This window comes from Sorex araneus, chromosome X, assembly GCF_027595985.1.
Source record: "Sorex araneus isolate mSorAra2 chromosome X, mSorAra2.pri, whole genome shotgun sequence".
In the NCBI taxonomy this organism is placed as follows: Eukaryota; Metazoa; Chordata; class Mammalia; order Eulipotyphla; family Soricidae; genus Sorex; species Sorex araneus.
Window position 1 is genome coordinate 39,889,224 of NC_073313.1, and position 59,486 is coordinate 39,948,709.

Below are 59,486 nucleotides of genomic sequence, written 5' to 3' on the forward strand. Positions count from 1 at the left end.
TCACAATCTTTGAGAAAGCAGAGACAATCCTATTATTAGGTGTTTTGTGAGAGGCTCAATAATTTTTTTAAAATCTTAAACAAATTTTTCAAGTAACCTTGTTTTGTTTCAATTTTTCAAGGTCTCAGAGTGATGCTTTATCTAAGTTTGTTTTTCTATGAGAATGTTTAAGTCCAGTGGAACAAAAGGTGAACTTGAAGCAGTTTGTAATGATACTGAGATCTCATCATGAACATCAGCTAAGTTCTGAACTTCGTTGGAGAATGTTTGGGCATTTTTTAATTATTATTGTTGTTGTTTTAAATGACTAGAGGAAAGTAAGGCCCAAAGAAAAGTTCTATGCATAGGTGCTAATGAAATTTACTCATATGGAATAAGTGCTGAAAAGAAAGGAATAAAATAAGTGAAAAGCAACTCAATCTTACATTTTGTGGTATTTCAGGTTAAGGAGTTTTAAATACTGAAGCACTGTGTACAGTAATTCTAAAGGCATATAATGGCTGAAAACAGTTTTTCTCACCTAAAAATCTAGTAGCACAGTTTCTCATTTGAAGATATTAAACAATAAGATCTGGGAAAGTAAAATATTTAATTCAACAGCAATATCACTTTTGTCACTGTCACTGTCATCCCTGTTGCTCATCAATTTGCTTGAGCGGGCACCAGTAACGTCTCCATTGTGAGGCTTGTTATTACTGTTTTTGGCATATCAAATACGCCACAGGTAGCTTGCCAGGCTCTGCAAGGCGAGATACTCTCAGGCGGGCGAGATACTCTCAGCAGCTTGCCTGGCTCTCCGAGAGATGGATGAACAGAACCTGGGTTGGCCACGTGCAAGGCAAACGCAATACCCGCTGTGCCATTGCTCCAACCCATGATTAAATAATATGTCCCTTTCCTTGCCTCTCTTCTGGCCCCTTTCTATTTTTATTTTATTTTTCTATTTTGCTTTTTGGGTCACACCAGGCGATGCACAGGGGTTACTCTTGGCTCTGCACTCAGGAATTACCCCTGGCGGTGCTCAGGGGACCATATGGGATGCTGGGAATCGAACCCATGTCAGCCACATTCAAGGCAAACGCCCTACCCGCTGTGCTATCACTCCAGCCCCCCCTCCTTTCTCTTTATAAGAAAAGGTTGACATCTTTTGTGGAGAGAAGACTTAGACTACACTCAAAGCATTTCATTTATATTAAGGAAGAAAAGTGTTGTGGTAGGTAAATTGCTTATGAAAGCCTGACCAAAAATATAAGTCCACAAGTCATTTACAGGAGGGGGGATTGTTGGAGGTAAAACCACATTTACTTTGCATGTGGCTGACCTGGGTTCAATCCCCGGCATACCATATGCTTCCCCTAGTACTGCTAGGAGTGATTCCTGAGTGCAGAGCCAGGAGTAAGCCCTGAGCATCACCAGGTGTGACCCAAAAAGCAAAAAAAAAGTCACAATATTTATTCAACAGTCTTTTGAACACCTAGAATTAAATCAGGAATTCTGCTAGATAGAGTAGTTTCAGATCTGATTTTTATGATGGAGTTCTAGGGGACGAAATTTTAGTTACATGTGTTTATAAAGCATACAGAAAGTTACAGTCATGGTTAATGTTTTACTGCTCATTACAGATTCACCAATTGTTTTCCTTAATCATTTATAAGAGTGAGTGATATTATGCTGAGCCAGATAGCCTCAAATGTTTTCATGTTTATTTTCTAAAATCGAGGAAATTCTCCAAATATGTAATTATTCAAATCAGGAAATTTAATGTTAGCATAATACCATTATCCAAAGCATACGTCATATAAAATATATAAATTGTCTCAATGTTCTTGTAGTTTTTTCCCCCATCCATAATTTCAGTATGGGTTGAAGCATCTAGTTGTCATGCTTTTTATTTTAATCTTCTTTAATCAGGGACTGTTTCTTAATCTTTCACTGTTATACTTGACCTTGACACTTCAGTAGTGTCAGTTATTAAAATGCACCTCAAATTGTCTGCCTGATGCTTTCTCATTACTTATCAAGCAAGCAATCTTTTTAAAGCAGGACACACTGTATCACTGTCATCCCATTGCTCATCGATTAAAGCAGGAATATGTTCTTGATATGTTCTTGATTTCAAATCTCATAATTGTTGCCTCTATCCCCATCCCTCTCATTTTGAGGTCTTCTGGTGAAATCCAGATTTTTCTCAGCTCTCTCTCTTTCTCTCTCTCTTGTTTTGGCCACACCCAGAGATGCTTAGCATGTCTTCATTTATTTGGTTGGTGAGTGGTTCTTCTTCATTTTCATTTTTCCCTTTCTTATGTACTGAACAACACATACAAAGAAGTGAGAAAATTCCTATACTTCACATCCACATTTAGGGCCTATTTAGAGAGATGATTGATCATTAAAGAAGATTCTAGAATCTAAATTTATCTATTTTCTTGAAACTGAGAGGCAAGCTTGCTTTGAGATGTTACGTCAGAGTTTTTTGTTTGTTTATTTCTTTCATATTGAGTTTTGTTTGGATACTTGGCTGATTTTAGATAAGTGATTTTTAGCTAAAATAAATTGTAGTTTTAAAAACAGCTACATTTGGCCCTCGGCCCAGATAAGATCCAGAGCTGCTGCTCACAAAACAGACCCTCTGCTCCTAAAAACTGTGATCCAAGAGGTCTTCTAACCCATTTTGGCACCCAGAGCAGCTTCTTACAGAAATGCATCTAGACTGTGAGCTGTACTACGACTATGTGCCGCCCGGGGAGGGATTCTCCCTCTCCACCCTATTTTTCTGCAAGGAAAATGGCGGCGGCGGCATCACCCACGTGGCGAGAGCCACCCCCTAAGACTTCCACCCAGAGGTATGAACTTTGCAATATTGTGGCTCATAGGCGATCATGGGAAGGGGGCGTTACCGGCACGCCCTCGGCCCAGATAAGATCCAGAGCTGCTGCTCGAGAAACAGACCCTCTGCTCCTAAAGACTATGATCCAAGAGGTCTTCTAACCCATTTTGGCACCCAGAGCGGCTTCTTACAGAAATGCATCTAGACTGTGAACTGAACTAAAATATCAGAAATCCAAAACTCATAGAATCTTCATTCTCAGCAATGAAAACAAATTATTAAATGATGCCTTTGCAGCAGGTCTGATTGTTGGGGGAAAATTCCAAACAATAATAGTGAGTTCCCTATTGAAATATTGAATGTACTCAAAGTATAGAGAGAATAAAATGAAGATCATTAGCTACTTAGGTGGGGGCTGGGTGGGAGGGCGTATATTGGGGTTCTTGGTGGTGGAACATGTGTACTGGTGAAGGGATGGGGGTTCAATCATTAAATGACTGAGACTTAAACTTGAAATCTTTGTATTTTTTTCACGGAGATTCAATATAATAAAATAATTTTTTTTTAAAAAAAAGCTACATTTTATTGTTGTGCTGGACCATGACTTAAGTAATTCACATATTTTTTTTTCTTTTTGGGTCACACCTGGCTCTGCACAGGGGTTAATCCTGGCTCTGCACTCAGTAATTACTCCTGGCGGTGCTCAGAGGACCATATGGGATGCTGGGAATCGAACCCGGGTCGGCCGCGTACAAGGCAAACGCCCTACCCGCTGTGCTATAGCTCCAGCCCCGGTAATTCACATATTTAATGAGACTACCAAGATGAGTTAGGATTAACAGCTAAATATAGTATCCTAATGAGGCAAGATATAAAAAAAATAGGCATTCTGTACCAGAGTCCAGTGCTCAAGAACAGTTCTAAGTACTCTGAATTTTTTGCTTATGTTTATTTGGGGCCCAAACCCAGAGGTTCTCAGGACTTATTCTTGGTTCTGCACTTAGGGACCACTCCTAACGGACCTCAGGGGAACATCTGTGATGCTGGGGATCGAACTGGGGTCTGCACCATGCAAGGCAAACACCCTATCTGCTGTCCTGTTACTCCAGCCCCTAAGTGATCTGAATTGAGATGAAAGAAAAGTGACTGCTTTCCCCAAAACTTTCAACAATGGGGAAGTAGTAGAAAATTCTATTTTAAGGCTAGATTGCACATGATTGACCAAGAATAGTCTTGAAGCTTGACATAAGGAATTTAGTTGTAGTTTTGAGGAGTTATTTATTATTATTCTATGTAAAAGCACACACAGTATTTAGCTACAGAGGAAATCACTGTGGTTCTTATTTCCAAATTAATTGTGAGACTAATCACTGTGGTTCTTATTTCCAAATTAATTTAGTCAAATCTCCATATTTCCAAATATAAATTTGCCAAGAACCTTAAGTCATTTTTAAAAGCCAAACTTTTATTTTATCCATATGGTTTTGAATCATGTTTGTTCAACAAGTTACTATTTTGCAAGAATTGATGGCCAAAGAAAATTTCAGTCTATTTGGAGATTTTAATAAAACCTTCCCTTACAACCCCATTCTTTAAAATTTATTGGATCACCATGAGATACAGTTACAAAGTTTTCATGTTTGAATTTCAGTCATATAATGATCGAACACCCATCTCTCCACCAGTGCACATTTTGCACCACCAATGTCCCCAGTATACACCCCCCACACCCCACCCCTCCCCCTGCCTCTATGGCAGACAATTTCCCCCACACTCTCTCTCTACTTTGGGGTATTATGGTTCAAAATACAGGTACTAAGAGGCTTCATGTTTGGTCCTTTATCTACTTTCAGCACATATCTCCCATCTGGAGCTATCCCTCCAACCATTATTGATTTAGTGATCCCTTCTCTATTCCAGCTGCCTTCTTCCCCAGCTCAATGAGGCAAGCTTCCAACCTGGTGTAATATTTCTGTTCCTGTCTCTATGGTCCTTGACAACCCCATTTTCAACATAAAAAACACCGATATGTAATGGTTTGACAAATATATTCATTTTTGGAAAAAAATAGTCTGAATCCTATTTATCAGTAAGATTTATCAATACAATAAGATCAAAATGTTCCAGTATATTTTAATATATGCTATTAAATCCCCCTATAAATGGGGGCTGGAGTGATAGTTTTTTGGGGTTGTTTTTTTTTGGCTTTTTGGATCACACCTGGAGATGCACAGGGGTTACTCCTGGCTCATGCACTCAGAAATTACTCCTGATAGTGTTCAGGGGACCATATGGGATGGTGGGAATTGAACCCGGGTTGGCCACGTGCAAGGCATTTGCCTTGCTTGCTGCTGAGTGTGTTTGATCCTCAGCATCCCATATGATCCCCCAAATACCACCAGCAGTAATTCCTGAGCAGAGAGTGAATAATCTATGAGCATCACTAGAGGTGGCCCCAATGCTCCCCCATCCCAAACCTGCATGAAGTTTGTAGATAAAATTTTCTCCCTTGCTGAGCAAAAATAGTTGTTTTTACCTCTATAAAATATTCTTACTGTTCCTCTGATCCTTATAGAATAAAAACGTTATCCTGTGTCTCTAGTTTGCTGGGTCTCAGAAGGAAAATTGCTATAGAAAAATAATTTATTTTTTCCACTTCCATGGCTTTAGAACAAGTTATCACTGCAGCTTTTCAATGTGTGAAAAAAATAACACAAAGTTAGATTTATTTGTGGGACACAAATATATAGATTTAGTATAAAATAGCTCACCAAATAAAAGGAAACACATTTACAAATGAATAGTACATTTTACTGCATCTTCTTTGGGCTTCTGGAATTTAATCTTCTTCTGAGTGTCTTCTATTCTAATCACTTTGGCTCTCTTAGAGAGTCCTTATCTTCTCTTGTCTCGAAAATGAATAACAGAGTCATTTTTAATTTGCAATTTTAAAGTTTATTTATCTCTGTATATGCAACTTTGCTCAAGAAGGTTTTTTAAGAAGGAAGTGTTCCATAAAATACATTAAGCAATTAGTAACAGAAGAACTCACTCATAATGAAGTTTACAAAAAATGCTTATACAATCATACCCATTCATTCCTAAAACACAAATTTAGCTCTAAGCTTTCTAGCAGGCAGTCAGACAAAGAAACATATTTAGTCACATAATCTACAGCATCCATAATACAAAAACAAACCAACTAGTCTAACCAAGCACTGTTATTCCAAATATTAAAACCAGAAAGAAATGTCTCTTGAGAGCCTTCATATAAAAGACAGTGCATGATGTAGCATTTTAATGGGAGACCCAGAGATGAATTTCACAGACTTCTTTTTCACTGGATTCATCACATGCAGATGGCATCACACCAACTTGAAAAATCAGGAAAAACGATGAGTTTGAAGATTGGTGGGGAAGGGGTGGGTGAAAACAGTGTGAGTTGGTCGAAATGTTCACTTCTCTTTGCTAAGCAAAATCAAAGATAAAGTTTACAATATGAATTTAAGTCAGTCCTGCAAAAGGATGCAGAGACATTATCCCCTAAAATTTATGCAACATTTGCTGAATAGGTGTGTTCATTTTTCTTGATAGAGCAAACTTCTCTGATACTAACGTCTACAAGTGAGTCACAAGAGCTAGACTCCATTTCTTGAGAACAGCTCAGAGAATTACTCAGATTAGCAAACTCTTCTCCACACACCTCTCAGCCGAGATTTATCTCACCTGCTCTGCAAAATCATCTTGGTTTCCGTTGTTGTCCGGGCTGGAGAGCTGCAAAGTATTCAGAAAGGCTGCATTAGGATGGGGGGGAAAGAAGCTCAGCAGAAATTTCCAGGGCAGAAGCATACAGACCCGAGGCTCTTAGTCACACTTGGGCTTGTGAGAGGCCTTTTTGAAGAGAAACTCCCCGAGCTTGGCCTTCACGGGTGGGTGAACCAGCCGGCGGAGGTTGGTCAGGTAGTCGCTCATCTGCTTCAAGCGCTCTTCCTCCTTCTCCAGGAAGTAGTCCTCCAGAAAGGCAAGGAGGTTGGTTTCTTCTTTGGCAGAGGCCAGGGAATGCAGCTCCAGCAGGGCCTGGTGCAGGCTCTTCTCCAGCTCCAGGGCCACTTCCATGGCATGCAGGCAGCTGCACCACTCACCTGAGCTGGGCCCCGGCGGCCCCTGGGTCAGGGGGCAGTCACACCCCAGGCGGGACTGCTTCAGGAAATACCTGGCAGCCTCCCGCTTCTCCTCGGCCAGCTCCCGGAAGAAAGCGCTCACATCTCCCAGGGCCACATCTTGGCACTGGAAATAGATGCCCAGAGACGAGTAGGTGGAGGAGGCCTGGCGATGCACGGTGGCCACATGGTTGAGGGCGACCCCCATCTTGGAGGAATGAACCTGACGGAACCGAATGTTCATGGCTGGTCAGCTGGAAGGAGTTCTTCCTCCAAGACGATGTGAGCTGGTCGAAGTGCAGCTGAGAATGAGAGGTGGAGGTTGCTGCAGGCACCAGGGAGTGACGGAGCGGGGGAGTTGGCGGGGACCGGGCGATACTAGTGTAGGAGTATCCGGGCCTGTTTCTGCCCCCGAAAGAGACCTACAGGGACGATTCAGAACGGCCTCTATAACTTCAGCTGGCTCGCTCTTTCTCTCTCTCTTTCTCTCTCTCTTTCTTTCTTTCTTTCTTTCTTTCTTTCTTTCTTTCTTTCTTTCTTTCTTTCTTTCTTTCTTTCTTTCTTTCTTTCTTTCTTTCTTTCTTTCTTTCTTTCTTTCTCTTCCTCCCTCCCTCCCTCCCTCCCTCCCTCCCTTCCTTCCTTCCTTCCTTCCTTCCTTCCTTCCTTCCTTCCTTCCTTCCTTCCTTCCTTCCTTCCTTCCTTCCTTCCTTCCTTCCTTCCTTCCTTCCTTCCTTCTTCACCACGAGTTTCAGTTATTCATGATTGGGTTTCAGGAATACAATGTTTTAACACCTATCTCTTCACCAGTGTCCCCTTTGCCCCACCAGTGACCGGTTTCCCTCCCACCCACCCACCTGTCTCTATGAGAGGCACTTTTAAAAATAACATTTGAAACTGGTTCACTTCCCTGGTGGTCCAGTGGTTAGCATTTAGTGCTCTCAATTTAATGTTTCTTTTGAAGGTGTGTGTGTTTGGGCCACAGGGTGCTTGGGACTGACTCCTGGCTCTGTGCTCAAGCATCACTCTTAGTGGGCTCGGTTGACCATATGGAATGCCAGAGATCAAACTCAGGTCAGCTGTGTGCAAGGCAAGAGTCCTACATGCTATAGTATCTCTCCAGCCTTTCTCAATTTAGCTTTTGATAAAACTTCTTTCTTAATTTTCAAAAAGGAGTCTGTCACTGGCATCCTTTCTTACAATTCCAAGTTGAGAAAAGATAACCCAAGGTAAAGATGTCCAACCCCTTTACTCTTTACCTACTTCTTAAAATTGCCTTCATTCTGATTGTAGACCTGTATACATATATTTTCCCCTGCTCTTTATTCCTCTTTGGGAGGGTGACTAGTTCAGATTGCCCACAGAAATCCTGTGGTCTTTACAGCATTATTAATGGTGCCCTCCTAAATTATGGATACATAGATAAATATTTAAAACAGTTTGCCCTTTATATTCAAAAGGTTTCTCATTGAAATGTATATTAATTACCTGATCACCACATTGAGAAGAACAAGACCCACTCTGTAGAATGTAGAATGGAATATTTGCAAGATATTTAACTTAAGGATTTTTCATTTAAGAATCTATCTTATATTTTTAATAGTCACCCTCTGGTTTTTCATTTATTGCTATAGCTATTATTTCTTATAAGATTTCTACTGAATTCTGTTACAGAGCCAAGTGTTTTTTTCTATACTTGTGGCTTCTTGTAATTTCCCAGAGGGTCCACTATTAGTTGAAACATAATATGTATGGCACTAAAGACGAACATGCAGATTAATAATTCCTAGCAAAACCAGAAAATAAATCCATACAGAATGAGGTAACCATTCTAGGTTTAAAGGGGAGGGTAGGAGTAATTGTTCCATTGGGGTTTCTTCCTGCCTTATGATTCTATGGTTAGTCTTTATTTTCTTAAATTCCACTTTCTGGGGGCTATTTCAGAATTAGAATGCTATCATGTGTATCCCATCAAACAGGAGGACATATCCTATGCATGGAAAACAATATTTGAGCCTGAAATAAGAGAATTCTGCTCTAAACTTGGTACCTAGTTCTAAATGAAACAAAACAAAACGTACCTCATGGCTCTAGCACTTCTGAGTGTACACCTTGTGACACCCAACACTAAGTAGTGTAAGTTTGGAAGTTTCAACACCATCCCACCTGTCCGTGATATTGCCAGGAATGGTCTCAACCACCCAAGCATCAATGAGAAATCACTTAAATCCCGTTCCTCATCGATTTGTTCAAGCGGGCACCAGTAACATCTCTCATTGAGAGACTTATTGTTACTGTTTTTGGCATATCCAGTACGCACGGGTAGCTTGCCAGGCTCTGCCATGCGGGCTCCATACTCTCAGCAGCTTGCCGGGCTCTCCGAGAGGGGCGGAGGAATTGAACATGGGTTGGCCAAGTGAAAGGCGAAAGCCCAACTGCTGTGCTATCGCTCCAGCCCCATCAATGAGTAAATAAAAAATATCCTATATTTTTTTCACAGCTACAAGTTTTCAAATTTTCTCTGAAAGCTGACATCATTTCCTCCTTTTAAAAAGCAATTTATCATTAGTTTACAACACTAAAGCAGTTAAGGGTTCTAACATCACACCTTTATATGTATATAAGATCAGCCCATCTGTAACCAAAGTTCTGATAACCATCATAGTTTTCACCAAGTCTCGAGGTTAGTGTTTATTTCTTTTTGGTTCAGTCACACCCAGCGATGCACAGGGGTTACTCCTGGCTCATGCACTCAGGAATTACTCCTAGCAGTGACCCGGGGGACCATATGGGAAGCAGGGAATCAAACACAGGTCGGCCGCGTGCAAAGCAAACGCCCTACCCGCTGTGTTATCGCTCCTGCCCTCGGGGTTAGTTATGTATTTTACTTGCCAGTTTGCTTTAGTGATTTATATTCCACACATAAGCTAACTTGCCATTATTGTCTTTCACCTCCTCACTTACTTAATGTATAGCACACAACCCAAGATTTATTTTATCCTAAGATCTATCATTTCATCTCTCCTTAAGAGTAAAGTATCATTCCATTGATCATAGATATCATAGCTCCTTTATCTAGACATCTGTCAATGGGCATTTATGTTGATTCCATGTTTGGCTATTGTGAATAATACTGTTATGACCATAGGGATGAAAATAAATCTTTTTTGGTTTTGTTAGGCCACACCCAGTACTGGTACTCAGGGCTTACTCCTCACTCTGTGCTCAGGGATCACTCTTGGTGGCGCTTAGGGGACCAAATGGGTGCAGAGATTGAACCTCTATCAGTCTCATGTAAGGCAAGTGCCCTATCAGCTTTACTATCTCTCTGTGACCCTAAGATATCATTTAAAAATTTTTTAATTTAATGTAGAAGAAAGCGGCAACTGTTGATGCTATTCTAGTGTTAAAATTCATGAAACAGCCTTATCCCCGCCCCGATGGGACTCTGAGATGATGCCCACAAAATGTTACCCAGCTACTTATTAAGCTCCTAAATGGCCATGATCCAGGGACACACAAAGGAATCTCAGATCCGAGCAGCTCATTGCAGAGATCTCTCCAGACCATGATTATTAAAATTTTCAAATTCCAGGAGTGACATTATATGCTATCCGCAACAATCAATAAAAAGCAAATTCTCTAGCAGTGCCTTTTTGGCAGGTTTGAGTAGTGGTGGGAAAATTCCAAGTAATAAGGGTGGGACAGGTGTTGAAATTTTAAATAAAAAGAGAAAGGGGCCAGAAGAGTTGCAAGGAAAGGAACATATTATTTAATCATGGGCTGGAGCGATAGCACAGCGGGTAGGGAGTTCACCTTACACACTGCCGACCCAAGTTCAAGTCCCCCACCCCTCTCGGAAAGCCTGGCAAGCTACCAAGAGTATCCCACCCGCACGGCAGAGCCTGGCAAGCTGCCTGTGGCGTATTTGATATGCCAAAAACAGTAACAAGTCTCACAATGGAGACTTTACTGGTGCCTGCTCAAGCGGGATGACAGTGATGACAGTGACAGTGATCAAAGTAGAGAGAGAATATTGTGGAAATTGCCTGCCACACAGGCAGGGGAAGGGTTGAGATTGGGCAGAGGGGGATACTGGGGATTTTGGTGGTGGAAAATGTGCACTGGTGAAGGGATGGGTGTTTGATCATTGTATGACCAAAACTCAAACATAAAAGCTTTGTAACTGTATCTCCTGGTGATTCAAAAAAAAGAGAAAAGAAAAAAAAGATAAAAAAAAAAAAATAGGGGCTGGAGCAATAAATAGCACAGCGGGTAGGGCATTTGGCTTGCATGCGGCTGACCCAGGTTCAATTCTCAGCATCCCATACAGTTCCCTGAATATCCCCAGAAAAGCTCTGTTTTGGGGGGCCAGAGTGATAGTACAGTGGTTAGGGCATTGACCTTGCATGCGGCTGACCAGGGTTTGATTCCCAGCATCCCATAGGGTCCCCTGAGCACCGCCAGGATTAATTCCTGAGTGCATTAGCCAGGAGTAACCCCTGTGCATCGCCGGGTGTGACTCAAAAAGCAAAAAAAAATCAGCATAAAAAAATTGATGAAACACCAAAGTTGCAGTATTAATATCAATAGATCAAGGGAAAGAAAAATGTACGTGAGCACTGTTATATTAGATTGCAGGTTGGTAAGTACTTATCTAAAAATTTGTTAAATCTTTTTTGTTTCAGAAAGGCCCATCCGTGTGATCCAGAAACTTGCAGATCTATAGTCTGGGCCAGAGTCCACAAGGAGGCAGATGTGGATGGTGGGCAGTCTTGCTGGGGCAGGACTGCTGGGCTTCAGGACTGTTGGGGAGAGGCTATCCATTCTGATTCTGGGAGTGGGGGGTGGGGAAACCCAGAGTTCTCAGTCTGAGTGCCAGTACTGAAATGATTCAGAGATTGGTGTCTCTGCTGAGAATATTCATGAGACGGTGGAGTTGAGCTCTTGGTGTAGCAATAGTGATGGGGATGGGTGCTGCTGCCAGAGCCTTTGTTTGGTGGGTTTTGGCCCTTCCTGCTTCCTGTGGGCACTCTGGGGATTTCAGCAGTGGGAGGGGCAGTAATTCAGTAAGGTTTAGCTGCTTGGCATGCATCTTCTAGGAGGTTCAGTTGGGATTTGGTAGAGTAGGAGTAGTGAGTGAGTGCACATGGCGGCTAAGGCTCAAAATATCTTGTAGAACTAGTGATTTTCTGTCCTTTATCTAAATGTCTAGCACTCGTGTTGTTGGACTCATGGTACTTCCACTTTCATTTTTACTTTTGTAATTTTTAACAAGATTCTGTGGTTTACAATATTGTTAATAATGGTGTCTCATGCACCAAGTTCCAGCACTACACCGCTCACCAGTGTACCTCCCTCCCTTCCCCAAGTACTCCAACACTGCATCTCCTCCCTCCCAGCAAGGTAGCAACAAAGGTCCAGTATCATGAGAAGATTGACTGATTCACAGAATTGAATTGGGCGGGGGGGTTGAAAAAGATCTATTTTTAATTTTTTTCACAGAATCACCATACCATTTCCCATAGTGTCAATTTACATTTCTATCAACAGTGCACCAGGGTTTCTTTATGAAAATTGATATCTTAAAATTTCAGAGTTATGACTGCAGAGTCTCCTGTCCCCATGCCTAGCTGTCTTCACTGGGGTCTCTTGGAGGGAGTGGGTTGAGTTTCCCTCCCCACCCCGAAGCAGAGCCTCGGCAGCCAAAGACCTCCGGAACCCAGCCACAGCCATGCTCAAGGCCACTCTTCACATGCTTGGTTGAGCCTCAGGCATGAAGGAACCGACAGAGGAACCCAGATGTATGGGACCCGGGGCTGAGATCTCCAAGCCTGCTCGGATCAGGACTGGACCTCCTCCACCCAGATCCCCCACTTTCCGGTAGCTAAGCGGTTACATCCATAAACTGTCCCCCTCCACCTCCCCCCATGTAATCCCATCAACAGCCAAGATTCGGAGACTATAAAACAAAGCTCCCAGACGCGGGTGGCCAAGAATCTAGTTCTCCCTCTCAGAGAACCAGGCAAGCTACTGAGAGTATCCTGCCTGCACAGCAGAGCCTGGCAAGCTCCCTGTGGTGTATTTGATATGCCGAAAACAATAACAATGATGGGTCTCATTCCCCTGACCCTGAAGGAGTCTCTAATGTGGCACTGTTGGGAAGCATGAGTAAAGAGAGGCTGCTAAAATCTCAGATCTAGGACAAATGGAGACGTTACTGTCTCCCACTTGAGCAAATCGATGAACAATGGGATAACAGTGATACAGTGATATAGTGATGACTGCAGTCTTCCCTCAGTGGTTAAGTTAAAATGTGAATATAGTCCTCTCCCCATCTCTGAAGTTTACCAGTAGCTTGGCAGTCACACCCACAAAACTGCCCCCTGGCACTATATCATCTCATCAGTGGCCATGATTCAGAGACTCAGAAATAAAGCTTCCTAAAGTGAATCTGCTATGTAATCGTATTCTAAATTTTAGAATTACTGGAGTGCGCATTTGCATTGGTGGCCGTGAGACCTCTCAGACTTTACACCACTAATGTACCAAGCTTACACCACTGAGGTACCAAGATATCGGGGCCACAATTTGGGATTTGGGTGGAAAAATTTGAAATATGGTTGTGGGAAGGTGCAATGGTGGTGGGAATGGTGTTTGAATATTAAATGTAATGAATTATTGTGAACAACTTAATAAAAAAATAAAATTTAGGAAAAATTTTAAAAATAAAAAGTGCAGTTTAAAAATATGAATATATATCCTGTGTATAGCATATCATCAATTTTCTTTCATAGGAGGTTATCATATTGTATTTAAGGTTTGCAAAAACTATTTGTTAGAATTCAGGAATAGCACATTTTCCCAGTACTGGAGGGAATTAATTGAATATAAGTGCAGTGCTTCTGCAATTTTCATTGTTTTGGTTCTAGGGCAAAAAAGATGCTAGGGGTAGAGAGAATACAAATGAAAATTGAGATCTGAGAAGAATCTTGGTGTGTAGCAAAGAGAAGAAAAATGATATTAGGTACTGTGTTTTCCAAATGATTACATAGAAAATGATCATTGTCTTCCTTGTGCATAAACCATTAATCATCATATTGCCCTAGTAATAAGAAAATGCTAAGCTTAAGAAAACTTCCCCGTATGATATACTATCTGCATGACAGTCTCAGTTAATATATTTAATGTTTCTCTATATCTACTTATTCTTTTTTTAAAAAGAAAAATGTTTACATAAAACTTCCTAGATGAGATCATTCTCTGCCTTGTGAAAATATTGACAAACCTTTTCCTCATCACTTTGGAGATATCAGAACTATAATTTGGTGGGTGGTTAAGCACCTAGTTGGCTGAATCAAACCAATATGGCCTCAGAACCTAGCTCTGCCACTGACTCCTTTTTTCGGTGGGGTGGGGGCAGGTTGGGCTATACCCGGAGATGCTCAGGGGTTCCTCCTGTTCTGAACTTAGAAATTACTCCTGCCAGTGCTCAGGGAGCCATATGGAATGCTGGGGATTGAACCCAGGTCAGCTGTTTGCAAGGCAAGCACCTTCTATACTGTCAATCCAACATTTTCTCTCTGACTGTGATATTGGGCAGATGACATAACCTCTTTGAGATTTCTTGCCTGAAATGGAAACATTAACATAGCAATTCTAATGCATAAGAAAACAAGTAGAATACATTACAAAAAACATTTGTGTCATCATTTTTACAATGTAATTATGGAGTCTCATTCAAATTCTAGTAAGTACTAGAAACAGGCCAGTTATTTTTAGGCGATCCTATACAGGGTTTTGGAGGCCATCTGGGAAGTGAACTTAGCAGTCTGTGAATCAGGCATGTGCTCCAGACCTTTGAACCATCTCCTTGGCTCCTAATATGTTTTTGATTTAGATTTCCTCCTGTGTGTCCATTTTTCAGAATCACTATCTCCAGTGACAGTGTCATTTGAAGTAGGAAAACACAAAGGTCAAGCTTTGGATAGTCAAAATCTAGTGCATTTAAACATAAGCAAAGATAGTTTCTCTTATATCCAGTTGGCTGAGATACCATATTGGCTCCTGTAGTCTTTTGTAGTTCAATATATCGTAGAGGTGGGGGAACAGTGTGTAGGTGACAGAAGTCTTGCTTGCTTGATTGCATTCTTACTTTTGGCTTTGTTTTTATTTTTTGGCTACACCTGGAAGCTCTGTACTCAGGGATCACTCTCGGTTGTGCATGGGATAACATATGGTGCTGGGTATTGAACCCAGGTCAGCTGTGTGTAAGGCAAGTGCCTTACGCTCTGTACTATCTCTCCAGCCCCAACCAAGGTCTGCTTGATTTCTTAGCTCTCCAGTCCAAGATCTCCATGCTCTACATCAAGGAACCATGTCAGTGATAGGATTCACTTCTCTCACTTAAACTTAAACTTTGGAATAATTATGTCCCGGGTCAGCTTTCCCAGAAACAGACCAGAAGATGAGGAATCATGTGCAAGTAATTTACTAGCAAAGTGCTCCCAGAAGAGCAAAAGAGAGTGGGAAAAGCAGGACAAAAAAGAGAAAAGAAGAAACAAAGTTGGGATCTCAGGAGAAGTTTGGGCTTCATAATGATACAAGAGGAACTCTAGAATGTAAACCACACTCAGCATTTATTTTATCACAAAGTGAGGAAACTACACTTGAATTCCTGCCCTGTGACTACAGGCTTGCCCAAGGGGAATGTAAATTCCCAGGACCTAGGTAAAGGTGAGGCAACCATAAGAGACCAAAAGAAAGCCAACAAGTGCTAGGTGCTACTAATTGGCAGAAAAACTCACTGTTACAGCACAGCAATGTAGTGGTGGAGGGTATCTGATTTGTTTGAGGAAAGATATAGACAAATCCTACTACTGGTTTGCTTTATGATTTGATGTTGGAGGTATTAGAATACAGTGTTGATGAGAAGCACCAATTAGTACCTTTATATCAAAATTACAGTGGATCAAAGGAAGGTCTTGGCACCAGTATTAGTCTATGTTCATTCCTCTATGTCACTTCTATTTAAAGGGAGTACAGGGATTTTGGAGTATATGTTTGACACTCTCTTTTACTACCCCACAACCCCAAATTTGCAGCTCTCATAAGGCATCTTATTTGCACATATATCACTATTCCAAACTAGACCCCAAAATATAGCTATGAAAGCCTCTTTTATCAGGCCCTTAGCTCTAATGGCATTCCCCATATTGAGACTGCATGTTGAAATTTTGAAAAATAGCTATCCATAAAGACTTTAAAATCAAAACAGCCCTAGCAACCCAGAAACTGACAGGCTCTGAAATAGCTGCTTAAAGACTTGTCATCCAAATTGAACTCACCTAAAAACTGATGTTACATAAACAGCATAATGGTCTTTGTATGCTTGTCATTTTTCTAAAAGGAGCTATAAGGGGTACAATTTTGTTCTGAGTTGTTTATCTACTCTGGATGAGGAAAATCCTGGCAACAAGCACAGTTATGAAACAGAAAGTGTTGGTTGATTATTTTCTCCAAAAACACACATGATTACTCTTCATCCTACCCATGTCCTCACTAATTCACCCACTGCCTGGCTCATAAAATCAATACTATCTGTGCATCCCACAGGTATCTGAAACAAGCTGAGTTGCTTGTGTCCCCCAGAAAACATTTGTCAAAGCCTGGAAACATTTTTGGTTGCCATAAATGGGTTGAGAATACTACTGGCATCTAGTTACTAGACCCTCCACAGTACACACAACAGTATGGCCCCGTGCCTCAACCAACAAAGAATTCTTCAGTCCCAAATTCAGGACAGGTTTCTTATGCTATTTCAAAGTTCTGGAACCAGAAGTGTGGCTTGGGGATTAGTCATCGTATTTGAGAGGACTTAGGTGTGATCCTTGGCCACTACAAGCAAACAAATCCCAATGAAATAGAACATATTTATTTGGTATGATGTCATAGGGGTTGGGGTAGCTATTGCCTTTAGTTTACATGGAATTTTTTTCAGAATTCCCAGACTCCAAAAATTACCTGTCAAATCATACCAAGTAGGAAGAGTGTACTTTCAGAGATTATGAGAAACCTGTAGAACCAAAGCTGGGAACTCCTGTGCTAATTTGGTTATAAATTTTTGGGTTCTCTCAAGAGCAGATGCTGAGACAAATGTTTGAATCTAGCTAGTTTACTTGAAATTTGGTCCAGAGAATATTATTTTCTTTTTAAAAAAACCCATTACAACAAAACTATTATTTTCTAATCAGGATAGAAAGGCTAGATATTTCTTTCCTTCTTGAGCTTCATTTAAACAGACACAAATGTTTCTTTCAATCTGCAGTTTTCTATACACAGAGATAATAAGTGCTTTCTGTGACCTTTTAACCAGAAAAGTGGACATAGAAACCATTCACTTCTTGAACCTAGGAGCTCTCATTTTTTAAACAGGCTAGCAAAGTCTCTTACTGTTCATAGTTACCAAGAGGAGAGCTGGGCAGATACCAAAGCTTCGGCCAGAAAGAACATCAGCCTTGAAATTTGAAAAGAATATTCAATCTTCAAATTTCAAACCACAACTCTTTCAGTTACATGCTATCTTGCCTTGCATGAAGCCCCTGAATTTTCCTTCTGGTCATGCTGACAGTTGGCTGGAGAAGAGAATTGCTTGGCAAGAAATTTTGCTTTACATTGTCTATAACAAGATCCCATTTCTATATATGTGTGTTTGTGTATATACATACCAAAATGTTAATGGTATTCTGTAAGTACATGTGGCTTGGTTTTTTATATTAACTGAATATTGTTCTTTTCTAGTTTTTTTATATTAACTGAATATTTATTCAATAATCATGTATCTAAATAAGGGAAAGGCTTGATTTCCTTTGTTCAAATGAGACAATTTTCCTCTTTCCAAGTAAGTCACATGATTTTCTTCCACAAAGTAATGATCAGGGCTCAGTGTTGGTCTCCTGAGCCAGAGCTAGCTTGATGTAGTAGCTTGTAGTAGTACCACACTACTTCCCAATTGAAAAATAAAAATTCAGGTGCATGACCTTCTTTCTCCCTCCCCCCTGTCCTATTCCTTGGGATTTCACTGGCAAATCTTAAACTCCCTAGAAGTTCAGTCTAGGATCTGGGAAAAAAGTAAATCCTTCTAGAGATTGGAGGATGCTGCCTTAAATTTTTTAAATTTTCTACTGGGCCTGGCCCTCGACAAACACAAAAAAATTAGATTCTCAGGGTTGTTGGGATTTCCAAGACATTTGCTCCCTTATTGTTAATTCCTAACAAGAACCCCATGACCCTATTAAATGTGGCAGCTGCTCATTTTAGCTAATCAAAAGGTGGGGTACAGTAACTGTCTATCAGTACCACAAACATTAACAGTATTGTCACCATCTTACCTAAACTATAATAAATAAGAGGTTTGGGCAAGATGGCCCAATTCATACAAATACCATTTCAAGCCAAGAGGAAATTCAAAAATTCAGACTTTACTTAGCATTTCTATTTCCCAGTGTGGGGCAGAAGAAGGGGTTGCTGATGCATGGAAGGGTCAGGAGCAACCACAGGTTCTATTTACAATTTCTGGGACTGGTGATAACTGCACGTCTGGTGCCAGTATAAATCTCCTCCCCAGTCTCTTACTATCCTCTGTTTGGGGTGTATGAGTATGACTGCAGGTCAAAACACGGTCCTTCTCACAGTTCAAGATAAAGAAAAATCTCTCTCTGGACCCAACGCTCTCTATAAGCACCAGATGGTAATGATTAAAATTAAATGAAAGTAATGTTTGACAGTCCATGAAGGGCATAAATTGCATAGTGTGCTGCTTGTCCAATCTGTCATCTTGTTTCCCTTGGCTCGGGTCAACAAATAACAGCTGAAAGCTCCTCTCTGGGTCAAACAGTAGCTTACTTCTTGGTTACGAAAATGGCTGCACAGTTTACTAAGTCAAAGTAAACTCTGCTGCCCAAATCATGATTCAGATACCTTCAGAAGCAGAGAATTCTATCTCATTTCCACAATTTCCAGCAACCATTTTACTGGTTAGAATTCAGAAACCAGGAAATCTGAATCTGCCCTAAGAACAAACCAGTGCCAAAATAACACAGTAATTTCCATCGCTAATGAAAGCTTTCTTCATTCACATGGTTTCTGAGAGCATGTGAGCTATGCTATGTGCTGTCAACTTGCAAAAGGATCCATGGCATTGCATTTTATTTCTCTTCTGATATATATATTTAATAAAGTGTTATAGATACTGATATTTAGGATATGATTTCTCTTTAACTGGGAGGACAGAATTGAAATTACCAAACTGTGGGGAAAAGGGACTTCGGGGGCAGGAGGGAGGAAGAAAGAGGAGAACTAAAGTGACACAAGGACAGTGATGGACAGTCTTCGGCACTTTGGTGCTGGTGAGGCATAGTAACTTGGTATACCAAAAACATAAATGTTAGTACTATTATAGCCATGTTCCCAAAATCCCCAAAAAGTTTTTGACAAGAGAAAATGTAGTTCTTATGTATCTAGTCAAATCTTGGCACAACAGACTTAATAGCTATCATTTTCTATGTTTAAAAATACCTTATGCTTTGTAAAAGTTGAATAAATATCAATCCTTTTATTCCATGAACACCATTCTACTCCCAATGAATTTTATTTTAATATGAATGTTTTTGCTTGAAATCTTTAAAATTTTTTACAACACTTTTAGAAGCATTATACACCTCTGCCACCAACAATGCGCCAAATAGCATCCATAATTGATTTTTATATCACACCCATTCCTCCTGTCTCTTCTCCCTCTCTCTCCCTTTTGGTAACCTCGGTTCTGTTGTCAGAGTCATGGCTTTTTAAAAATTTGCTATTGTCTTTTCCCTTTCTCTGTTCTGTTACTACATATGAATGAGATCATATAGCATTTTCCCTTCTTCCTCTGACTTCTTTCACTTAACATGACACCCTCTAGTTCCATCCAACTTATGACAAATGATAGGAATTCATCTGCTCTTATTTGTGAGTAATATTAAATTGTTTATATATAGAACCATCTTTTGTTTGGGGGCCACCCAGGTGGTTCTCAGGGCTTACTTCTGGCTCTGAGGTCAAGGAACACTCCTAGTGAACTCAGGGGACCATTGGGATGCCAAGGATTGAACCTGGGTTCACCACATGCAAGGCAAACTCCCTACTTATAGTACTATTTCTGAAGCCCCTATATACAGTTTTTTTACTCATTCATCTGTTGTTGGGCATTTGGATTAGTTCCAGATGATGGCTATTGTAAATAGTGCTGCAGTGAACATAGGTATGCATACATCTGTTCAAATGAATGCTTTTGTATTCTTACGGTAGATGCCAAGAAGTGGAATAATAGGACCATATGGTAGTTTTTTCTTTTAAAAATATTATTGCTGTTTATGTTACATGGTTATAATTGAGCTAACATTTATGGGTTCTGTTGGGTTTTTTTGGGGGGGTGGGTTGCATACCTGGTGATTCTCAGGGCTTACTTCTGGCTCTGCACTCAGGAATTACTCCTGGTGGTAATCGGGGGACCATATGGGATGCCGGGAATCAAATTCAGGTCAACTGCATGCAAGTCACTTTTAGTTTCAGTCTTTAAATTTTGAAAAGTCTTCATCCTGTTTTTCATGGAGATTGAACCTGACAATAAACAGTCCCACCAACAGTGAATGAGAGTTCCTTTGTCATCACATTCTTTCTAGCACTGGTTGCTTCCAGACTTTTTAATACAGGCCATTACCACTGTGTGAGGTGATATATCATTGTCTATTTGACTTGAATTCTCCTGTTAATCAGTAATGATTAACAATTGATCATATGGTTGTTGGCCATATAAATTTCTTATTTAAGGAAGCATTGTTCAGCTCCTTTCCCCAGTTCTGTGGGACCTCCCAAGTGGTTTCATGGACCAAGAGGCAGCTTCTGGTGATAATTGACTAACTGGGCCAGCAGTCCAATGTCATTCCCAAGGATGCAGTTGCTTGAGTCTTGCAGTGGTGTGTGAGGGCTCTGTGGTGCTGGGCATTCAACCCAGATTGGTCCAATTCTAGACATGCAGACTAATACCTGTATTATCTCCTAGCCTCTCCTCTTCGCACATTTTGCTACTTTTGTTTTTGTGAGGACTGTGAGTGCTTTCTGTAAGTTGAACATTAGTCCATCATGTGTATGATATGCGAATATATTTTCTCATTCAGCACGGTGACTTTTTAAGCTAACATTTCTCTTGCAGTGAAAAAACTTTTAGTTCAACATAATCCCATATTTTGTTTGCTTTTGTTTTCTTTGCCAATGTAGCTAAATCATTGAAGACACCACTTGATCCATACCACAAAGAGTCCTGCCAATGTTTTCCTTTATGTATTTTATGGATTGTCTTCTACTATTAAGCACTTTAATTCATTTTGAATCAACTTTTGTGTATGGTGTAAGAAAGGTGTGCACTTTCATTTTTTAAAATTGCATATGGCTATACAAGTGTGCCAACACTGTGTATGAAAGAGGCTTTTCTTTCTTCATGTAATGTATCTACCTTCTTTGATGCTAGATTAAGTGAATATATATCAGAGACTTTCTTTCTGGGCTCTCAATTTTATTCCTTTGACCTGATAATCTGCTTTTATTCCAGTACCACATTATTTTTATGACTTGGTTTTGCAGTATGTTTTGTAGTCAGAGACTGAAATACCTCTCATCATCTTTTTCCCCCTCCGAATTGTTTTGACTTTTAGGGAGTATTTTGGATTCATACAAATTTTATTAGTATTTGTCTACATCCTTGAAGAATGTCACTGCAATTTTGATGGGGATTGCACAGAGTCTGTATAATGTTTTGAAAAACATGATCATTTTAACAATGTTAGTTATTCTAATCCATGAACATGGAACACTTTTTCCATTTCCTTATGTCCTTTTCCATTTCTTTTAATTAGTGGCTTACAATTTTCAACGTAATTGTATTCCACTTCTTTTATTGATTCCAAAGTACTTGATGGTTTTGTACATGAGGCTGTTTTTTTCATTTCTTTCTCTTCTTATCCATTATTTGCACATAGGGATAAAGATTTTTGTGTATTGATTTTGTAACCTGACACTACTGTATTGGATTTTTGTTTCTACAAGTTTTGTGGTGTAATCTTTAGGGTCTTCTATGTATGTTATTGTGCCATCTATTGATAGCAATAATTTGACTTCTTTTCCAGATGAATGCCTTTATTTTCTTCTTCTTATCTGATTTGTGATATGGTATATCACATTCTTTGATTTGAGTATATTGAATGTCTTAGCACCTCTCAGATGAATCCCACTTGATTGTGGTGTATGATCTACTTGGTTTGTTGTGATTTTGCTGAGGACCTCCTAAATATATTTCATCATGAGTATTGATCTTTAATATTCTTTTTTAGTAGTATACTGTATGATTTTTATGTTAAGGTAATATTAATCTCATAAAAACTGTGAGGAAGGATTTCTGTTTCTTCAAATTTCTGAAAGAACTTGAAAAGAATAAGTAATATGTCCTCCTTGAAGATTCAGTAGAACTTACTGAGACTTACTGTAAATCCTATCTGGACATGAGCTTTTTCTTAGGGGCAGAAATTGACTACTAAGGTTTTGAATTCCCTACTAATAATTCGTATGTTTTGTTTTATATTTCCCTCTTAGTCTTCATAGATATTATGGTTACAAAAAAGTTATTAATTTCTTCTTCTCCAGCTTGGTTGCATAGAATAGTTCATATAATTTCTTGCATTTCTGAAGTATGTATTGTAAATCCTCCCCTTACATTTCTAATCTGCTTTATTAGTTTTCTCTACTTTTATTCATGAATATAGTTAAGTCATTTGTTTATTCCTTTGAAAATCCAGGTTTTAGTTTCATTAATCTCTTGTTTTCTTGATAGCTCTATCATTTTATTTCTTTCAATTTTATTATTTCTTTCTACTTTGAATTTCACTTGTTGTTGTTTTTCTAGTTTTTTGTGATATTTGGGTTGGGGGGGGGATTGCCGTGGCCCACGCAGCCAACTTGAACCTCGGCCGGAGAGAGGGAATGAGAGTTGAGTGGGCTAGGGAGGACTGCATGTAATATGCGGCATACAGCAAATTTATTGAAATCCAAGCGGGTTTATATAGTCTTATTTTAGCAACGATCAGCAGGTTACATAAGTGGCATAAACATTATTAATCAAGCGGTACAGGCAACTTTATTTTTGCCAATATTACTTGTTTTTTGTTCCTTCTCTCAGCCTTGAGAAACATGGGAAAGCAGATGTGGCCTTGAGCATGGCCATGGCAGGCGCGAGCCAATCCTCCCTTCAGCCTCCTCTCGAGTCCAGCTGCCAGAGCATGGTGGCCCTTCGGCCGCCTGTCAAGGTCAGCTGTCAGGGGATGACTCACCCTCATGCCAAGTTTCTCCATACCCATTCCTGTTTACAGGAACTAAGGTAGGGAGTGCCTAGGGCCCCTCCTAACCCAGTCCCTATTTACAAGGACAGAGGCAAGGGGTGCCTAGGCCCATCCCCAACAGGGGATAAAAAACTTTACTGAATCTTGGAGTTTTTATTTCCAACAAATCAAAAGTATTATTCCTGTTAAATCTGAATCAGAAATAGGTTAGATGGAATTGTGTCTCATTTCAAAAGAGTGATTCTTTTTCTAGTTTCTTTTTATATATGTAAATTTATTTATTGAATCACTGTGAGAGCAGTTACAAAGCTTTCAGGTTTAACTCTCCATCATACAATGATGAAACATCTGTCCCTTCACCAGTGCACATTTCCAACCACGGAAAACCCCAGCATACCCCCCATTCCACACCCTCCCCCTACCTGTGTGGCAGTTGATTTCCACATTACTCTCTCTACTTTGATTACATTCAATATTTCAACATCAGACCCACCATTATTATTTGAGATTTTACCACAACACTCAGATCTGCCAAAAAGCAACTTTAGACAGTTTGTTTTCTATTGCTGATTATGAACAGCATGTGATGTCACACGGCCGCAGTAGCAGCTGCATGATTTTGAAGTTCTGAAATTTTAATAATTCAATCTGGAGGGCTGGAGCGATAGCACAGAGGGTAGGGCATTTGCCTTGCATGTGGCCAACCGGGTTCGATTCCTCCATCCCTCTCGGAGAGCCTGGCAAGCTACCGAGAGTATTTCACCCACATGGCAGAGCCTGGCAAGCTACCCGTGCCGTATTCAATATGCCAAAAACAGTAACAACAAGTCTCTCACAATGAAGATGTTACTGGTGCTCAGCAAATCGATGAGCAATGGGATAACAGTGATACAGTGAAATCTGGAAGTATTTCTGCCAGAAGCTGCTGGGTTCCGAGATTTGTTTTTGAGTCTCTGAGATTGTGGCCATTAAGCAACTTGATCAGGAGCCAGAGAGGCCGTTCATGGGCAGTGACTTGGAGTCTGGTTGGGTCGGGGGAGGAAAGGGCCAGCTCTACCCCCATCCCGTGAGGCCCCTCATGTTTCGTCACTGCAGACCCAAACCTGTCTGTCCATTGGCGACTGGAAGATGGCGGCCACCAAGCAACCTGGGGGAAAGGGTATGTGTGATTCCCTGGGTTAAATTCCTGACACTCCAAAAATAAACAAAAACACCTGGTATTTTCTCTCAGAGAACTTTCAAATTTAGACTATTGATCATCCCCCCTGGTTTATTTAGGAATCAATGTACCAATATTTACCTTGTCTTTTTAGTGACTGATATCCAAAGTAACATCTCAGCCTTTGTACTTTTGTACAGGACCATTGATGAAGTTTCAGAAATGTTCAGAATATTCTTTGAGTACATTTTTTTCTCCAGTGGCAAGCCACGTAAAACAAACAGCAGCATATGCACAGGGTGGTGGAAGCTGGAAAACTATCTACATAGCTCTTCAGGAATACAGATCTCATTTCCCCAGGTGCCCTGAAATCTACTGGATGGTGCCTTCAGCTGGCACACACATTAGTGATTACCACTTTGGAAGAAAACTGCCTCATCCAGGATTTTAGCCTCTTCTAAAAGCCACTCACATCTCCCAACTCAAGACAACTTTGAGGGGTCACCTCTGGCTCCATTCACCCCCTCTGCCACCCAATACACATATAGAAACTTTTCTGCTTGGTCTTGTCTGGCTCCCCTAACTTCATTTGAGTCTCTGATCAAATGTCTCATCAAAAGCCTTTCATGATCTTTTTTACCTAAATGACCACACACATACACACACACACATACACTACTATACTCCCACTGCCACAGTTCCCTGCTTCTTTATCCTATACTACCAGACATTATATATAATTTTGTTACCTGTCTCTCCACAAGAAAATGAATTATGCAATTTCCAAGATCTTAACTGTTTTATTGTTTTATCTCCACTACCTAGAAAAATGCCTCACTCATTTGTATAGGTTCCCTGTATGTATTTATGAGTAAGTGAATGAAAGAATGATTATTTAGTATCTCAGCTACTTAATAATACTTAGGCTGCCTCATTCTCTCCATGTACATCCTGAGAACCAGTGTCTAGCCAGAGCAATATGATCTTCAAAAACATAAGCCTTAGAGCTAGACTGACTTTTTCATTTAGTTCACAGACAATTACATAGCTCTTCAGCTATGTCTGGCATTGCTCTTGGTATTTTAATGATATTAATGTATGTAGTGCTCATAATAACCATGGAAGTTGGTGCTGGTATTAATTTTTTTCCATTTTAAAGATAAAGATACTGGGCAATACAGAGCTTAAGTAATTTATCTCAAATCATACATCAAGTAATAGCCAGAACTGTAACTCTGATAGTCTGTTTCTAGAATCTCAGCCACTTACTAACTACATAATTCTGAATGTGTTCCTCTCAGAACTGTTTTTTACATATAAAAAATGCCTACCATATAAAGGCATATGCATGAAATGAGATGATGTATTGAGTGCTCAAGCGGGACCCTTAAGAAAGGGTAGTTATTGTCATTTCTGTGCAGTTGCCTTGCCTTCCTCAACTTCCAGTAGACTTTGAAACCTCCTAGTATTATCCACCTGTATTTTCATTTTGGATGCCCTATTTTGGCTACCTGACTTTGGTGAAGGACGTTCTGAAGCTCCACAGGCATCCCAGCATGTGTTACCTGTACCCTTGACTCCACTCTAGCTAAATTCACTTCTGTAGACATACCCAGGGCCAGGATCAAAATGCTTCACTTTTGCCCTTCTCTTTCACTATAAAATGATTCTATGATGCAAACGCTAAAACAATTCAGATGGGATGACTCGTGTTTCACAATCAGTCTGGTAATTCTGGGGGTTCTCATTACCTGTGTAAGCATTCAGATAAACCACAGTTCAACTTTGACCTACATATGGTGACTACCTTGCTGTACTATTCAGATAATCCTTCATGGGGGCCTTATTGGCACAATTCCTGAGAATTTTGGTAGGAGACAACTGCAGCTCTCACTCACTTCAGGATTGACTTTCCTGTAGACAGCCACCTTGAACATACAGTAGTTTCTTGGATGACATTTTGGGGTTGTACATATCAAATGGCAGATCTATATAAGAATGCAAAGTCCCAGGCATCTTGGCTCAACTTAGGATAACATTAAAGGGCCATTTTATCTCCAGAATTCCCTGTGGTTTGGCCAAGGCTGCTGGTGGACCTGCATCACAATCTCTTTGCTCACTCCTGTTCCTATCCTTTTTTTACTCCAGGTATCGGTCACCAAAGTGAGCCCTAATAAGCATTTCTCGAATAAGTATTCATCATTTCTCTATTTTTTGGCTTCTTGAGTCACACCCAGTGATGCATAGGAGTTACTACTGGCTCTGCACTCAGGAATCACTCCTGGCGGTGCTGGGAATAGAACCCGGGCCAGCCGCGTGCAAGGCAAATGGCCTACCCCCTGTGCTATTGCTCCAGTCCCCTATTCATGATTTCTTAACTGGAAATACATTCCCCAGTTGGTCTCCTGTTTATTCCATGGGGTCCTTAGGTGGGAATGGTAGAAATGGGGGGTCATGGTATAAGACTAGGGGGACAACAGGTAGAATAGGGGGCACAGGAAGGAAAGAAGTTCAGAAAAGGACCAAACTCAGAGAAAGGTTGAGAAACATAACTCTACATCTCAGAGTTAGCTGCTTAGAAGGCCCAGCATAAAGCATATGATCTAACCTAGTTCATTCACATTCATTGTCATGATCTCCAGTTCCTCCAGAAGCTATTAAATCTAGTAGATGAAATGCTCCCTCCCACACCACTACAGTTGCCTAGCTACTTCCCCAACTCCTCCCAGTAATTTTCTACCTTTTCTCAGAGGCATGATGAGCCTATCCTGCCTGCTCATACAAGAGCATAAATGAAGTCAGAAAAATGATCTTCTCTAATGCCTAGTAATCAATTTCTTGCTACTATTACTATTCATTGCTTCAGCTCAGACCTTCTCTGTAGTCAGGAAGTGAGACAGATGATCATGGGTTGCCACACAATATTTGTTCTTTACTTTGACCTCCTAAATCCTGCTGGAGTATTTATCAGCAAACAACACGCTTATTTAACTCTAGTCAGAAGCAGACAGAGTCCATCATTAAGGAAATATAAACAACTAGGTGCTTTACCCACTTTGTAAAGGCTGTTATATTTATAAACACACTCTGGGCAAAGGGACAAGTTCAAGGATATCCCCTTTGGGAATAACAAGTCCCAAACCACTTCTTTGTTATGACCCTAAATGACATTTTAATCACAAAAATATCTTCAGTTTTAGTAGTCCATAAAGTCTTAACTTGCTCCCTCCGTACATGTCAGATTTCCTAAACTACAAACAGAAGAAACTCATATTTGATTCTAAAGAATATATCAAATAGTTGCCCTATTCATGTATGCAGTCCTGGGTAATGATAAACTAATAAAAAATTTTGAGCAGCAGAAAAATTACTTATTTTAAATTGTTTATGTGAAAACGTATTTTATCTTGTTAAAAATATCTTCCTAAATAAATTCTCAGCTCTCCCAGCATGCAGACTAATTCCACAAAGGAATGAAAAGGAACACTTGGCAGTCTATTGAATGCTCATATTAGTTTTTGGTATTTATGTTATTTGGAGAAATGGTTTCATTTTTAAAATCATAGATAGTATCTGTATATCCAAAGTAGAGCTGATATTGTTAGACAGGCATGGGGCCTGATCAATATTCTGTCCTTTATAAAGAAAGGTGATGCTATGATTGATGCTGACCTCAATTTCTATAGACAATTACAACTGTAAAAACAGATGCTCCTTTCTCTGGTTCATCCAAGCCATATGGTTTGATTCACCATGCTAGGCAGTTGGCACATTTTGTGCCAGACAGCCTTTGTTATCCCTGAACTTGCTGAAGATTTTTTTTAAGAGTTATGATTCACTGATGATGTGTTAGTTCTCTCTATTGCCTCCTAAGATTCTATTATTCCTGTTGCTCATGCTTGGAGATTTGTTTTTGTGCCCCAGATACATTTGACCACCTCATTACAGACCCCCTCATAAAGTGGTTACTTGGATCATCAGAAGAGTCAATTTATACATATGATTAACATCTAGATAAAACTACTGTGGCTTATTATCTACCAATAGAAGCTTAAGATTTCTGTGAGGAAATGAAAAAAATGATGTTTTGCCATCAATTAAATTAGTTTTGATTGTATGAGCACCACTCTCATAGTGAATCATAAGTGTTCTTGTTAAAATTGTTAAAATGCAGGCAGGTCCCAAAGGCCAGAGTAATAGCACAGAGGGTAGGGCACTTGCCTTGAATGTGGATGACCCAGGTTCGATTCCTAGAATCCCATAAAGTACCCCAAGCACTGTCAGGAATAACCCCTGACCATTGCCAGGTGTGGCCCAATCCCTTCCCCAATTAAAAAAATGTATCTCCCATTGCAATCTCTTGAATGAGAATCTGTGGAATGGTGATGGAATCTGCTTTTTTAACAAGCTCCCCAGATGATACTGAGACACAGCAGATGTGAATAACCATGCCCTAGAGGCTGATTATTTCAGTCCAGGCATGGTTCATGTAACATTACTACTAGTTAGTGGTTCTCTCTGTTTTGGAAAAAAGAACCAGCAGTATTCAGTGACTATCACCATTGAAATGATTAATCAATGCTGGTGCTGAAGCCCCACTCAGAACTCTTTTACAATTTCCGTACCAATGTACCCATCCCCCAGCTTCTGACTCTATCATACCCAGAACTGAGAACATCTCTATTTGAGTTATATTTAGCAGCTTGGACTGTTGGCCACTAACAACTCACAGCTGCTCTCTTTCCTCTGGGGAATTGTTCTCAGCTGACCAGAGCCACCTCCTCCAGGGAAGCCTAGGAGGTTCTATACCAACAAGTACATTCAGTGGCTGACTGGTACGAAGATGCAAAACCTAGCACTTTTGCCACAAGGGAGTTAATTCTGTGATGCTGTCTTTCCTCTAGAATTCTCTGGGGAATTAGAATGAGGCAAGACTTCTCTAGAACCTGTATTTCTGCTAAGATTCGTCTGCTTTTTCTGTTCACTTCGCCACCCCCAGATCCTTGCTGAAAGATTTTCTTAGAACCTTCCCTCAGTAAGTATTTCTGTTTTTTGGCCAGAGAGATAGTACAGTGGGTAGGGAACTTGCCTTGCATGCAACTGACCTGGGTTTTCACTTTATATTAGCCAAAGGCCAAGGAGCAATCCAACCAGGGTTTGATCACTGTAACTACTATATTGACTCTGGAGGCTTTCCAGGCATGATTCCTGAGCCACAAAGTCAGGAATAAGTCCCTGAACACTCCCTTTGGATGTGTGCCAGTCTCTGTGGTGTGAGGTGGTACTGGAAAACAATATGGACACTTCTCAAAAAATTAGAAATTTAGCTCCCATTTGACCCAGCAATACCACTGCTGGGAATATATCCCAGAGAAGCAAAAAATTATAGTCGAAATGACATCTGCACTTATATGTTCATCACAGCACTGTTTACAATAACCAGAATCTGGAATAAACCCGAGTGTCCGAGAACAGATGATTGGTTAAAAAAACTTTGGTACATCTATACAATGGGATACTATGCAGCTGTTAGAAAAGATGAAGTCATGAACTTTGCATATAAGTGGATCAACATGGAAAGTATCATGCTAAGTGAAATGAGTCAGAAAGAGAGAGAAAGACATAGAAAGATCGCGCCCATCTGTGGAATATAAAATAACAGAGTAGGAGACTACCACCCAAAAATAATAGAAATAAGTACCAGGAGGTTGGCTCCATGGCTTGGAAGCCGGCCTCACATGTTGGGGGGGGGGAAAGGCAGCTCAGATAGAGAAGGGAACACCAAGTAAAATGTGGTTGGAGAACCCACTCGGGAAGGGAGATGCTGAAAGTAGACTATGGATTGAACACGATGGCCACTCAATGCCCCTTTAGCAAACCACAACACCCAAATGGAGAGAGAGGGCAAAAGGGAATGCCCTGCCACAGAGGCGGGGTGGGGTGGGGGGATGGGATGGGGGGTGGGAGGAATACTGGGTTCATTGGTGGTAGAGAATGGGCACCGATGGAGGGATGGGTTCTCAAAATTGTACGAGGGAAAAACAAGCATGAAAATACATAAATCTGTAACTGTACCCTCACAGTGATTCACTAATTAAAAGTAAATTAAGTATAAAAAATAAGTCCCTGAACACTGCCAGGTGTGGCACAAAAACAACCCTCCCAAAGAAGGATCCCTGTCTTGTTCCCTATTCTTCTCTTTCTTCCTTGGGTCACACCTAGCGATGCTCAGGGGTTTCCTCCTGGTTCTGCACTCAGAAATCACTCTTGGTGGTGCTCAGGGGACTATATGGAGTGCTGGGGATCAAACCCAGTTCAGCCACTTGCAAGGCAAGTGCCTTAACCGCAGTGCTATCTCTCAGGCCTCAACATTTTCTGTTTCTAGGTTACTCCACTTATGACTTTCAGTGTTATTCAACAGTTAAAGAGGATTTTCTAAGAGAAAAATATTGTAATAAATAGCAAGAGTTTCTGTGAATAAAAAGAATGTATTTGTAACAAGATACAAAAAAGTAGGAGGGTCTAGTTCCAGGAAATACAGGGTAGCTACACAGTTTATCCAATGCAATGAACTATAAAACCTGAACAGAAAGCATAGGGCATCTATTTGAGGACTCTGAAACATAAACAGTAGCCCAGTAGCCTGCAGATTGGAAAACACAGACCAGAATCCAAAGTGCTAACAATTGGTGGTGTGTTTATCACATATCATCGCTGCTATCCCTGGCCTAGACTCAGGAGAGCCTACTCAAATAAATCTGGAAGTGGCCACAGAAAAAGAGAGGTCCCCAAACCCTTCATCCTTATTTAGAAGGGCAGATTGATGTTTTGAGGCTTAGAGAAAATGTAGAAAAGATCTTTTTTTTTCTTTTTGGGTTATACCAGGCGATGTACAGGGGTTACTCCTGTCTATGCACTCAGGAATTACTCCTGGCGGTGGTCGGGGGACCATATGGGGTGCTGGGAATCGAACCCAGGTCAGCCACGTGCAAGTCAAATGCCCTACCCTCTGTGATATCACTCCAGCCCCAATCTCTTGTTTCTTACATGCCAGAAAATCCTGCAGTAGCAGCAAGAGGAGAAGAAACACCACCAGGAATGGAGGTTTACAGATACCTAAATGTCTAAGGGAGGGCAACCCTTATGTATGACTGGAAGAGTTGTGTCAAAAACACGTGGCCAATCCCATTGCTTTTTTTTTATTTTTAACTATGATGCCACTTTATTAGTTATGTAAAGAAAATATGATATAATTAGCTATTAAGTACTAAATGGATTTTAATGAGATGACTGATATCATGTGTCTATCAATTTGTAAGTTAAATTGTAGTGAAACAGTAAACATTTGTTGAGTAAATGAATGAGTGAAGGAAGTGAACTAACAATAATTTCTGAAAGAAAATATGGCAATTTGTTTTAATAAATATATTTCAGACCCTCAGATTATTCATTTTAGATTAAAGAGATTATATAAGATATCACTCGTATCACTTGTCATCCGATTAATCTTCAATTTGCTCGAGCAGGCGCCAGTAACATCTCCATTCTTCCCTGTCATGTGCTAGTGTAGCTCAGTGGTATCTGCTCACTCCAGGACACAAAGAGCCTCAAACTCTTTGAGGGTTCATTCCTCTTTGGGAGACTGAATAGCGTTCTCGTCCTGTTTTCGTAGGGCCCAGGTCTATAAGGTGTATGTTAGTGCAGGAAGAATGGTGGAATCAAAAAAATTTGCCCGGATTTTCTCTCCTGCAGCTTGATTCCCAATTGAATAACTGTGGGAAGCACAGAACACAGTAAGTAGCAAAATATTCCATATTCCTGAGGTCAGAGATTAAAAGCTTACACCTCAGGGAAGTAAAAGCAATGGCAAATTGAGGGAGGGTAGTGTTTAGGGAAAAATACAATTATTTATGAATTCCTTAGTTCACTCAATAACTATGCTTATGTAGATTTGACCCTGAACAAAAGATCAAATATTTAAAAACTGAGTTATGGGATAGAACACTGCCCAGCCTGGCCTCTGGGTGTTTTATTTTCAATCAATTTTATGTCTGTTTTTCAGCTTTCCAGGATACTAAAATATTCTCGTTCAGATATATTTTTTCCTTAGTACTGTCTAGTTTGGTAATAGACCCATCAAGGCATTGTTTAACAGTATGCATCTTACATAAAATATCTTATCTCTTACATTTATTTTCTGCAGTCTACTTTATTCATGAGCATTTTTGTCAGTGTTATTTCATATTCCCAGGCTGATACTTTCAAAATCCTTATTATATCTGGTTTTGATACTAGCTTTGTTTCTGAAAATCATCATTTTTGTTTTTTGGCATGCATACCTATAAATTTTTTCTTTATAGCCAAATATGATGTAATGGGTAAAAGAAACTGCTGTAAATAGGCTTTAGTAATGTGGTGATGAAGTGCAAGGGATGGGAAACATGCTAAGTACTACAATCAGTAGTTTTCTAGTGCAGAAATCCCAAGACTCTGTTCTTATTTTTTTCTGTCTGTCTGTCTGTCTGTCTGTCTCTCTCTCTCTTTTAAGATGACAGGATGGTTAGAATAGATTGGAGTTGAATATTTTTTATTCAAGAAACAGACAGGCTCTGATGATACTCCAGCAAGTTAGGATCTAGTTAACTAGTTTTCCTTGAGGGTTGACTTTGTTAAGTTGAACAGAGTGCTTGGTGTATTTCAAAATATCCCCTTTCCCAGCCAGACTATAGAAGATATTTTCCCTTGACGTTTACTGTGGGAACCTGGTTGAGTTGCTAGTGGTAAATCTCACAGTATGCATTTGGAGTTTATAACTCAAGATTTTCCACTTGAGCCTCCAGCAATCTGTCAAATACAATTTAGGTTTCCCTGCCCCAGAACTGTTATCCAGAGCAGTTTGTGTAAATTTTTGTTCTAGTAAGGCTCAACTCCCTTGATTTGCTAACTTCTCCTTTTTTAGGGGCAATGTTTTCTTCCATGTCCTCCATTCCCTGTGAATCCAAGTAGAACTATTGAGTTTTCAGTCAGTTCAACCTTTTTGTTCTTAGGATGGTTTGGTGATTTCCAAGTTCCTTACATGTGGACCAGGAAACATCAATTCGTTGTGGTAACCCTTTTCTGAAAGAATTATTAAAGGAAGTTTTTCAGGAAAGGGGAAATGTTACTAGAAAGAAACCTGGAACGTCAGAAATGAACGAAGAGCAACAAAATGGCAAATGTTTCAGCTTTTCTATGAAGTTCCTTAAGCTACATCTGATAATTGAAGGCAAAATTATGCTTTCTGTTTTCAATTTACAGTAAAAGCAGCCAAAGTAGCAAAGGAGGTGATAAAGGGACTATGGTGGTGATATTTTTCCACTTAAAGGAATAAAATATTGATTTTCAGACTGGAAAGTTCAGGATATATATTGTATATAGAGAATAAGCACTAAAATACTATAAAATGAGATAATAAAAACACTATACAAAAATCAAAATGAACCCTTAAAACATGTTTAAATTATACAAAAGGAGACAGAAAATGCAAATAAGAAAAACAGGACCATTCAAAAACAAGTAATAAAATAAAAATTGAAACTTTTGTTATCATTATAAGTATGAATTTAAGAGATAGAATGGATTTAAACTTGTTATTGAATCACTGTAGTTTAAATAATCTGCTTATAGGAAACAACCAATGCTAGTTGGGGATGCAGTGCTAAAGGAACTCTCTTTTACTGTTGGTGGGAATGTCATCTGGGTCAGCTTCCATGAGAACAGAATGGAGATTTCTCAAAAAAGAAACAGAAATAGAGCTCTAATATGACCTAGAAATTCCATTTCTTGGCATCTACCACTAAGACAGAATGGATGTTTTAAAATAAAACTCATGGGCTGGAGCAATAGTTCAGTGGGTAGTGCATTTGCCTTGCATGCAGCTGACCCGGGTTGATTCCCAGCATCCATGTGGTCCCTCGAGCACTGCCAGGAGTAACTCCTGAGTACAAAGCCAGAAGTAACACCTGTGCATCACCCACTGTGACCCAAAAAGCCAAAACAAATAAATAAATAAATAAAATAAGACTCGGGTCAGAGTGATAGTACAGTTGGTAAGGCTCTTGCCTTGCATGTGGCTAACCCAGGCTTAATCCCCAGACACCAGATATGGTCTCCCGAGCCCTGCCAGGAATGATCCCTAAGCACAGAGCCAGGGCTTAGCCCTGAGACTGCTGATTGTGCCCCCCCACCTAAAGAAATTTTAAAAATACTCGGTTATTAGTTGTCTATAGGAGACCCATTTCAGAGATAATTAAATATACTAAAGTTTTAAAAAGATGCACCACCATACAAATACTAATAAAAGGAAAGCTAAAGTAGCGATTCTATTTATGAAAAGACAGATATGCCAGGGTTAAGGTGTTTGCCTTGCTTATGGCCAACACTGGTTCCAACCCTAGCCCCACATATTGTCCCCCAGCACTGCCAGGAGTGATACTAAGCACAGCCAGGTGTGGCCTCAAAAGCAAAGAAACAAAGAAAAAGAAAGATGGCAAAAATGGCCCAGTGTTAAACCTAAACTATTTGTTGTAATAATTCCTTTAAAAATTATCTGAATTTATGAATATGAAGTTTTGTTCCTTCTTGCCCATGGTCATTCCAAGCATGTAGATATGAATAGTCTTCCCAATTCTAGGTGGTTAACTGTAAAAAACTAAGGCTCGCAGGGGGGCGCGTGCACTCGCGGGCTCTCCGGGCGGCTCTATCTCACCACCTGTGTTTGGTGCTCTGGAACCGCAGTGTGTGGACTGGATCGGGATGTCCATTGGCCAAGGACCGGCGAGGGAAGAACGAGGACCAAGCTGGTTGCTGATTAGTTACCGTTTATTCAATCTTCCATCTTTCTCATCTCCCGCACTCCCAGCTCCATCCTCTCTCTGGATCAACTGCCTCCTCTCTCCCTTCTCTCTCTCCTCCTACTTCTCTCTCTCACCTTGCCCTCAAGGCTACACCCAGCCAGGTAGCAAAATCAACATAAGAAAGCCCTTCCTGAGGGCAGGGCATTCCAAAGCCCTTCCTGACTCTTAAGGTTTTTTTTTCTTTTCCTTAGTCCCAAAACTTATTAACATCTTAATACTAGTTATGTTTGTATGGACATAGCAAGAGATACATTGAGGCTTGCAAGGCAGCTCCCCTGGCAACATCTTGCCACAGACTCAGACCACAGCACTCAGGCCAGATAATCATTCCTCACCCTAGCAGGGTCCGAATCTAGTGATCACTGTTTGGATCATGACAGCATTTGTCCATGATCAAGCTCTTGACTTATAGTTAAGCATTAGGCACTTTGGCCAGGCCCATCTCGATGCCAGGGTAGCACACAACTCACCGCTTGCCCTGGGTCCGTCTCGTCCCTTGTAGGGACCCTGCTTTTGGGGGTGCTAGGAAGTAAGAGCAGCTGAGGCTTAGGTCGAGAAAACAGATGCCCAGGAGGAAAATATCATGTAGAGTCAAATGACTCCCAGGTTACAAAAGCATAGCATTTTCTAAGTCTTCCTGTGTCCACACAAAAAGGACATTTTTCTGAATAAACTATGCAAAGGACTCAAGGAGAAGAGAAAAACAATATTTACAAGTCAACAGAACACTAAGAAAGAAGCTACAAATAAACACAGAGGAATGGGAGCACTGTGACGGGAGTGACCCAATAAACCTAAACTACCTGAAGCTATGTTATCCTACAGTTAACTTTTATGAATAGTCAAGGGATTTGGAATTAGAATCTTTCAGGCTGCTCCAATCTAAAAGCTTACCTAGGCAGCAAGAGATAGAGCACAGTTGTTTAGGGTGGAATGCCTTGCTTGTACCCAAACCAGATTCAATACACCAAGGCCTCCTGAGCAGCATCTTGTGTATCCCTAGAGACTTCTGAGGACTTCCAAAGTAGCCCTGGTGTCACTGACATTGCAGGGTGCAAGCTGCTCTGCATCATATGGCCCTAGCATTGAACCACCAATTCAGTTGACTGAGTATCACCAGGAGTGGCCCACATACACCCTGAGTAAGACTTTGAAGGCTCTCCAAATAAATAATAAAGGCTGCCCTAATACAAGAATTATTATTAGTAAAAGATAAAGGCTCCCAAGAAAAAAAATAAAGTCATGAAATTGGTGGCAACTGTGATGAAATTCGAGGATATCATGCTGAGCGAAATAAGCCAGAGGCAGAAATACTAATAAAGGGGTGATCTTACTCATCTGTGGTATGTTAAGAAACAAATTAAGAGTATGTTTGGACAATAAAAATCAATAGGAAACCTTGGACAATGGGATACAGACCCGAGAATGCCAGGTTTGAAGGGAGGGAGGAGGGAAAAATAGGTTGACTTGAAGTAACAGGGGAACAGAGGTGGAGGGTTATAAGTATATGACTGGTACTAAGGGTGGGTAGTGGCAGTGTGCCCAGAACCATAATTTTCAATCAACAAGAATGGGGGAGGAATGGGAGGGAAGGAACAATGACTTTAGTGGTGACGGGGGTGTATGGTAACTTCATACATCAATATCAGTACCATATATTTGAACACCATTGTAATTCTATTACCTTCCTTATAATAAAAATAAAATATAAATACTAAAGGCTTACTTAACATAAGACATAAAGAGAAAATACAAAACTTTCCCTCTCCCTAACTTTCCTGGCTAGGGGCAGGAAGATTATGCAGGCAGATTTTTTTAGCAATAATAGATTTTGTTTTTTATTTTCATTTTACTGCCTCTGCAGTACAAAGCCTTATGGCTTCATAATTACAAGAAAACCTGGTGGCTTTATGATTAAGATCATTTGTCCCAAGTCTCATTTGTTGGTTAAGAAACTAATGCATGGCCACAAGTAAGGAGCTATGATTCTGAAATCCGTCTTTATAAAAATAGTTCTTTCAAAGGATAACTTTACCCTTTATATACATAGCACGAGCGAGAAATAATATTAGTAACACAATCTGAGATAAGTAGAGGAGTGTGCTGATGGCCAGAGGCAATTGGCTTGAAGTTTTCATTTCCTTTATGAAGCACTAAGTGGCCCTAATGGCTGTAGAGAAACAATATGGCACTCCTGTAACCTATTAGTAGAAAGCTGCCACCAGAAGGATAAGAGCTATCTTAGCATACAGGGCATGTTCTGGCTATAGTCATCCCTGTGGGTTTTTATTTTGCATGTCTATAATCCTCAGCTTAATTGTATTTAATCCCCTCTGCTTTTGAAACACTTCACAAGGGTTTTTAAGTAAAAGAGAATATTAAATACCATTACACAGGAACTTCCTCACGCATAAAATATGTTGGTAGAAGACTATGCTAATTTCCCAAGAGAGTGAGAGGTAGAGAAATAATAAGGGCTCTCTATCTTGTTTCTCAAATCTTGGAAAGTTAAATATTTCTGGTTCCAATTTTCTTTTATAAAATAGGGGTAATAATACCTATGTGATATGATGCTTGTGAATATTACGGTGACATGTGAGATATCTTATGAGTTTATCCTGGTGCCTGGCACACATGGGCACATGGCAAGCATAGATTGCTTCCTTATAATTTTCATTTCCTCGGAGAATTTTTGCTATAGATTGAGACAGTAAAGCACTATCATGTTGATTTTGAAAGCCTATAGAGCATGTGTACAATCTTGGCCTTGAGGTGAAGCTAAGATTTAAAGGACAGTAAAGAACAAGAAACGCCTTCTAGGCTCTGGTAATAGATGACATAATGATAAGCTTTAAGCCTTAGGGAGCCAAAGGTACGATAAATAAAGGACACTTGGCAAAGAGACGGGATATTGATTTGGAACTTGGCTTTAAGGAAACTTACTTGAATGGCTGTGAAAATTAACTTCAGTTGGGCCACATGGTGCAGTAGGCAAGATGCATGCCTGATGGTGCTCAGGGGCAATTTCTGCCTCTGTGCTCAGGAGTGACCGCTGCCAGTGCTGGGGATTCCACTGGGGTCAGCCACATACAAGTTAAGTGCCTTGGCTCCTGCACTCTCTAGCCCTTCATCTGGAAATTTTTTCTCCTAACTCTTCTCTTTTCTTAGGTTTTTGCACCGATTCTTCCAAGGATTTCTTTGTTACTTATACTCAACTATCACCAATTTGGGAAGAAAGTAGCACTGTCATCCCATCATTCATCGATTTGCTCGAGCGGGCACCAGTAATGTCTCCATTGTGAGACTTGTTGTTACTGTTTTGGGCATATCAAATATGCCACAGGTAGCTTACCAGGCTCTGCCATGCAGGTAGGATACTCTCGGTAGCTTGCCGGGCTCTCTAGAGGGACAGAGGAATTGAACCCGGGTCGGCTGCGTGCAAAGCAAATGCCCTATGCTGTGCTATCACTCCAGTCTGGGAAGAAAGTCAACTTTGAAAATATCTATTTTATACTAATGAATTTTTGGCTTAATGGTTAATCTATCTAGGTTATCATCATTTTTTTAAAAGAAAATCTTGGATTGCTTCAATCAAGAATAAAGCTCTCCAGTGATTGAATTTCCAGCACTTCTACTGAGTGAGAAAGATATTTTTGATTATGGAAGCTACCAGCTCAAATCATACAGAAGAATTAACTTCCCACTCAATCTATGGGTGATAAAGACCCTAATTAATAAACCTGGGTGTGCACAGTCTAGACATCATCATGTTTTAATGTCAACATTCTAAATGAGTCTCTAGAAGAATTTATCTGAATTTCACCTACATGTCAGGGTTGAATAACAGGGAGAAGTGCTACAGGGATTCTTTTCTGTTGTTGCCAATGAGACAATTTTATTGCCTATATTTTATTTTATACTGATGTTAAATTCTTTTTATAATTAATTTCATTTTAGACACTGTGATTTACAATACTATTGCTGGTAGGGTTCCTGCATAAAACATTGCAGCACCATACCTCCCACCAGAGTGTCTGCTTCCCTCCATCATAGTCCCAATGTCCCCTCTCCCTGTCCTATTTTCTATCCCTCACCCCGTTGCCATGGTAAGCTTCCTACTTGTCTTTCAGCATTTGTTACTTCCTTACTCTGTTTATTTATATCCCACATGTGAGAGAGGTCATTCTGTATCTATACCTCTCCTTCTGACTAACTGCACTCAGCATGGTGCTCTCTCCACGTCCATCTACACAGTGCAAATTGCATAATTTAGTCACAGGCAAGTAGTGTACCATTATGTATATGTACTGCAGCTTCTTTGCCCAGTCAGCTGTCTTTGGATACTTGGGCTGTTTCCAGATTTGGGCTATTGTGAATAGTGCTGCAATGAACAGAGGAGCACAAATGGCCTTTCTGAATAGGTGTTTGGACCCTTGGGGTAGATGCCAAGAAGTGGGGTTGCTGGATCACATGGATACTCGATTCCTGGGTTTCTGAGAATCATCTATACTGTTTTCCAAAATGGTTGGGCCAGTCAACATTTCCATCAGCAATGAATCAGGTTAACTTTTTCCCCACGTTCATGCCAACACTGGTTATTTTCTTGGCTGAAGTGATGCTGCATACGAAGCAATCGAGAAGCAAACGAGAGAAAAAATAAGACCCAAAGCAGCAGTATTAAATTCAAAGTGCTAGATGCATGGTTTTCAAGAGTTCTCCAAATTTTTGAAATGAATGGGCATAGATCTCAAAATGAACACTGGTCAGAAACAGCTGAAGACCTGTCCATCTATAACACCCATGACTCATGTTTCTTATTCAGGGACTTTCAGTTGTAAGAGCCCACTGGATTCATTTCAAAGGTTAACGGCAAGGTGGGTATAGTGGATATAGTGATGGATTTGTGATTCTAGGAGTAAATTTTAAATAAATATTAGAGAAGAATTAGTAGCTGTTAAAATAAAGAAGTTATGACGCTATTAAAATTCACAAGTTATGGCACATGCATCCAGAGAAGGTAGTAAAATCACTATTTAGGGACTCATTAGATACCCATTCATTTTTAAGACAGGATTTAAGAAAAATAATGAGATCTATCTTGTGGCAGTGCTGAGGTATTGAACAAAATGACCCACGAGAGGTCTCTTTAAACCCAAGAGATTCTGTTTAAACGTTAGAATCCATCTGCCAGAATGGAAATTAAATCCAATAAGCATTCTCCTTGGAAAAACATTGCTTTATTTGAGCACTGCTTTTATTTGCTCTTCGCTTTCTTTCTTTTCATCCCTTCCAAATTAAAAACTAGCTCAAACCTATCTCAAAAGTAATTTTCTTGATATTAACCCCTAAGAACAGGATTCATAGTCTAATACACCAAGAATGGCAAATCTTGATAGAGGTTTCTTGAACTTTGTGTTGAGAAATATTCTGAAGTTGAATTTGTAGGGCTGTGATTTATTAGCAATGCCTACCCTGAGCAGGATGGAGGGATTAGAGTATGCTTACCAGATGTTTGCTCTTCCTGCTATGTAACAACCCAAAGAGTATTTATAACCCAAACAATAAAAGGTAATATAATATTTTAGTATTCCAAAGCATATGCAATATCACAGATATCAATGAGATTTGGTGCATGGTATAATGACACCTTCCATAGAATGTGGAAATAAGGGGCTAGTTATTATTTAAAAGAAAAGGATTCCCCCCCCCTCTTGCAATACAGATACTGAGAGACCATCATATTTGGTCGTTTAACCACTTTCAGCACACATCTCAAGGTGACATGGTGGTTCAACAAGAAAAAAACACCCAAATGAATTCTTTTTACTAGAAAAAATATACTGGAGTGATAGCACAGCAGGTAGGGTGTTTGCCTTGCACTTGGCTGACCCAGGTTCAATTCCTCCGTCCCTCTCAGAGAGCCTGGCAAGCTACCAAGAGTATCCTGCCCACACGGTAGAGCCTGTCAAGCTACTCGTGGCGTATTTGATATGCCAAAAATAGTAACAAGAAGTCTCACAATGGAGACGTTACTGGTGCCCTGGTGCCCGCTCAAGCAAATCGATGAACAACGGGACAACAGTGATACAGTGCTACAGAAAAAAATTTTAAAAGAAAACAAAAGAATTCGATAGAAGAGGAGAATGTATAATACTGGTACACTAAGAATAGATAAGTGTTTTGAAATCCCAAGGGAAACATATAAGGTATAATTTACAGGCAAGCGGAAATAGAAGTGATATTTTGTCATAGTCATATACCATTTTACTTGGTCTAAAGGAGGACAGATAATGTTCTCCTAAGATTGCAAAATTGACTCTATAGGCATCAAACTAAACTATATTTGTCATCCATTTCCAGAGTCAATTTGTTAACCGTAAGGCTGCATCGTCCAAATCTTCACTGGAGCAGTCCTCTCACAGTGCTTAAACCACTTAGTTATTTTGATATCCATAACTATTCAGCTGCTTCATGGACTCCAGAGTCCAGAAGATAAATCTTGCTGGTAAAATCACTTTATTTTCCCAAACAGCTCTTTCAGAAAATTCAACCCTGAAACTTTCAGGTCTGGAGGTAACACCAACTACCACCTAAATCTGTACAGATTTCTGATGAGGTCCTGTGGGTGTGGTAATTTGGACTATTCTGACACAGAACATACATTCCTTTCCCCCTTCCCATGTGTTTTATCTGTGGTGGGTCGAAACTGTGTGGAGATGGGGTGATTTGTCAGGGGGATTTGAAGGGCTATTGCTGACATACTATTGAAACTCAGACTTATCAAGTGAATGAGTGGAATTTAGGGGAGCACCTTAAAAATAGGAGGAAAGTTCCTGCTTTTGGAAAAACAGATACAGCAAGCCAGAAAATAGAAGCAGGCCAAATGAAGATAAGATTAGTTCTTTCCTACCCTGCTATCACCAATTTTCCTCCTCCTAGTACAGGAAACCTGTGATAGCTTTGCAAGAGAGGTTTGTCTGTCATTGGGAGAAGCTCAAGATAGGAAATTAACCCTCAAATTAGAGAAAAGTTTACTCAGGCCTGAAGAAATCTGGCAGCAGTAAATTTGGGAGTTTTCATGGAAAGCATGAAATAAGAGGGTTCGGGCACAAATCATTAAATTGTGGTTTGTTCTCATTTTGAATCCTGGGTTGAACAAATGGAATTTTTTTCTTTAACAATTTACTGCTATGTTAGCAAGATAAACAACATGCAAAAGTCTGGAGACTTTAATAACAGTAATGGAGGGAAAACTGTTTAATTTTAGTGACCTTAGGCAAACCTAAATTAGTTTCTGAATAAGAAATTGATTTATTTTCAATTTACTTGGTTTTTTTCCCCCTGGATTGTTCATTTTGGATTTTGAGTTGTGCTGCACTTTGCACTTATATAGAGAACTTGATGTGGTGGTTGGTCTTCTAAGTGAATTATTGCAAAGGTCTATATGAAATTGATGCAGTTTAGGCTTCATTAAAAATCACCTGTGCTGCTGATCTATAATCTCAGAAACAAATACCAGAACATTTCTAGTCTTAGCAAATGTCAACTTGGCTTCACAATTACTTGGAAAATTCACCTGCTGTGTATCTTTCATCTATTTCTGTTATTTAAAAGTAATATATTGGGAACACAGAGGGAAAACTATAATTACACGATCTACTTGAAGAAGTTACAAATTAAAAGATGCACTCAGACCCAATGTAACTGATACCACGAACTGTTGTTGAATACAAAAATTGTAAACTACCAACCGTGCTCCGTGGAGGCAACAGATTTTGAACCTAATGTTCTGTACAACTGATTAGATTGCCTAATCTAATCACTGCTTGGGACACGGACAGAAACATTTAATTCATTCTTTGCTTTTAGCTCAGGATGAAACGGGTTTTTGAAAAAGGGTTTTAGAAAACTAGAAATTGACAAACAGAACCTTTTTATGTATAATTAGAAAATATTAAATTATGCCATTCGGAGTTGAAAAAGAATTTTGCATTTATGGAATTCCTAATATCTGGCTATTCTGCACCGCAGGTCGCACGTGCTGGAAAACGGAAGCACAGCGGGAGCAGCCCTCCAGCACTTGGTGCAGGCAGGAAGAGAGGAGAGCCTTGGCAAAGAACGTCGGAGAAAAACAATGTCAGAAATCTAAATAGGCTCAACGTCATGGAGGCCTTGACAAAAGACCCATCTGGGGAGCCAAGGAAGGCTCTGAGTTGCAGAACTCCAGGCCCAAGCACAGAGATCCCTGAGAGCAAAGACGCCAGCAATGCACTGACAAGGCTGTGATGGAACTGTGATGCACCACCAGCAGTTCAGAAAAGCTCCAGGAACTCCCACTTGTGTAAAGAGTTTGGGATGAAGGCACCGGTTCTGGAAAATATCCATACTTCGCCTTCCTCAAAATGCTACTTTGGGGGCACAGGTTCGGGCACCGGCTTTTTCCTGCCCGGCTTCCGTGCTTATTAACGTCCTTGACTCCCGAGGGATGAGGCTCTGGACACGTGAATTTCCAGTAGCCAAGGGGCCGCCCCGACTCAAAGGGAACCCGCCTGCCTCACTGAACCCGGCTGCACCTCTCCAGCCCCTTGCTGCCCCCTACTGCACACTGCACACTGGAGTCCGAGGACCAGCCACGCCCTACGACCCGCCTCTCGACCAGCCGCAGGCCTTCTGGCAGTTGGACAAGGCCTAGGCCAAGGCCAAGAACCTCCCGCACCAGCCGGTGACCCCCCCGCAGTCAGCAAGCAGCAGGCCTGACCAGGCCGTCAGCCCCAGGACGGGTTGGACATGCCCGCCGGCCTGTCCCCGTACCTCTCAGGGCTGAAGAGTGGGGTCATGAAGGCCCACAGCGACGCGCCTACAGCCGCTCCGACGGTGTTGCTGCCCTACCCCATGCACACATCCTGGACGCCGCGGGCCAGGCCGAGGACCCGGGTGTCCTTGACAGGGCACACTAGATAGAGGAGTTGAAGGTTGAGGACCAGCATCTACTTCTGCACAATCAGACTGTTATTCGCAAAGGTCCAATTTCCATGGCCAAGAATTGCTGGAGTCTCCCTTGATAGAAGAAGCTGGATTGTGGGGAGGGGGGCAGGGGACGGCAGGGAGGTCTTCTGCTCTGTCTCCGGAAGTGCAGTGGCTGAAGTCCAGAGGCGATTCTCCGATTGTTTCCACCTGAATGTTTAAATGCCGCATTGGGGCGGGGGGGGGGGGGGGGGGGCGTTGGTTTCCAAAGAGTGAAGTCTACAAGCAGAAGCTGGTCGCTGCTGGAGAAGCTGCTGGACAAGATCGGGTGGAATCTTCAGGCGGGGAGGCAGAGAGCAGCTCATGTAACACTCATGACGTCTCTGGTGGAAGGTGAGGCTGTTCGTCTGGCCCAGGACTTTGCATGTGTCTGCGAAGTAGAATTCCCTAGTATAAGCCTGTGGCAGAGTTTTTAACCAGACCTCACCTCTTGAGGGCACAACAAGATGCAATGAGAATTGTTTGTGACCGCCGAACAAGTGGGTAAGGATTTCATGGGCCTCCTCAATCAGGACTGCACCCCAAATGGCAAGAACAGACCTACCCCAGTCTTGGAAACAAACATCCAGAACTGCAGGTCACATATCAGCCTCATCAGCCAGGCCATCTGTGCCACCGTGTGGGTGGTCCAGAACTCATCAAGGAGGGCCAGGTGTCAGGAGACAAATCCGACCTGAACCCAAGAGAGTAGACCTGCCCTTGACTCCAGCCAGGGTCTGGAGAAGATGGACAAGCGCCAGAAATGAGGTGGCTCAGATGGGACAGGATGGGAGAAAGAGCCCCCTGAGACTCTTCCCCAAGACACAGACCAGGAACCCCTATTAATCAGGGACAGAGCTGATCACCCACCTTCCTTCCCACCCAGAAGGCCTCTGAGAATCAGGTCCCTGTGCTGATGGGCTGTCTGCCTCCTCCTGGACAAGTGACAGGTGACTGTCTGGTCACTGGTGCACTCCCCGACGTGTGTCCATTTGATTTTGTTTGAGTTGTGTTCCTCTTTTCTCTCAAAGTGATGCTACAAGTTTTAGAAACTTTTAAAGAAATTCCTTGGCTGATCCGCACCCGTGACAGGAGAGGGGGGTAGCACCCCCAGGAGGTGGGTTGGCTTTGGGTTTAGCGCTAACTGGGAAGGGCCAGCTTTCATGTCCACTAAGTGTTTATCTGGAGAAAGTGTTTTTCTTGCCTCTTCAGATAGGAGACAGACCTCTGATATGCTTAGCAGTTAGTGTCTAATCGGTATTTGACATACTTTCAGCTATTGTTCCAGGGAGCCTTGGGATTTGATAAAGTGTGTAAAAACAAAGCCTGCCAATTTAAGGGTTTCTTTGTCTTTTTTTTAATACATTGAGTGTTAACTCTTCACTTAGGAGTATTAAATGGCAGGTTCCTGAAAGTACTGGATTTTTATTTGCATGTTCATTTCTCTGTGTGGTGTTTGTTGGCAGAAACTTGAGACGGGCTGGCACAGAGGCATTTATTTATTTATTTATTTATTTTTTACTGCCTGTCACCTCACATCCGGAGCAGGCTATGCATTTTGTGATACTGTGTCGACTATAGAGATGTTATTTGTCTGTAATTGAATGGTGTCTGTAAATAAGGAATGTACTTCTTAAGCTTTTTGAGATTTGGGATTTGATTTTAATATTAACTTGTAAAGGTGATGCAGCCATTGACCACACATCTGTAGTTTGTTGTGGGCCAGGGGGATTCAGGTGGTGGAGGCTCCTAGCCGTGGTTCTGGATGTAACATTCTTGTTCACAAAGTAGTATCTTGGCCTCTGTCTTCTTGGGCAGGACCCAAGCTGATTTTCCATGCAGTTCAGTGGGTGGGGGTAAGTTAGAGCTATCCTCCATGCCTATAAACAGTCCCCAAATGCTGTGTATCTGATGCTACTTTGGACTTTTTCTACATTCTGGAGAATCACCTGTCCTTTCTTGAGCACATATCTCCATCTACCTCTCTTCTTCCTTTCGTTTATTTCCTCAATAAACTGGCTTTACTTCACCATTCTTCTGAAATTCTTTTCTGCGAGGGAAAGGCAATGGACAGGAAAAACCTGGATAAGATTTCGGACTGATTTCTCATTCTTGCAAAGAGCAATTCCTCACTGCAGCCTGAGTCCAAGTCTCTCCCGAGAAATTGGGTGGCCGGGATCATCTCCTACTCTGCGCAGAACAAGTGGACTTCTGGTGAAGCTTCATGGCTGCCTTGTGGGACTGGTGGGACATGAGCATCCCTGCCCTGTAGAGACCCACTGCAGATTGATCAGTCCTAAATCTCTTGGGTGCTTCCCCCAGGTAATAGAGTTGGGTAGAGCGGGAATAAGTAGATTCTTCTCGGGAGATTTACTTTCCTCCTCTCTCCTCCCCGCTTCAAAGAAGCTACCTAGGAAGCCCTACTCCTCCTCTAATGGGGATCGAGTTTACCACTGACCACACACTGATGGACAGGAATTGATGGAAAAGGACTCCAACTCTCAGGCCTCTCAGACTGGATACTCTGAGATGTTTGTCAGTATCACAGGTCAGCAAACTCTGTAAAGAGCCGGAGCGTAAATATTTAAAATTTTTCAGGCCACATGGTTTCTGTTGCAGCATCTCTACTCTGCTGTTGAAGGGTGAAAGCAGCCATAAACAATTCCGTAATAAATGAGGCTGGCCATATTCCAACAAAACTTTACTTGTGGAGTCTTTATGAACTGTCATGGAAATTATGGGAAAGCTTAATGAAAAATTGCAGAAACTTTATGAAACTTTAATTCCACAAACTTTTATATATCACAAAATACTAGACTTCTTTTGATTTTTTTAATCATTACAAAATATAAAATCCATTCTTAGCTCATGAGCTATACAAAACCAGGATAAATGTGACCCATAGCTTGAATTTTATTAGTGCCTGTTTTATATTATTTTCTGAAGTTTTCCTCAGGAGTGCACAGTGGTACTTGGAAAATTCACCCTTTATTGCTTTCCTTCTATTTCCAGTCTTGCTTCCCCATTCAATTAGCAGCGTTCCTGGAATTTCCTCCCAAACAAGCTGCTTGCACTTGGAAACTTGTCTTAGCTTCAGGTGGAAGCAGAATTAAGACATCAGCTTGACTAATTAATCACAGAATTAAACATTTGTTGCCTTTGGTATCTTGAAGGCCCCTTTCCCCAAAACAACCTCCTGGAACCCAGTGAAAAGATACAAAGGGTTTTTTCCCCCCATTTCATTTTGGTCTCATGGCACAGTGGATTAAATGTATAACATTTACTGATTTAGTCTTCTAGCTTACACCCCAGATAAAACTGGGGTGTTAACACCCTCAAAGAACCCAAGGCAGCCATTTCATCTTCTTGGCTCCATTGCTACCAAACTCTCATGCTGGGCTGATCGGGAATAAGGACATCAAGGTACCTCTAAGCAGCATGAGTCAGTGACTCAGAGTCAGCTGAGCCATGTAACAATCCACAGGAATCCAGGAGTGTTGGGTGTGGTGATAACCACTGCAGCTATATGGGTAGTCATGGAGATTTGTGCAATGGGTTTCTTTCCCAAAGGTCCCTGAAAATTGCCAAAGGACTGAATTATTTCTAGATCAAGAACAGTAGGTGATTTGACAGGGAATTCATTTTTGGTCTTATCTTGCTCATTTTATGTAGTAATTTTTTCTTTGCAAATTGAAAATGCTTTCCTCACCCTGTTCTATGATGTTCCAGATGGCTGTACCCTCTCAACCTGGCAGGTGCCTGCCTCTTGGCAGAGAGGCTGTGAACTTTCTATGTACAGCATTTTCAGATCTTCAGGCATACAAGAAGCAAGATAGCTTCTTTTACTGATGACAAGTTTCTCTAATAAAAGGATAGATCTTAACATGTGGATTATAGGAAAATTAGGAAGCTGGCTCTGACTTGGGACTATCTAAAAATTGTTTAACAGAGTGTGGATATAACAGGACTATTTTCCTCTAACTCACTTGGTAAACAACATACAACAGATATATAATTGTAAACTCAAAAGGAAAAAATTGACCTTCTAGAACTAGCTCTGGGATGTTTGCAAGTTCTAACAAAAATCCTTTTTTTTAAAATGTGTTTTAATTGGGATTCTATTAGCAAGTCTAGTCCAATGGGACTTCCTAATTACTAAGGTAAGTCTGAACCCTCTTTCATCATTATTTTCTCTCATTCAGTCCAAAATAGAAATAGGTTCTCTTTATTAAGATGTGAATTTTAAATTAAGCCTGAGTCCAGCAAAGTAGGCAAGCTGTCACTGGCTCTTTCTGAGTCTAACCCTCTAGAGAGCTCCATTTTCAAATCCAAATACAAGGAGATTATTTATCAATGCGGTTTTTTTGGCAGTGACATAATTGCCCCTTGAAGAAAAGGAGTTGGCAGACTTGCAAAAGAGGAAGTTATTTTTATTTATTTATTTAGTATGGGAATTAGGTTCTGCCAGCAAATGCCTCTGAAAACTGGGATTTTTAAAAATGCTGTATGTTATTTAAATGAAAATGCACATGAAGCAGTGAGTGCCATGGTCACAGGGGGTGGGTAGTGTAGCCATGGTAATAAAAACTGAAGTGCCAGAGGGTAGTAAACTTATGCCTAGGTCTCTAAACTGATTGAAATTTCTACTCTAGTATCCACATTCCTGCTTGAAAAATGTCTCCTCCTTCAGATACACGAAAGCTTGTGTTTTTGTGATGCAGCAGGATATGTCTAGGGTTGTAAAGAAAGAGAACAGGCCTGAGTCTGGAACATTCAGGTTTCTTGCCTGTTATAGTCTGCTTCCATATGCTGCAGGCTGCAGCAGAAGAGAGAAAGGAGCTATTTTCCCCCACCAGCCAGCTTCCCAGCTCTGGCATTTTCGCTAATTTCCATAACTGGAAATTGCAGGTGTATTTCAGAAGCATATGGACCACTCCCCACCTCCCCAATGCACATGTACTTTCACCAAGGTCTCCTGCCAGGGCACATTCTGTCATATATGTCTCCATCTGCTTTTTAATGCTGAAATATTCACAAATATGGATGTATTTCTTGGATGTAAACCTTTTTAAAATATATATATAAATATATATATGTACATACAGATAGATATAATCCGGTAATAAAAAGCTCCTTAACTGCTTAACCTTTGAATTTAAACTAATCAGCAGTAGTTATTGAAATTAAGTTCTTCAAAACAATCACACAATTAAAACGAATTTGCTCTACAAATTATCTGTCCTTCACTGACTACACGTAGGAGGAAGATTCAACAAGGAAGGATACAAAACGGGGACATTGTGTGATCTCCATAATGATTAGGTTGGTGGAAATGAAAACTGTCATTATTCTATTCAATCCAAGCTCTAATTGCCTTAAACAAAGATTCTAAATAGATGTTCATTCTTTATCCTTTCTAAGGTATAATCTATTCTATGAATGAAATGTATAAAATTAAAATCTTAAGAGTCATATTAAATGCCTTTTTGGGAATCTGGTAATGAAAATTGTCAAAAACTCTTCGTAAATTTATCCACTTGGCTAGTATAGATACTTGCTATGAGGAATTTCTCCAAGTCCCCAGGTTTATCTATATAACCTTGCTATCTGCATAATATCTGTGTTCTCAGAAGAGTATCATTTGTATCACTTGTCATCCCATTGCTCATCAATTTGCTCGAGCGGGTGCCAGTAACGTCTCCATTCGTATAAATATATATTTAATTCAATACTCCTCTGTTTAACTGGGAGAAGATGCATAAAAACATGGAAACATAAGAATTTTTATGTTATGTGCTGGGGGAAAGGGCAGCTGAGATAGAGAAGGGAACACCTAGTAGAGGATGTTGGGAGGACCCACTCGGGTTAAAAGATGCGTGCCAAAAGTAGACTATAGACCGAACATGATGGCCACTCAATACCTCTATTGCAAACTACAACACCCAAAAGGAAAGAGAAAAAAAGGGAATGCCCTGCCACAGAGGCAGGGTGGGTTGTTTGGGGTTCGAATGGGGGTGGTGGAAGGCACACTGGGAACATTGGTGGAGGAGAATGGGCACTGGTGGAGGGATGTAAACTATCACTGTAAGACTGAAATGCAAACATAAAAGTTCATAACTTTGTAACTGTACCTCACGGTGATTCACTAATAAATTTTTTGAAAGAATTTTTATGTTATGATAGTGTAGGAATGAGAAAAACCCAAACAGTTGGTTAGGACTTGTGAGTCAAATTTGGCCCTTTTATCAAAACATACTATGTGCTATAACTTAATGTAGCAGTACTTCCACCCACTATAAAAAGATTGTATAGGAACACCCTAACAAGCATTTATATGTATATGTGTATACACATGTATAATGAAAAATATTAATTGTAACATTCTAAATGTAGCAACTGCTAAAAACATCTTAAATGTTTGTTAGTAGGTAAATTAGTAATGACTTATTCACTCAATGGAATGTAAATTAGTAAGAAATAAGTCAAGTCATGCATGATATAGAAAGGTACCCAAGATATTTTATTAAGAAAACTATATATAAAGTATGATACATCTATATTTTACAAAGAGAAACAGGCACCAATTCCTGTAGTTATCTCTGGGGAAAGACAGGTGATAGGAGGAAATTTTACTTTTAATTTGTTTTCTGGACTATTAAAAATCATCTTTTTGCAAGTGACTATTGCCTCTATACTGATAATGAAACAAAGACACATAAAAAGGGGGAAGCTATGTGAATTGTCCTTCTGGAAGCATATCTAGATACGCTTTGGTCAGCATTTGCTCTTTGACAGCTCCAGTCCAGTGGTCAAACTGCATTAGAAGAGGTTGGATTTGCCTTTGCTCCCGTGACCTCTGTGTTCTTGCATTATGCTATAGATTAATAACCACGATATAATATTTGTCTTACTTAGTGAAAAACAGCTTATAGTGCTTCTTAGGGTAACAAGTTTCATAAGCTTACCACTCTTACTTCATGCCTTCAAGGCCCTTCACAGAAACTGAGGGAATAAGGGTCAAATTTAGCCTTTTCATTCTTGAAGGACTGCTCATGAGGTTAAATGAATAAGTTGGTATCTATACTTCTGCGACTCCATTTCCTATTCAATCTTGAATTTCCAGGTAAGAAATCTTATCTGCCTTCAAGTAGAGAGGGTCTCTACTTCCCTAGTCATTTTAACCACCGTTCTGTGAGTACTTTAGAATTTTTGTATGCGTTTCGAAGAAATTTCAGGATCAGAATTGGGAGTAATTTTTCCTGCATAATTGTGCAGAGATTTTATTGTGCTCATGTTACTGCCTTCCTGGTAAGTACCACTGCTTCACTAACCTTTGGGAACATGTTATACAACTTGTTTTAACCATCCTTCCCTCTCTGTAAGACACCAAGACTTCAAGATAAAAATGGAAAATGGCTTATTGTTTCTAAATCATAGAATTCTAGTATAAGATTCAGAGGGCCCTGAGACAATCTGGTCCAAACCCCTGATTTTAAAAATGGGGAAAACTAAGGCCCAGAACAATTACATGGAGATGCCAATTAAAATTTCTCAATGACCATGTCAACCCCATATTTAATCATTTTCAGTGGAGATAATTTGTTTAATTTGTATTTCAGAAACCCAACTCAAGGCCCACCCAAGTGTTTGGATATGGTCCTAAATTCACCCAACTATGGTGAATAAATAGTTCTATATTTGCTGGTGAAGGGAGTGGTGTTTGAGGTCCCAGGAAATTGACAGAAGTGACTAGGATGGTGGGGTGGGTAAGGGCACGTGTGAAGCTCAAGACAGCATAACTTGCACCATAATTATGGAAGTATTTCAATATATTAATCACTGAGACAGTCATATCAGTGTATCCAAGCTGTGTAACATTTATGTCTATGTAGTTCTTCAGTCTAATTTAGATAAAACTTAGACATGTGGTTTTTCTTCTTTGGAATGCTTTGATGTGTAAAGATTCAGAGAGAGTCTGGTAAAGTGATACACTTTTGTTTTTTGCTTTTTGGGTCACACCCGGTGATGCACAGGGGTTACTCCTGGCTTAGCACTCAGGAATTACCCCTGGCAGTGCTCAGGGGACCATATGGGATGCTGGGAATCAAACCCAGGTCATCCACGTGCAAGGCTAACGCCCTACCTGCTGTGCTATCGCTCCAGCCCCCAAAGTGATATAATTTAAATCTTTTAAAATGTAGGCAACATGAAACTAACTTCCAGGTACCCTGAAAATTAAGTATAATAAACCAAAATTTAAGGATCTCAGAAATTCAGTGGAATTAGAGTGCTGCTCTCTATTAATAACAGTTCCAAAAATGAAATATTCTCATTGCACCATAGACACATCTACAGACATGTGAGCTCTTTAAAAATGCATGCTTATATGTCCTCAATGAAAAGTGAGTTTCAGTAATGGTTCCCACTATGCAACAGATTTTAAATTGTGATTTGTATAGTTTAAGAGCAGTTAAGTAGCCCTTGTCAATAAGATGATCAGAGGATTGTTTGATGAAGACCACTTTGTACAGATTCCTTAATGAGCTTTATTTTCCTTCCTCAGAGAAGGAGAGTTAAAAATGTACAAAGCCAGGAGTGTGGGTGGGGGTTTTTGTCTAAAGAGATGTTGTTCTCTCATTCTGATGAGATAGGGTGCATGATGAGGTCAGGTGCTATGGCCATAGACTGTTCTCTGATTCTGTTTTCTTCTTGCAAGTTCCTCAGGAGGTACTATTATATGAGAAACAGTATATATGAATGTTAAAAATAAGATATACAAAAATGTTACTTCCCTAACTAAAACAACTCTCTCACAGCTTGAAATTCCATCACCCAATAGCATCTTCAAGGGTTTCCAAAGAAAACAAGATTATTCCTCATAATCCATACTTCTATCTTTATTAATAAAATACTAGGTCTACATTTTCACAACAATGTATTTTCTCATCTGTTTAACAGAGCGTTCAAAAACACTGAAAATTAAATCACTGTTATTCTTGGAAAGAGATAGTGTTCACTAAAAAACTGCATGGATAAAGAGGATGCAACACACTGTTTTTTGAATGTTAAATTAATGAAAAATGAATGACTCCATAAGTCAATTATACAGCTGTATAATTTTTACAGTGTTTTTAAAAAGTAATTTGTAGGAAATTTCACATTTTAATGGAGGACTTCTGATGTCAGATTCTGATCACATAGGGTTCGATCGGAGAAACTGCCACACACACAAACACACTCACAAAAGAAATTTGTTACAAAGATGTTATCATAACTTTGGGTAGTTAAGAAGTTCTTATAAGGTTGTTGTGTTTGCTTCTGATCCTGCTGCTTCAAGTGTACAGGGAAAGTAACAGGGAAAGTTAAGATGGATATGAAGTGATGAAAAACTTGGAGCCACAAGTACAAGCTAAGGACTACAAGTATGGGTTGAAACTTGGATTAATTCTCATTACTTTTGACCATATATACATAGTCTATAAAGCACTGTCGTCCCAGTTGTTCAACGATTTGCTCGAGCAGGCACCAGTAATATCTCCATTGCGAGACTTCTTGTAGTGAATACGCCACGGGTAGCTTGCCAGGCTCTGCCGTGCAGGCGAGATACTCTCGGTAGTTTGCTGGGCTCTCAGAGAGGGACAGAAAAATCCAACCTAGGTCTGCCGCGTGCATGGCAAACGTCCTACCCGCTGTGCTATCGCTTCAGTCCAGGGGTAGAAACAGTTAAAGAGGCAACAGTTAAACAGATGCTGGGGATTCTGGAAATAAACCCAGCTGCTATCTTTCCCTCCAATGAGGTGAATTGGCAGTAACAATGTATGTAAATTACAAAATGGCTGCTGTTCTCATCTTTCCTCCAAATGTCAGATAAAAAATCTCTCCTGTGACTCACCATAATCAGAAACATATTGTAAGGAGTTTCTGGAAGATATAGTGCAGCCTCACCAAATCAACACACTACAAAGTCACCATGTTAGTTTAATCTGGAGAGAAAGCAAGCGTTAATAGTTTTCTGAGAACAGAGCCTTGGGACTCTGTTCTCAGAAAATCAAAACTGGGACTCTGCAGGGCAGGGAAGACATCAAGGATGCTGGTTAGTCCCTCCTGCTGGGCTTTACAAAGCCCAAATAAATAGACAAAAATTTATGTTCTGTATTTAATTTGTAAGGGCCTGTGATAAATTTTATTTTTCAATGATGATTTTACCCATATATCCCTTCCAGCGTGTTCATCTTACATTAAGTTGTTGAAATTCCTACATTAAAAGATGTGATCTAGGTTCACTACCCTTAAATCTGGTCAGGACTATGACCATGGAAGAGGTTATGCTATTACAGCAGACACCTATCTGCTCTGGATTCTTGTGGATGATAACTACGCATTGACCACTGGAGCTCTGTGGCTCATTTACTTAATAGCTCAAGCTGGTATATTGTTAAAAGCAGGCAGACAGGAAGGCATGTAACAGGGTAACAGGGTCAGAAGCCACTGGAGAAATGCGAATCCTTTCTATACAGTAAGCTGGCTTTATATATATTATATATTCCCCTCACCCCACAAAAAAGGGACCAGAGAGATAGTACAGAGAATGGGGCAGTTGCCTTTGACACGGAAAACCAGGGTTTAATCCCTGTTACCACATATGGTCCCCCAGCTTTCCAGGAGTGATCCATGAGCACAGAGCCAGGAGTAAGCCCTGAAAACACTGAGTGTGGCCCCAAAACAAAACAAAACAAAACAATCTATATTTCCGCCTCTTTGTTGTTTCTGCTGATTGGTTACACCCTAAGGTCATCTAATTGAAACAACCAATCCGGTAGTATATGCAAATAAGTGGATATAATTGTGGCATGGCCAATCAGATTGCACAGTTTTATATGGATTTGTAAAATGATCTTGTCTGTTATTATGCAAATAAGTTCTGGAGCATAGTCAATTAGATTTAACATGTCCTTAAATAGACATGTAAGATGATCTTGGCTGCCTTTATGCAAATAAGTCCTGTAGGATAACCAATCAGAACACACATGCAAATTATGGTGCATAATATGGTCCATTAGAGGTATGGTTCCTTCCTCTTAATTTCTGGTCCTTCCTGTTCACTTCCTTAATAAGAATTCCGAGCCTAGATGATTACTGAATTTCTATCCGTTTCAGTATCTCTGGAGAGTCTCATTATTGTTGAGTCATCATATTGTAAGGAAGTACTACCCATGTGGCGGAATCACATGTAGATCTTGTAGTTTATTTCTTGAGCTAAGATTTCAGACTCAACCAGCTAACATTAATTACTAAATGTGAATGAGTTTTTAAATGATCCTGGCCCCAGTCCTTTGGGAGGTGTGTTTTCCTCCCAAATTGGTGCCAAAATGGAACAGATGAGCTCCTTATCATTTTCTTGAAGTAATACCCACAGATTCTTGTTCAAATACAGATTTGTGAGAGACATAAATGCCATATCAGGTACCAAGTTTGTGGCTACTTTTTTATATTCGTAATAACTGAAATAGGCATCTGCCAAAATGAGAGAGGATAGAATAACTTATATACATTATAATATTGAATCATAAACAATGAATTTTTTTTGTAATTGGGTTTAGTTTGAAGCTTTTGAAAAATCAATTTAAAATAAATGATTGAATTTTAACTTTTGTTTGTTTTGAGTTTTTGCACCACAGCCATTGAGTAAATGACTGAGGGTGCTCCTGACTCTGTGTTCAAGGTTCACTCCTGGTGATGCTCAAGGGATTACATGCAGTTCCTGTGATCAAACTGGGGTTGGTTGTGTGCAAGGCAAGTACTTTAACCCCTGTACTGTCTTTCAAGCTCCTTACCCTTTTTATTGAAGCAATTTTAGATACGGTGATTTAGAGAGATCACATATACTTTTTACCTGATTTCCCCAATGGTATTAACATCTTGCCTAATTAGAGTTTAATATCACACTTAGCATATTGAAATTAATATAATTCACTAATTTTGTTCAGGTTTCAGCAGTTTTACACATAGCTATGTGTGATTTTATGTGTTTAGTTCTGTGCAACTGCACCACATGTATTTTCCTGTACCAATGTAGTCAAGATAAAGAACAATTTCATCACAAGGATCTCATATGAATCCTCTAGCTACCACTACCTCTCTCCCACCAATACCACTATCCCCAATTTCTGGAAACTGCTAAAATTTTCTCCATCTCTGTGATTTTGTCATTTCAAAAATGTTATGTAAATGAAATCAGACAGTATGCAGACTTTGAGATGATCTTTTATTTCACTCAGCATAATTCGCTGGAAATCCATCTGAGTAGTTCTGCATATAAGTAGCCTGTTCTTTTTATAGCTGAGTATGGATTTCATGGTATGGATGTCCCACAGTAGTTTGAGTGTTCATTTTCTAGAGAGTAATTGGGATGTTTCCTGTTTGTGGATATTATGAATAACTCTCTATGAATATCCTTGTGTGGTTTTTAAAAAAGAATATAAGTTTCCATTTATCTGGGATAAATTCAAGAAGAGAAATTGTATGTTTGTATGTAAGCATATATTTAGTTTTGTAAGAAATTATCAATATCTTTGCCAGAATCACTCTCCCATATATTTCCATTAATTGTGTCCAAGTGATGCAATTTCTCTGCATCCTCCATAACAAATGGTATTATTATTATTTTCTGTGGGCTTCTGAAGTATTTATCAGAGAACCTGGGAGTCACTCCCAGATATATTCCATCTGGCTGGGCTAAGCACACCAGAATGGTTCAATGCTCAGGTCCAACAATATGGTGTTGCTCAGTCTCAGCAGTGCTGGGGTTTTCCAAAGCTACACCCAGAGGTGCTTAAGGTACCATACAGCACTGGGGAATCTAAATCAGATTGTTGATCACATTAGACACGCACTGAAATCCTTCCACTTATCTCCCTGTCCCTTCAGTATTTTAAATTTGAGTCATCCTGATAGTTGTGCTGTGGTCGTCTTTTGGGTTGATATTTATTTGAAAAGTGATTTGACCGCAGTTCATTGATTGTGTTCCTTCTTGTTTATACTATGAATTTAACTTTCTTCAAGAGCTCTAGGCTTAGGACATGCAGAGAAACTTCTCGCCTGGTCAAATAATATGGGAGCTTCTCATCGTGTTTTCCTACCCTGCTTTACTCTCTTTGAAATTGTGTAGAATAAGTTACTTGGTGTCTATAGCTATTGACTAGTTTTGCTCTCTTGGAAATCATTTCTAATCAAGATACAGAGGGATAATTTATTGGATTTTTTCAAATATATTTAAATTCATTTTATGCAACAAGGTGCTTTAAAGAAATGATAAATGCAAGATAATGAAACCGTAAAAATTCTAACTATAATAAGATTAAATATATAAAATACATATGGTTGGGGCTGGAGAGAAAGTAGAGCAAATAAGGTATTTGCATTGCAAATGGCTGATCCTGGTTCAATTTCTGGGAGTAATTACTGAGTGCGGAACCAGGAATAAGTCCTGAGCACCGCTGGATGTGGTCCCAAAACAAACCAAAAAAAGTATACTAGCAAGATATGCATACTAATCTTCAAAAGATGGAAATCAGAGAAATTTAAATTTCAGATTGTGTAAAATGCTAGAGTACATATTATATTTTCATAGAAACATCAATTTGGTCTAGCCAACAATGGATTTCTAAAGAAGAAAATCATAAGCTTAATTTGAACATTGTTATATATGTAAAATTCATTTTAATTTTAATTAAAGCCTTTTGGGGGGGTCACACTGGCAGTGCTCAGACTTAGTCCTGGCCCTATATTCAGAGATCACTCCTGGTGGGTTTGGAGGACCATATGGGGTGCTTGGAATTGAACCTGGATCAGCTATGTGCAAGGCAAGTGTCCAATTATTGCTCCGACTCCTGTTTTAATTTTAAAACATTTCTCTCTATCCATTTTCTTTGGCTTGAGATGAATCAAAATACTGCCATGCTAAAATGTTTTGTAATACCAACTTTATCATGAAAAAGTTTTAGGTTAACTAGTCTGTGTGCCTGTATTTTTAGTCTTGGTGAATTTTTTAAAACCTGCCTTTTTTATTTTGACTATAATAATATAGATTTTTGGACTCAGTTTTAAATCATATTTCACTATCAACCAATTCTAAGTACATTTCATTCCCATAGATTTTTTTAAATATTTTTTTTTGCTTTTTGGATCACACCTGGCAATGCACAGGGGTTACTCCTGGCTCTCACTCAGGAATTACTCCTGGCGGTGCTCAGGGGACCATATGGGATGCTGGGAAACGAACCCGGGTCGGGGGCCGCGTGCAAAGTAAACACCCTACCCGCTGTGCTATCACTCCAGCCCCTTCCATAGATATTTTTATCTGCCAAAACCCTTGCTGTACTTTTAAGCTGAATTTTAAGTTGAATTAATAACAATGTTACGTTTTCCCCTTTAACAAGTTGAATTCATAATGACTTTCTTTGATTCTGCGAACCGAGTGAAAAAATATAGAAATATCATTGAGATTAGCAGATTTTTCATTTGAGGTTTCCTTGCATCACTGGTATAAAACAATTATCTACTTAATTTCAACTGGCCCAGCCTTTCTGGAAAACAATATGGACAGTCCTTCAAAAACTAGAAATTCAGCTTCCATATGACCCTGCAATACCACTCCTGGGAATATATCCTGAGGATGCAAAAGAGCACAGTCGAAATGACATCAGTACCTATATGTTCATATCAGCACTGTTTACAATAGCCAAAACATGGAAACAACCCGAGTGCCCTAAAACAGATGACTGGTTAAAGATACTTTGGTACATCTACACAATGGAATACCATGCAGCTGTTAGGAGAGATGAAGTCATGAAATTTGCTTATAACTGGATAAACATGGAAAGTATCATGCTAACTGAAATGAATCAAAAAGAGAGGGACAGACAAAGAGGGACTGCACTCATTTGTGGAGTGTAGGGTAGCATCACATGAGCCTGACACCCAAGGACCGTAGATACAAGGGCCAGGGGGATTTCCCCA

The 59,486-nt window shown here is 40.1% G+C and overlaps 1 protein-coding gene and 1 pseudogene across 1 annotated transcript; one reads left to right on the top strand and one right to left on the bottom strand.

The window, feature by feature from the left end:
- Positions 1–6,691: 6,691 nt before the first annotated feature.
- Positions 6,692–7,231, bottom strand: LOC101552913 (ferritin light chain-like). The gene has a single exon (XM_055121072.1). The coding sequence runs from the start codon at positions 7,229–7,231 to the stop codon at positions 6,692–6,694; it is 540 nt and encodes a 179-aa protein (XP_054977047.1).
- On the top strand, positions 7,230–45,284 carry LOC129399724 (transcription factor AP-2 gamma-like; annotated as a pseudogene).
- Positions 45,285–59,486: the final 14,202 nt, after the last annotated feature.

Coding starts and splice junctions, on each gene's coding strand:
- LOC101552913 (XM_055121072.1), bottom strand. CDS start 7,231: ATGAACATTCGGTTCCGTCAGGTTCATTCCTCCAAGATGGGGGTCGCC.